Source organism: Cheilinus undulatus, linkage group 16 (assembly GCF_018320785.1).
Source record: "Cheilinus undulatus linkage group 16, ASM1832078v1, whole genome shotgun sequence".
In the NCBI taxonomy this organism is placed as follows: domain Eukaryota; kingdom Metazoa; phylum Chordata; class Actinopteri; order Labriformes; family Labridae; genus Cheilinus; species Cheilinus undulatus.
In genome coordinates this window covers 4,428,326-4,498,644 of record NC_054880.1, presented here as the reverse complement: position 1 = coordinate 4,498,644, position 70,319 = coordinate 4,428,326, and the positions used below count along the sequence as shown (strand labels likewise).

General features: G+C 40.3%; 7 protein-coding genes across 8 annotated transcripts in view; all 7 read left to right on the top strand.

Annotated features, from left to right (window-relative positions):
* LOC121523763 (zinc finger protein 250-like) overlaps positions 1-10,710 on the top strand; it is an 11,772-nt gene extending 1,062 nt beyond the window's left edge. Inside the window, exons 2-3 of the mRNA XM_041808791.1 lie at positions 6,060-7,316; positions 9,405-10,710. Of these exons, the coding sequence (XP_041664725.1) occupies positions 6,060-7,316; positions 9,405-10,702 (2,555 nt within the window). The 3' untranslated portion in view covers positions 10,703-10,710. The remainder of the gene's footprint in view (positions 1-6,059; positions 7,317-9,404) is intronic.
* Positions 10,711-18,700: 7,990 nt separating this feature from the next.
* On the top strand, positions 18,701-27,564 carry LOC121523847 (gastrula zinc finger protein XlCGF46.1-like). The gene is made up of 2 exons (XM_041808903.1): positions 18,701-19,172; positions 24,829-27,564. The coding sequence occupies exons 1-2, from the start codon at positions 18,980-18,982 to the stop codon at positions 25,893-25,895; spliced, it is 1,260 nt and encodes a 419-aa protein (XP_041664837.1). The 5' UTR covers positions 18,701-18,979; the 3' UTR covers positions 25,896-27,564.
* A 1,024-nt stretch (positions 27,565-28,588) lies between these two features.
* LOC121523838 (zinc finger protein 501-like) lies at positions 28,589-34,549 on the top strand. The gene is made up of 2 exons (XM_041808894.1): positions 28,589-28,721; positions 31,671-34,549. The coding sequence occupies exons 1-2, from the start codon at positions 28,694-28,696 to the stop codon at positions 32,945-32,947; spliced, it is 1,305 nt and encodes a 434-aa protein (XP_041664828.1). The 5' UTR covers positions 28,589-28,693; the 3' UTR covers positions 32,948-34,549.
* A 5,391-nt stretch (positions 34,550-39,940) lies between these two features.
* On the top strand, positions 39,941-49,583 carry LOC121523836 (oocyte zinc finger protein XlCOF6.1-like). Its single transcript, XM_041808891.1, has 2 exons — positions 39,941-40,053; positions 47,674-49,583. The coding sequence occupies exons 1-2, from the start codon at positions 40,017-40,019 to the stop codon at positions 48,957-48,959; spliced, it is 1,323 nt and encodes a 440-aa protein (XP_041664825.1). The 5' UTR covers positions 39,941-40,016; the 3' UTR covers positions 48,960-49,583.
* A 1,122-nt stretch (positions 49,584-50,705) lies between these two features.
* Positions 50,706-54,789, top strand: LOC121523870 (gastrula zinc finger protein XlCGF8.2DB-like). Its single transcript, XM_041808927.1, has 2 exons — positions 50,706-50,794; positions 53,558-54,789. The coding sequence occupies exon 2, from the start codon at positions 53,637-53,639 to the stop codon at positions 54,705-54,707; it is 1,071 nt and encodes a 356-aa protein (XP_041664861.1). The 5' UTR covers positions 50,706-50,794; positions 53,558-53,636; the 3' UTR covers positions 54,708-54,789.
* A 3,076-nt stretch (positions 54,790-57,865) lies between these two features.
* On the top strand, positions 57,866-60,772 carry LOC121523830 (zinc finger protein 501-like). 2 transcript variants are annotated; one of them, XR_005993066.1, is made up of 3 exons: positions 57,866-57,993; positions 58,301-58,423; positions 58,540-58,817. XR_005993066.1 is itself a non-coding variant. In XM_041808884.1 (2 exons), the coding sequence occupies exon 2, from the start codon at positions 59,270-59,272 to the stop codon at positions 60,641-60,643; it is 1,374 nt and encodes a 457-aa protein (XP_041664818.1). In that variant the 5' UTR covers positions 57,898-57,993; positions 59,191-59,269; the 3' UTR covers positions 60,644-60,772. The 2 variants fall into 2 exon arrangements, 1 of the variants encoding a protein (XP_041664818.1); XM_041808884.1 differs by lacking the exons at positions 58,301-58,423; positions 58,540-58,817 and adding an exon at positions 59,191-60,772 and having other exon boundaries at positions 57,898-57,993.
* A 2,016-nt stretch (positions 60,773-62,788) lies between these two features.
* Positions 62,789-67,513, top strand: LOC121523835 (zinc finger protein OZF-like). The gene is made up of 3 exons (XM_041808890.1): positions 62,789-62,890; positions 66,009-67,326; positions 67,407-67,513. Exons 1-2 carry the CDS (start codon positions 62,863-62,865, stop codon positions 67,304-67,306), a joined length of 1,326 nt encoding a protein of 441 aa, XP_041664824.1. The 5' UTR covers positions 62,789-62,862; the 3' UTR covers positions 67,307-67,326; positions 67,407-67,513.
* Positions 67,514-70,319: the final 2,806 nt, after the last annotated feature.

The window sequence follows — 70,319 nt, the reverse complement described above, 5'->3', positions numbered from 1 at the left end:
ACCTCACATAACCTGGTTATGGTTGGTTGTTGTTTGGTCGAGTGCGGCCTCCGTCCATACAACGCCAATCACACGCACAGCGCCCCCCACTGGCCAGGAAGTGAATCGATTCAGAGGATTTGCTGAATCGATGTTGAGTTGGGGGGGGGTGTTGCAATGCATCGATTAATCGACATTTTTACCCACCCCTAGAACACGGTAACACCTGAGTTTCACAGAAGCTTAATTAACTCATTCTTATGACTGTTTACGAGCCCGTATATTAAATCATATATTTATTAGGGGTGGGAATCACAAGTGGCTCCACGATACAATATCACTGTGATACTTGGGTAACGATTCGATATTATTGTGATTTTACACATTTTTTAAACATACCATATATTGTGATCTATACCATTTTTAATAGTTTAGCTGATTTAGCGTTAGTCTTGCCCTCATGTTTGTCGTATTTCTGCTTTGTGCCCTGCTAGCATTCCTAACATCCTTCCCCTGGTGCTGCCGTGTTTGTTTTACTTTCTCCTGCTCTATGGCCGTCACCTCTGCCGACCTCACTGGACTAACAATTGTCCAAAACAGGTTTTATTTTCCATTATCATAGAGTTCAGTTCATATTAGTTAATATGAAAAAATGGATACTTGGTGGACGAGACGATACGATATATTTAGGGCTGTAGTCAACCAAAGAAAAACTTGGTCGACTAAAATCGTACCAGACCATCAATTAATCGATTGGTCATGGGATGGACCAAAAAATAAAAACCTTAATGTTATTTCTGCATCAAACTTATCACTGACAATGTAGTCAGTGCATTTACGGGGTAACTAAAATTCAAAATGAACCCAAAATGAAGTTAAAATTCTGCAGTATAACCACCTTATGTTGTCATTAAATACAATATACCACATGCTTCACAGGCTCTCCTCTAAGGTGGGACGGTCCTAGAGACGTTATGACTGTCTGGGTGTTTAACCTGTAATAAATTACCCTTGAAGGCACGAGTTAATCGTATTTGAATAGTTTTAATCATAGTTTTTTGTTTTTGTAAATTATATCTCTGTAACACTAGATAACTGACAAAATAAAAACACATGACGTCTCCCTTCTCACACCTGCAAGAAATGGATTCTTCCAATTAAAGTAACACGTCCAATTGTTCGACCAATTGGATTTTGGTCGGACATGAGGTCATCGACCAATCAACTTAAGGCTGTCAGCCCTAAAAACATCACAATATGCTGTACCGTTTATTTCTCCCACCCCTAATATTTATGATCCAAGTCAACCCAGAAAATCAGTGCTGGGGCTTTAACATGGCCTCCACCTTCTTATGCAAATACATGAAACTGATCGACCATGAAACAAGGTCAAATAAAATACAAGGACTACAAGGGGGCACTCACAGATGGCAGTCTTTGTCATACATGACCACCAAAATCTAGGGATGCATGATTTTTATGGGTACTATCAGAGGACATTAGCTCAGAAAGTTGCTCATCAGTATCAGCAGATATGGCCGTTTTTGTTGAAATTTACTACCGATGTCTCAGCTATCAATATCAGCCTAAATCAGAGGAAAACAACAGCCACATGTACGGATAAGTTTGGGACCTTTTTAACTGGACGACAGACTGAAGTCTGTGTTCCTTATCCTCATTCTTTAAGTTTTAGGATAGTTTGTTTAAGGACTAAAGTGTTGAGTCTGGTACTGGTGTCGGTATCGGCCAAAATGAATTAGTAAACACTGACACATGGGATACTGGTAGAAATCCAGTACTGTGCACCCCTACCTAAACCAGTCTGTTTTATCGGGGTAATGCTTTGTACCGTATCAAACACTTTACACTCCCCTGGGCCTTGCACTGATGAAACAGGAGAGCTTTGACACAGTGCAGTTTTTCATGCATGAGCACAACCAGCAGTACACAACATGCACATGAAATGCAATCTGTACTAAGTATGGATAGGCAATAGGCCGATATCTTTTATGCCATTATTTCCAAAGTCATTGTAACTGATCCTGATATAAATGCGTGTTATTTTTGTGAAGAACACCAAGTGTCTCCTGTTCAAAGAGAGACAGAGTCAGGCAGAGCTGAAAGAGGAGGGAGGAAGTAGAAAGTCTGGTAGTTGTTTTGTTTTTATTCAGAATGTTCAGGGCTCACTTTGGGCCTCCTTGGTTGTGTTGCACCCTACACAACCACCTACACCTGATGGTGCAGTTGTATATTTTACTTGTTATTAAGGCCGATCAATGATTTACACATCCGATATGTATGGCTGATATATCGTCTGGACATGTTTGTACATACTGATATCATGCTGATAACACTGTGCATGCCTACTGCTAATAAATGCCTCAGATAATAGAAATCCAGGATCGTTGTAGGGCCATATCTGACTGAAATGACTCATAAATAAGCTTAAGTTGCATTTTTATTTCCTGGGTTGTCTTCCTGCTGACCCTGACACAACCCTTCTGCTAAACAAAGCTCTGCATGTGCTGTATGGATACGTGGTGATGAATGTACAAAGAGGTGATGGTGCAAGGGCACGCTTGGGCCTGGAGTACTGAGTATAGGTCAGTGGGGGTCTTAGGAAGGGGTACTATCATTCTTTGGTGTGTCGCATGGCTGCTTAATCGTGGCAAAACTTTTGATCACAATTATTTACATTGATATTGAGATAACAGTTATCAAACACTATCACTCACTGATTTTTTTATAAAATACATCAAATTATTTATTGAAGTTTAACATGACAACCAAATCAAGTGATGTAGAAAAATACATGCTTTAAATGGAAAATATAAATATAAAGATGATCATTAGGAATGAATAAAGAATCAACCATGTTTTATAAAACTGTGATGTATTTCTGCTGCAAAAAAAAGCAAAAACACTGAAACGTGTATTAAAAATTATAGCCTATGAACAAAACAAGCATAGGCATATGGTCCAGTAATTGTTTAATGACTGTCTTTAAACACAGTTGAGGTTGAAATTAAAAACGGATGAATTGCCCAGAACCACAGAGCAGCTGGACATAGTGTGAGTGCCCCTTCAGCAGTGTTTTACTATGTACAGCGCTTAACAAATGTATTAGCCCACCCTAACCCTAACCACAGTCAGGTTTCTGCCACAGCTGCCCTAAATTAACAGCATTGGTAATTACCAAAATCATTTTTGATCTTTCTGCAATGGTTAATACACCAATATGTAGAAGCTCTTTAACCCAAATGATATTTTTAATGCTAAAATAGAATTATTTTTGTTATCCATGAATTTTCAAATTTACTGATTTACAAAAAAAAGGAAAAAATAGTAAAGCACATTAATATTTCAAGATTATTATGTCAAATTATAGTTATGTACTGTCATTCCTGAACAGAAAAATGTACAAATGTTATGCTTGATTCATTTCTGACTTCTCAGAGAAGCCCAGTGAGCCCGCTCAAATTTGGGGTATAAAAAGGTGAATTCAGTTTGAAATTCCTCATTCCTGTTCCAAAGGGGAAAACGTTTTTAGTTTTTAGTTTTGAACAAGTTTCTGAAAGATTTCTAAAATATTGATGTTTTCTTGTTTTTATGACAGGTGGTCTAATAAATTTGTTAAGCACTGTATGTGTTTATTTCTGGTGGCGGGTAGAGAAATCAGCAGCACATTTGCTCCATTACCAGTCTGTATTGGTGGAATAATAATTATAATAAACTGTTTGTTTGGTTTTTTTAATAAAGAACTGTTCAAAATTAGAGTTATAAAGATTTACCACAAAAATGCTAATGTGATAAGCTTTCATGACATAACCTTTGACTGGATTTGGCTCTTTTTGAATTTTATTTATCTATATATTTATCACAAGGAAGTATGCACATTAATGAACATGGACACGTAAAAGTGCCAGATTGTAGCCAAAGGCTAATTAGGGGCTCGGGGCAACAACACGAGCCACTATTGTTCTTCCATTTTCATCTTATGGACAAAAATTCGCCACGCTACTCCTCCTAGGGCTTTGAGAAAACCCCTGCAAATTATACATCAAAATGTGTGGTTTGTTCCCGATCGGTGTGTGATGACTTTTCTAAGAGATTTGCCAGTTTTTTGCAAAGTTATTTGCAAAAAACTGCGAAAAATGTCCCATCTGAAATGAATGGGGAGAGAGACAATGAAACCCCAAAAATAGGGGTTTTTACCACCCCTACTGCTTCGCCATACTTTCACCTACAGAGATCATTCAAACTTTAAAACGCAGGTATTTTTGTCCTGTCTTCAGGAATGTCTTTGTTATGATGATGGGGTTTACGGTTTTCGATAGGCAAGTCTTCAAATCTCCTGTGCGTTGAGTGAAAATCATGAAAAATCACCCTGCTAGAGTGGGTGATGTCATCACCCCAGAGTGTGAGAGAGCCAACACATCAACTGAGACTTTTGCGAACAACTTGTGACTACGGCCACAAATCTAACACCACACACGTAAAAAATATATCAAAACGGAGGAAATCTTGTCCCACTACTGTGGAACCAAGAATCAAAGCCATATCATGTGCAGTTTTGGCGTGAGAGGACCAACTGTCCCAAGAAAATGGACATCTTGGCCATCTGCTGCAATGTTACCGAATCGGATCCATTTCATTTCAAAGTCAAAAAGATGCCCGTTTTTAGATCGCCCTCCTGGCCTCATTTCTTGAACAATCAACACCAAAATTACATCACAGCTAGTTCCAAGCCTGCAGATGCTCACGCCGAAATCCGTTTGATGATACCATTTACGGTTTTCGCACACGGAGAGGAGAAAGAGACTGTGTTCACAAGCAAAAATCACCCAAAACTACTCTCTGCTGCCTCAGGTGTAACTGATCTGTAATCAGTGATGCGTAACCGTGTAGGCATTAATTACCATGGCAACAGCAGCTCTGGTGCTTTGATGATGTCATCCTTGATTGACACACAGATACAGCCCTCAATGGGCTCTGATCACGCACACACATGGAGCTGTTCCAATAAAGCAGCCCATTTAAACAATGCTTTAACAGGATGGTGGGTGGCTTCTCATCCACATACAGTCCCCCATAAAGTCTTTGGCGACATCAGTCGCCAAAGACAGCCACACATATATCCCATATGAAGTGAATGGGAGATATTGTTCATTTGTATGTGTGTTAGCGCGTGAAGCACGCATTGGTGTGTGTTTCTGTGTTCTCTTGACTTTGGTGACGTCAATCAAAATAGCAACACACAATCCTTTCTCAAAAGTTTTTAATGTGTTCAAATGGAGCTGGAAATAACAAAGTTCATCTCTTCTGCACCTGCTCTCATCAAGACCTTGACAGGAACTGCATGTCTGTATAAAATTCAAATAAAGGACTCTATTTCATAGGGAGGGTCAACACCACCAGGTATGTCAAGAAAACAGCTGAGGCTCAGTTGCCAGGTGACCAGCATCAGGTAATCAGGCCACATGACTAAAACACATGAATGAAGTCTCCTGTCATGTACAGTGTTTCTCAACCATTTCACCGTGTCATTGTCCAGCTACATGCTGCTTCAGCTTGGACTTGGACATGACCTTGTAATGACAAGTCGGCTATTGTCATAAATGGCCTTGCGTTGAAACCGGCACCGCCCCCCGAGCCCCTCTCGCAATTTCCGCTTGAGGGAATTGTCTAGTTTTCATCTGTAGTCCCTGGCAGGTTGATGGCAAATGCAGCAGAGTACATTAAACATGTACACGATGAAAAGTAAAAACAAAAACAAAAAAAACTGCATAAAACACCAAGAGACCAGATGACATAATCAGTACAATAAAATACAAAGACCAGATATAACAGTACAGTAGGTGGCAGCATGACTTTGCTTAAGGCTGGCCAGGAATAAAGTGACTGTTGCAGTTAAAGTGCGTAAGGCAGATGATAAAGAGCCGAAGTGCTAAAGTGAATGAAAGCTGATCTTTGATTGATGAAGGATGTAATTGTTTGAGGGGGGTTACTTCTAAAATCAACAATGTCAAGTATCACTATTGCAAGATTTTTTTTTCTTAAGGTGTGTTTCTATATTTTAGTGTTCCCTGGAGCGGTCCAGCAGCTTTCAGTGAGTATTGATGAGGATCCCTCTGAGCACCAGGAGAGGAGCTCCAGTCTGAAACAGGAGATCACTGAGCCTCTACACATTAAAGAAGAACCAGAGGGACTGTGGAGCAGTCAGGAGGGAGAGCAGCTTCAAGGAACAGAGGAGGCTGATATCATCAAGTTCACTTTTTATCCTGTTCATGTGAAGAGTGAAGATGATGACAAGAGTCCTCAGCTCACACAGCTTTACCAAAGACAAACCGAAGAGACTGAAACAGAAGCGGACAGAGAAGCAGATGCAGAGAGGGGCTTTGACCCAGAGAGAGATTTACAACCAGAGACTGAAGTCAAGACTGAGGACTCCTCTGGCCCTGAGACTGACGACAGCACTGATTGGCAGGATACAGCCGAACACCAGTCAGATTTAAACTCAGTGGACAACGTCAAAAATAAGACAGAAAAGCCTGACAAGAAATCACATCACTGCTCTGAATGTGGTAAAGGGTTTAAATACAAATGTCGTCTGACAAAACACACAAGAATTCACACAGGAGAGAAACCCCACTGCTGCACTGAGTGTGGTAAAAGATTTAACCAAGAAGGTGATCTTACAATACACATGCGAACTCACACAGGAGAGAAACCCTTCAGCTGCTCTGTTTGTGGTAAAAGATTTAACAACAAAGGATGTCTGACCAGGCACACGAGAATTCATACAGGAGAGAAACCCTTCAGCTGCTCTGTGTGTGGCAAAAGATTTAACAAACTTTGTAATCTAAAGGTTCATACAGCCATTCACTCTGGAGAGAAACCCTTCAGCTGCTCTGTGTGTGGTAAAAGCTTTAACCTGAAAAGTTGCCTGACCAGGCACATGAAGATTCACACAGGAGAGAAACCCCTCAGCTGCTCTGTGTGTGGTAGAACCTTTAACAGAAAAGGCTGTTTGACACAGCATCTGAGAACTCACACAGGAGAGAAACCCTTTGGCTGCTCTAAATGTGGCAAAAGCTTTCATAAACAGAGTACTTTGACCAGACACATTGTGGTTCATACCAGAGACAAACCATTTCCCTGCTCTGAGTGTGGTAAAGGATTTGGCTTGAAACATCATCTCACAAATCATATGAAAACCCACTCAAGAGAGAAACTCTTCAGCTGCTCTGAGTGCTGTAAAACATTTACCCGGCCAGCAAGTGTGACAAGACATATGGGAATCCACTCTGGAGAGAAAGCCTTCAGCTCTGAATTTGGTAAAGTATCAGGATAGTAGCTCCTATCGGAGAGAAAAAAACACAATTAACTGTTCTGTGCACTACAAGGTTTGGGGTCAAGAATCAGTCCCATTTCTTTTACCACCCTTGGTTTCCAGTATCACCTTGTCCCTTGAAACAAGGCACAAGGTGTAGAGATGAAATCTTCCCCTATAAAATGGGATAATCCTTCAAGTTCTTGACTGTAACAGGATAGTGCATTTCTCCAACAAGCATTTTTTCAAACAGTCAAAACCAAAAGGACTATAATGCATTGCATACATTTAAATGTATTATTAAATTGCAAATTATATATCAGAGAAATTACTCACATTGAAAGACTCAGGCAGCATTAATCAGTGTCTTTAACAGTGAATATTAGGAATGTGCGATTTTAGATTTTGCTGATATCTGACATGCCAATATTTACAGATTCATTTTGGTCGATGCCAATACCGATATCTATGTCTAAATACTCATTTCATACCTGAAACTTCAGTCCTTTGAACACATCTTACAATTTAAGGATGGACAAAGAAACAAACTTTAGTCCTTAAAACACACTTTAAAGTTTAATGGAGTTTGAATGAGTAAAGAAAAAGACTTGAACTGATGTAGGTCTGTTAGTCAAGTCTAAAATTCCACAAACTTTTTTATTGAAAATGTTGCAGAGATTTTGATATCTGCCCACACCAGTAATCGCCTTCTAAAGCTAATATCTGTCGATACCAGTATCAGGCCGATAATATCGTACATCCCTTGTGAACATATTCATGTTCTCAGAGGACAAAGATGTGTATGTGAATAAATGCAGTGCCCAGAAAAGTTTCAGTTTTTGTAATGCTTGGTTATTCACACAAAAATGTCCCATTTCCCACACCAGTGGTTCTCAACCTTGGGGTCTCAAGACACTGAGATGGGGGTCTCAGGATGCCCTAGAAAAACTAGGCTAAATATTTTTTTATTACACTGTTGCCACTTTACATCAATTTTGTCTAATTTTTTTTTACCTTTTCATATTTTTCACCAATATTAACCCATTTTTACCATTTTACACCTATTTTTGCCATTTTAAACCCTTTCCACCATTTTTTCTGCCTGGTTTTTGACACTTCTAAACCAATTCTTGCCACATAAGCCTAATGTTGCCTCTGTTGATCCATTATTACTACTATTAACCCCTTTTAACCTTTTACTCACAATTTTTCCCATTTTAACCACATTTTAGTTTGATATGCCTATTTTTGCTGGCTTAATTTCTGCCTATTTTGTCTTTTTCATTCAGCCCTTTTTTGGCAGTTTTCTTTTTAATCAACCTTTCATCCCATTTTACCAAATTTCCACCCATTTTTGCCAATTTAAAGCCATTTCAGACATTTTTTAACTCCCTTTTACCACTATTTATGCCCATTTTTGCCACTTTAACCAATTTTTGCCTTTTTTGCAATTTTTATTTAATTGTTGCCACTTCTAACCCATTTCTGCTACCTTCAAAATCCAACTTCACCACCTTTTCCACTATTTTATTTGCCATTATTAACCCATTGTACCAATTTTTAGAGCAATTTTTATTATTTTTTTAACAAAGGGGATTGAAATTTTTAAGAAGGCTATTTACTACACAAAAATGTAATTTTTTTTCTTTGTTAAGAGGGGTTATTTTTTTCAGGTTAAAAGTGAAATATGGATATCACAGCTTAACTTCACAATGGATCATGGTTTTGCTGACCTCCATGGACCCTCAGTTTGGCCGGGCACCAGAAAGCTCTCCTATTTTTCCCCCTTTATAGACGGCCTTGTCTCCTCATGACTGTTCTTGAATGTGCGTGGCTGTTCAACCACCTTCAGGTACAGTGGGGGTCCCCGGTCTCTGGCACCTTTATTTCAGGGTCACGGGCTGAAAAGGTTGAGAACCCCTGTCCTACACAATGTTTCCGAAGCAAGCAGGTATAACTGTGTCTGGAAATGACAGTCAAACACAAGCGCTCCCTTTAGTCTCATCCTGGAGAAGCACATTTCACCAAGTGCTTTGATGTTAATATTAGACTGCAGTTATTAGCAGAATGTATATTTGATTTTTCTCTACAGATGTTGAGGAGCTGATTGTAAAAGAAGAGGAAGTTCTCGCCGAGCAGCAGGAGAGATGCTCCAGTCCAAACCAGGAGAACTCACCAGAGCCAGCACACATTAAAGAGGAACAGGAGGAACTGTTGAGCAGTGAGCAGCATCTAGGGGCAGAGGAGGCTCGCATTAGCACGTTCACATTCATTCCCGTCGTTGTGAAAAGTGAAGAAGACGAAGAAGAGAAACTTCAGTCCACACAGCTTCATGAAAACCAAAGTGAAGAGAACAGAAACGCCAAAGGTTTGAAAACAGAAACTGGGGGAGAGGACTGTGAAGGATCAGAACAAGAACAAGACTTTAATCCACACAATCATTCACAGACCATTAATGCTGATGAGACTTCAGTACTTTCTGTATTTGATACTGATGAAATTGGGGATTTTGAGGAGAGTGATATGGAGGAACATTTAATACCTCTACAAAATGAAGATAGAGCTATAACTAATGTGAAATTTAACACTGAAGATACATCTGTTAGCTTCTCTGAATGTGCTCTAAGCTTTGGACAAAAGAAGCAAAAAGGAATTCAAACTGAAGAGAAACCATTCAGTTGCTCTATTTGTGGGAAAAGATTCCCAGGTAGAAAATATTTACAACAGCATATGCTTCGTCATTCAGTAGAAAAACCCTTCAGCTGCTCATTTTGTGAGAAAAGTTTTCTCTCTAGACCAGAGATGGTGAAGCACATGAGAGTCCACACAGGAGAGAAGCCATTCAGTTGTTTAGTCTGTGGTAAAAGATTTGCGAGAAGTGGGGACCTAAAAAGACACTCTGACGCCCATTCAGGGGAGAAACCATTTAATTGTTCCATTTGTGGTAAAAGATTTTCTCAACAAGGACATCTTAAAGAACATTCTGTTGTCCACACAGGGCAGAAACTGTTTGATTGCTCAGTTTGTGGGAAAAGATTCACACAAAGCGGATCTCTGCATAGACATGCTGTTGTCCACACAGGGGAGAAACCGTTCACTTGTTCCATTTGTGGTAAAACTTTTTCTCAACATGATCATCTGAAGCAACACTTGATTGTCCACAAAGAAGAGAAACCATTTAGTTGTTCTGTTTGCGGTCAAAAATTCACAAGAAATGCTTACGTTAAAAGACACGCTGTTGTCCACACAGGGGAGAAACCCTTTAGCTGCTCTGTTTGTAATAAAAGATTCACTCAGCCAGTGAATCTCAAGAAACACAAGTGTGTTGCTGAGAGCAGTGGCAATCTAAACCAAGTCGTGGTTCATTTAAGTGATGAAGAACCCACTTAATCATTTCAATTTTGTTGTTATTTTATTTCTATTGGTGCCTAATAAAATGCAGGTTTTTTGCCACTGTAACTTTGCTTGGTGCTGAATTCATGGTGGATTACTGAAAGTTCTTGAAGTGATAAATCATCTCATTTTCAAGGAGATCCCAAAAAGAATTCAACAAAACAACAGGATAACCAGTACAACACAAAGTATCTTTGTAACTTAAAAAATACACCTTATATAACACTTTTCAAAATAGAGATGCAGCCTTTTTTACAACATGACTAGAATTACAAACTGGCAGTTATACACAGCAAAAACACCAGTGTTAGATTAACATTGAGAGTGTTAAATCTAAAACTAGAAAAGTGTTTGTATGTGTCCACACTTTTGAGTGTTAATTTAACACTCTTCAAAGTGTTACTTTTTTCACACTGGACCAGTGTTACTCCAACACTGTGTGGTGTTGAATATTTACACTGGTGAACTCTGGTTAGTGTTGCTAATACTCTACAATAGTGTCAGTGTTAAAAATTTAGCTATACCGGACTACATTTAACTCTGGTTTGTTAACAGTAATGAGGGTATTACAATTTACTCCAGTGGGAGTGGAATATTCTGGATGGACAGAATACAAGAGAACAGAAACAAGACATGCCTGCTTCACAAAAAAAATGTGTATTTAAAATCAGGTACTCCTGATATCATTGACTGCCACCTCATATTGTAGTGCTGCAGCAATGTGAGATATTTTATAACAGTCATGGAACAATGAGGCACACTGAGACATGAAACATGCACTGAGTTGACAGACTGCACTCTCTCCAATGTTTATAGAAACACATTACCACAGTCAAGACATGAACAACGTAGAAGACAGCTACACTCATGGTGCAAAAGTGTTTAACATCAAAAAATAAGAACTTAAGATAATTCAAGAAATGTACAAGTGAACCCCAGCAGTGATTCCTGTACAGGCAACATTTAAATACAGCTAAACATCTAAAACATCTGAAACACAGCTAAACACCCTGCACAAAGGCATTATGGGAAAACTCTGCCCCCTAGATTTGAAAATGCAGTAGGCGGGGCTTGGATCAATTGACTCTACAGAGTTGGACTAACACTGGTGCATTAACACTGTCAAATAACTCCCAACACTTAAGGCCATTTACTCTGACTGGAGTTAAAATTACACTTAGAGTGTTAAAATCAACACTGAAACATTCAACACTCTGTGTATGCTTCTGTAAAGTTTCCAGTTGCTCGACAGTGAAGTACAGTGGTGGCTCAAAAAGAAGGGCTAGGGTGTTTTCTGTGGATCAAATATAAACAGGTTGACAATGAGGCCAAATAACCTTTGACCTCCAAAATCAAATTAATTAAAGGGGACATATTATGTAACAATCACCTTTTCCATTTTTTCTTACAAAAATATGTGTCCCTGGCCTGTCCACGATCCCCCCAAGTACCAGAAAAATCCATTCCCTCCCCCCTCTCTTTCTCCACCTTTCAGAAAATGTGTGCTGAAACAAGCCGCTCTCAGATTTTTCCCCTCATTATGTCATGTAGGGAGTTAGCCCCGCCCCCAGATTCGGTTGGCCCTCCCTGCTTGGAATAAAGCTACCCTCCTCTCTTGATCTTCCTCTCAGCTGCCAGCTGAGATGCTGGATAGCTCAGTGAGTTACCCTGATGACTCTGGTCTGGGAGATTGATGGTTGGAATCCCATTCAGGTCTTTAACTTTGGATTAAAGGGGGGGTGCAGTCAGGGGCGGAGTCAGACAGCTCATTACCATTTAAAGCCACAGACACAGAAACAGCTGGTTCTGAGCAGGGCTGAAACAGAGGAGGTTTTTAGACATGCAGAAATCAATACTGGAGTGTTTTTACAGAAAAAAACTTCACAGGCATGTTTTTGGGACCTCTGACACCGATATAAATTTGTCTTTAAAAGGTGAAGTATGTCCCCTTTAATTCTCAGGTATAAGTAAACATTAGTGCAAATTCTGAGGAAAATACCTCAAGTGTTCTTGAGATATCAGGTTCACGTGAATAGATATCCCAAAAACACAAAGCCCAGGCAACAACAATCACCAACACAGAGGAATAAAAATAGATGAACGACAAGATTAAGATAATGAAAATAATTACAGCAATACGACTTATACAAAGCTGTCAAAACAATCAGTCAAGGAGATCTGATTGAGTTAAAATGAAATAAAATAAGTTAAAAGTCCAACTCAGTGACAGCGCACTTCTATAAATGTGTTTTCTGCGAGCTTTAAGAGTAGTTGGAAATTTCCAGTCTATCTCCTCTAGATTGTTCTAGAGAATCAGGGCCCCAACCGAAAAGGTCTAAATGTCCCTTGGTCCTCAGCCTGTGTGGTGGAATGGTTAGTAGATCCTTGTGTTGAGTATCAAAGACTCACCCTACAAGAGAATATAGAAGGCCCTCTTTCCATAACCGTCCCCACAGCGGCTCTTTTCTATTGTTTTGCTTCAGGGGTGATTTCCTGTTGCTTCTCCTGGCCTCACCTGGCTGGTTAAGAATTGAGAGATTTTTTTTTTCTTTCTACATTTCTTTTCCATCCAGACAGAAGCCTGAATCTATACGGCCTATAGATTCCCTATGACCTATCCAAAAAAAAGAGCACTGAAGGAACACTTCTGCCGCCAAAGGATGATAGAGCAAGAGAGTTGAATCCTGCTGCCATCAACGGCCTCTGCCCACACCTGGATCCAGCTGGACCTCAAACTCTAACCACACAATGGTCTCAAGTAAGAGTCTTGGTTTGGGCAGAAATACCTTTAGGGAGTGTTGTTGTGTTTAAAGTTTTGATGCTATCTAGTTGACCGCAGCGTCCCATGTGTGGTTTGTTGAAGCTGCTTCATTTGTTGTCTGGTTGTCTCTGCCTGTGTTGTTGATTTACTCCGCTGTGTTCGTTTATAATCAATAAACTGCTTTCACCAACAAGTGTGACTGCCATTACATTCAATTCTGAATAATGGTGATGTGACTACACCACGTTCCAAATTATTATGCAAATATTTTACTCTGGTTTTCCTAAAAAGTCGATGTAAATGACAGACAGTATAATTTTCAAGTCATCAACTGTTAGAGCATAATTCAGATCTTATTGAACAAACCTCCCGATGAAAACTGTTTCTTTCAAAAGTCAAGGAAAATGCACTGTTCCTCATTATCCTGCACAGCAGAGTTTCAGAACATTTTATAGGTTATAAAGACCTGAACATGTTCATGTGTTGAATCTGCAGCATTAGGAGGTCATATTTACTGAAATCAAAGCTATTTCAATCAAAAACATCTGAACAGGCCAAGTTCATGTTAACATAGGAGCCCTTCTCTGATATCTCCTTCACTATTCTTCATCCATTGAACTTGTGAGTTTTTGGAGAGTTTCTGCTTGAATTTCTTTGCAGGATGTCAGAATATCCTCCCAGAGCTGCTGTTCTGATGTGAACTGCCTCCCACCCTCATAGATCTTTAGCTTGAGGATGCTCCAAAGGTTCTCAGTAGGGTTAAAGGTCAGGGGAGGATGGGGGCCACACCATGAGTTTCTCTTCTTTTATGCCCATAGCAGCCAATGACACAGAGGGGTTCTTTGTAGCATGAGATGGTTCATTGTCATGCACGAAGATCATTTTGCTACAGAAGGCACGGTTCTTCTTTTTGTACCATGGAAGAAAGTGGTCAGTCAGAAACTCTATATATACACAATGTGTGGCTCTTTTGTGTCTTAATTTTAAATATTATTCCCCCAGGAAACCTTAAGAAGGGAAACTTTTTTGCCATTTTCACAATGTTTGCCACTTTTCACTCATTTAAGCTACCTTTTGCCATTAAATACCCCATTTTACCCTTTTATGGCCATTTTGAAGCTTCTTTTTGCCACTTGCCCCCATTTTTTCCACTTTTATCCCACTTTTTGCCCATTTAAGCTGCATTTTGCCATTGAGAACACCTTTTTTTCCTATTTTTGCAACTTCTTTTAAACATTTTTTCCACTTTTGTCTAAATAAGCTACCTTTTTCCACTGTATACCACTTGTTTCCTTTTTTTGCCCATTTTTGCCACTCTTGACTACTTTTTGCCCATTTTAGTAATTTTCACTCATTTTTGTGCCACAATATTTCCACTTTTTGACCATTTTTTGCCACCTGTCACATATTTTTAATTGCTACTTCAAGTAGTTTTTGCCACTTTTCACCACTTAGATTGTGGCTCTTGCAAAGATATTTTTCAACAATTTTGCTCTTTGGTTGAGCAGCGTTGGGTAACACTGCTCTAGATACTTTGCCAAGGTCTTTCTCACACCTTCAGGGACCCTAAAGGGGCCTATCAGCTCTCTCCTCATGAATCCGGCCCAGAACATGACTCCACCCCCTCCTTGCTGATGTCACAGCCTTGTTGGGACATGGTGGCCATCCACCAACCATCCACTACTCCTCCATCTGGACCATCCAGGGTTGCACGGCACTCATCAGTCAACAAGACTGTTGAAAATGACTCTTCATGTATTTCTGGGCCCACTGCAACCGTTTCTGCTTGTGAGCATTGGTTAGGGGGGGCTGAATAGTAGGTTTATACACGACTGCAAGCCTCTGGAGGATCCTACACCTTGAGGTTGGTGGGACTCCAGAGGCACCAGCAGCTTCAAATACCTGTTTGCTGCTTTGTAATGGCATTTTAGCATCTGCTCTCTTAATCTGATGAATTAGTCTGTCAAAAAGCTTCCTCATTATGTCTTTATCTGCAGGAACCCGTCTGTGCTCTGAATCAGACACTAATTTCTTCACAGTACGATGATCACGCTGAAGTTTTCCTTAAATATCTCATGTTTTCATTCCTTGTCCAGGGCATTAAACTATTTGAGGCTTTTCATCAGCAGAGATCCTTTTTCTTTCCCATATTGCTGAAACCTGTGGCCTGATTAATAATGTGAACATCCTTCTTAAGGAGTTTTGCTTTAATTGGGATTGGATCTAATGATGTGCGGGTTTTTATCCAATTGCTGCAAAACAGTCATTTATAAATAACGTTAATAATGAGGATATATTTTAATTAGCCATAATTAAAATGATAATGAGGAGGAGTGGCTATGGCTGGTTAATAAACCCTCTTCTGTATAGAAATGGATTCTTCAATCACACAGAAATTAGGTAGAGGTCACTGCCCTTCACCGTACACCCATTCACTCACTCGTTCATTCGCTGGTGGCAGAGGTTGCTATGGAGATTTGGCCATCAGTATTAGCTAATCCCATTCGTACACTTCAATAACCATTTACACACCACTAAAGCAGTAGGACACATGGAACATGTGACTGCAGGAGCTGGGGTTTAAGCCCACAACCTTCTGATTGTGGGATAGTCGACTCTACCTACTGAGCCACAGTAGCCCCAAACAAGGAACAGGATACAAAAAGATAGCAAAGGCACTGAATGTTCTAGAAACACCACTGGAAACATAGCTCCAGGTTCCAGGAACAGTGGTTCCACTACCAGAAAAAGGAAGCTATTGATGGCTGCATCCAGATATCTGAGAAGGCAGGTTGTGAAAAACCCTAGTGTGACTGTAAAAGACCTCCAGCAGAACCTGGTGGTGACAGGAACTGAGGTTTCAATGAGTACAGTAAGGAGTACTGAACGTAGACCGTTTCCATGCCCCAACTCAAAGACATACACCACTACTGACCCAAAAGACCAAGAAAAGCCGGCTCCAATGTGCTAACAAACATAGAAATAAGCCTCAGAGGTTTTTGGATTCTGTTCTGTGGAGTGATGAAACAACACTGGAACTTTCTGGCCCGATGGATCAGCGGTATGTCTGGGGGAAGAAGAATGAAGCAGACACTGAAAAGAGCACTGAGTCCACAGTAAAGCATGGAGGTGGCTCTGTGATGCTCTGGGGCTGCTTTGCATCCTTTGGAAACCTGCAGCGTGTGGACGGACAGATGCATTCACTGAAGTAGCAGGAAATCCTAGGCAGATTTAGAGCTGAAGCTCGGGCTTCCAACAGGACAATGATCCAAGCAGACCTCATATTCCACCAAGGCTTGGCTGCAGAAGAAGTCCTGGAAGATTCTACAATGGCCAGCGCAGTCACCTGACTTGAACCCCATAGAAAATCTCTGGTGGAATTAGAAGAAGGTGGTTGCAGCGTGCAGACCCAAGAACAGTCCTGAAATAGAAGTTTGCACATGACGAAGATTCCTCAGGAACGCTGCCAGAAGCTGGTGTCTGGATATGACTCTCAGGAGGCCACAGAGGCAAAGGCGCTCTACTGCAGACTAAAGATGCTTGATGTGAGGGGCTGAATAATTCTGAGACTGGAGAAGAAATAGGGTTTTTTTGTTGAATTTGGAGAAAATACTTGAAGCATTCGTTGTGTTGCGCTATTTCAATTTTTGTTGGATTTGTTCATTGCAAAAAGCAGGAAATCTGTAAATCTTCACAATAAACCTGATCTGCTACGGGGGTTTAGTAACTCTGATTGCATCTGTATACTCCATCACATGTGTGCTTCTGAAGCACACATGTGATGGTTAAGAGCTGCGCAACTAATCTAACCCCAATCTCAATGCCAGGCTGTGCAATTACAAAATCACACAACAGGATGTAATTCTTTTAGTTTCAGTAGTACTAGAACAGTTCACTAAAACACCTGCAGATGGCCTTTAAGTTTACAATAGTCCCATTGCTGACCTTTCTAGAAGTACCTTTATTTTCAAGAAAAACACACTGATTTCTTTAATATATTGGTTTAGCCTTTTCATTGAACAGGACTTTCTTGGGCATTTCCCTTTCCAAAGAAGAAGAAGAAGAAGAAGAAGAAGAAGGCCATAAACATTAGTGTAGCACCCACTGTGTGCTGCCCACCTGTCCCACGGTGGTTATGGGCTGAGGCAGATGTGGATGTGTCAGTAAAACAGCTCATACAAGAGGGAGCGATAGGAAATGTGGCAGAAAGGGTAGAGAGATACCTTGAGAATAGATGGGAGGAGTGTATTAAGATCTACACAGATGGGTCAGGAGACCCAGAGAGTGGGAAAGCAGGATTTGGAATATATATTCCACATGTCCACATCTGCCAAAGCAACAGACTGTCTGATGGAGTCTCTATTTTTACAGCAGAGCTGATAGCGCTACTGTGGGCCCTGTGGTGGGTTGAGGATGGGGGGCTGGATCAGGTGGTTTTATGTACAGACTCTCTGTCAGCTCTAATGGCATTGAGGGGAGCCGAGGGAGGTAACGCTAGGGTGGATATAGTTGGGGAGGTGTTGATGCTGGTGTCTAAGCTGGAGAGGAGGGGGTGGACTATTGGGTTTATGTGGGTGCCCGCACATGTAGGGATAGAGGGGAATGAGGTGGCAGATAGGGCAGCAAAGTGCAGTCTGGAGGTGGCAGGAAAGAGGTGGATGTCAGAGTCCCTTCAGGAAAAATGGAATGTGGCAGCACCATTAACAAAAGAATCCTCCACCAGTGGCAGCAGGAGTGGGAGGGAACTGTTCTGAATCCAGCCATCACTACGACCATAAAGAGAGTGTGTGACGAGGGCAGAGGACGTCAAGCTGACAAGCTTAGACTGGGGCATCGTGGGTTAGTGAGCGGGTTGGTATTAGTGGGGAAACATCCTGATGGGAAGTGTGAACACTGCGAAACCTCAGAGACAGTGATTCATGTCATAATGGAGTGTCAAGCTTACACTGAGCAGAGAAAGATACTATTTATTCATCTGGGAAAGATGGGACTTCAATCATTTTCACTTGCAACAATACTGGGCGAGGGATGGGTGAGAGGGAGAGTGCAGGGCAGTAGTTCACTTTCTTTTAACAACAGGCCTGTAGAGTAGAATACAGGCCTTACAGGAGGGAGCTGCAATAACGTGTAGCCAGCGGTGTATGGCAGCAATGCACCAAGCTGTGCCTAGTCTGCCGGAAATCAAAGAAGAAGAAGAAGAAGAAGAAGAAGAAGAAGAAGAAGAAGACCATAAACATGAATGCTACATGATGCTAACTCGCTACCTCCTCCCTCATCTCTCCGTATGAAATAGATCTTCTCTGTCCTCAATGTTTGTATTAACTTATTAACAAAGCCTTACTAACGTCTCTCTAGAGCGCTAGTTTGTGCTAGCTGTGTCTGAAATAGTCTAAAGTCTTTAAAGTGGACTCTGCCGGTCTACGAAGCTAACGCCCTTAGCTTTCCATGCTGGAGCAACCAGAGCGGTTTTAACGGACAGAGTCTGAAAGAGAAGTCTCTGAGACTGATTAAAGATGTCTAAAGTCCAGATGCTGAGATGTTTAGTGAACCAGAGGCTGGCTGCTGCTGTTGAGGAGGTTTTTGGGCTGTTTGAGAGGACGATAGCGGAGTACGAGGAGGAAATAAGGAGATCAACGGAGGAGAAGACAAGACAACAGAAGCTACTGGACGCTGTTTTAAACCCGGAAGTCTGTTTACACAGAGCAGGTTTGTTCAGTTTAGTATTTATTTAACTTCATTTTCAGCCTTTAAGGAGCTGAAAACGTCCATGTGCTGTGACTGTGGTTATACTGGACTATTAACCTCTAACCCTGCGTCCACATATGGCGACATTACAAATGCTGTCCTCATTTTTGCATGTTTGCTACTAGAACTGATGGGATGTTTGAGGGATTTGCTTGAAATGCTGGGATAATTTGCTGTTTGGATATTTTAGGGAGTTTGTTTGCAAGTTGTCAAGTTTTTTAATGGAAATTTACAGTATATTGTATATTTCAGAGAGGTTTTCCTTTGGTTGGTTGCTGTTTGTTGTTGTTGTTGTTTGTTTTGTTTTGTTTTGTTTTTTTGTTTGTTTTTTTCCTTTTTTTTTTTTTTTCGTTTTTGGGGGAAATGGGAAATTTATTACCGAAAATTTGGGGGAACTGGTCTGGGAATTTGGGTTTTTGGATTGTCCTTTAAAAATTTCAGGATTTTTCTTAAGAAGTCTGTATTTTTGTTTGTTTATTTGTTTGTTATTTTTATGTTTCCATCATTTTCCTGGAATTTTGGGGAATGTTTTTGAACATTTCTAGAATTTTGCCAAGAAATATTAGTGGGAAATACGCTGCTTTTTTTATTCGGGGAATTTGCTTGAATTTTTTCAGGAATCTGCATGGAATTTTTGGGGAAAACTTTATTGGAATTTTAAGGCTTTATGAGGAAGTTTCACTGAAAGATTTGAGGACTATCCAAAGAAATATTTGGGTAGTTTTCCTGGGTTGCTTTGAAAATACAGTGCTTAACAAATGTATTAGACCATCCAAAGTCAGGTTTCTGCCACAGCTGCCCTAAATTAACAGCATTGGTAATTACCAAAATCATTTTGATGTTTCTGCAATGGTTAATACACCAATATGTAGAAGCTCTTTAACCCAAATGATATTTTTAATGCTAAAATAGAATTATTATTGTTATCCATGAATTTTCAAATGAACTGATTTACAAAAAACTGAAAAAATAGTAAAGCACATTAATATTTCTGATTAATATGTCAGATTATAGTTATTTACTGTCATTCCTGAAGAGAAAAATGAGTTTTAGTGGTTGAAACTGTTGAAAAACACTTTTACAAGACTAAAATGGGCAAAAGTCATAAAAAGGTGGAAAAAATGGGCAAAAGTGATTTCAGATTAATTTTAGGTAATTAAAAAAAATGATGGAGTTTTTTGGAAAGGGAAATGCCCAAGAAATTCCTGTTCAACGATGAGGCTGATGTATTACCTTATCATACAGTACTTATCCCAAATAAGGGTGAGAAAGTAAAAATGCTCTCCTAACAAAGGCTCAGGTCTCAGGAGGTTAAACATAAATGGTATCGTGAGTCTGCTGCCTTAGTTATCAATGAAAATGCAGAGAATAATGATAGTTTAGAAATGTGAATTTCCCAGAACATGGAAATAGAGCTGAAGAGTTTACAGTCCTCCTAAAAGGCTAAACCAATATATTAAAGAAATCAGTGTGTTTTTCTTGAAAATAAAGGTACTTCTAGAAAGGTCAGCAATGGGACTATTGTAAACTTAAAGGCCATCTGCAGGTGTTTTAGTGAACTTTTCTAGTACTACTGAAACTAAAAGAATTACATCCTGTTGTGTGATTTTGTAATTGCACAGCCTGGCATTGAGATTGGGGTTAGATTAGTTGCGCAGCTCTTAACCATCACATGTGTGCTTCAGAAGCACACATGTGATGGAGTATACAGATGCAATCAGAGTTACTAAACCCCCGTAGCAGATCAGGTTTATTGTGAAGATTTACAGATTTCCTGCTTTTTGCAATGAACAAATCCAACAAAAATTGAAATAGCGCAACACAACGAATGCTTCAAGTATTTTCTCCAAATTCAACAAAAAAACCCTATTTCTTCTCCAGTCTCAGAATTATTCAGCCCCTCACATCAAGCATCTTTAGTCTGCAGTAGAGCGCCTTTGCCTCTGTGGCCTCCTGAGAGTCATATCCAGACACCAGCTTCTGGCAGCGTTCCTGAGGAATCTTCGTCATGTGCAAACTTCTATTTCAGGACTGTTCTTGGGTCTGCACGCTGTAACCGCCTTCTTCTAATTCCACCAGAGATTTTCTAGGGGGTTCAAGTCAGGTGACTGCGCTGGCCATTGTAGAATCTTCCAGGACTTCTTCTGCAGCCAAGCCTTGGTGGAATATGAGGTCTGCTTGGATCATTGTCCTGTTGGAAGCCCGAGCTTCAGCTCTAAATCCGCCTAGGATTTCCTGCTACTTCAGTGAATGCATCTGTCCGTCCACACGCTGCAGGTTTCCAAAGGATGCAAAGCAGCCCCAGAGCATCACAGAGCCACCTCCATGCTTTACTGTGGACTCAGTGCTCTTTTCAGTGTCTGCTTCATTCTTCTTCCCCCAGACATACCGCTGATCCATCGGGCCAGAAAGTTCCAGTGTTGTTTCATCACTCCACAGAACAGAATCCAAAAACCTCTGAGGCTTATTTCTATGTTTGTTAGCACATTGGAGCCGGCTTTTCTTGGTCTTTTGGGTCAGTAGTGGTGTATGTCTTTGAGTTGGGGCATGGAAACGGTCTACGTTCAGTACTCCTTACTGTACTCATTGAAACCTCAGTTCCTGTCACCACCAGGTTCTGCTGGAGGTCTTTTACAGTCACACTAGGGTTTTTCACAACCTGCCTTCTCAGATATCTGGATGCAGCCATCAATAGCTTCCTTTTTCTGGTAGTGGAACCACTGTTCCTGGAACCTGGAGCTATGTTTCCAGTGGTGTTTCTAGAACATTCAGTGCCTTTGCTATCTTTTTGTATCCTGTTCCTTGTTTGGGGCTACTGTGGCTCAGTAGGTAGAGTCGACTGTCCCACAATCAGAAGGTTGTGGGCTTAAACCCCAGCTCCTGCAGTCACATGTTCCATGTGTCCTACTGCTTTAGTGGTGTGTAAATGGTTATTGAAGTGTACGAATGGGATTAGCTAATACTGATGGCCAAATCTCCATAGCAACCTCTGCCACCAGCGAATGAACGAGTGAGTGAATGGGTGTATGGTGAAGGGCAGTGACCTCTACCTAATTTCTGTGTGATTGAAGAATCCATTTCTATACAGAAGAGGGTTTATTAACCAGCCATAGCCACTCCTCCTCATTATCATTTTAATTATGGCTAATTAAAATATATCCTCATTATTAACGTTATTTATAAATGACTGTTTTGCAGCAATTGGATAAAAACCCGCACATCATTAGATCCAATCCCAATTAAAGGAAAACTCCTTAAGAAGGACGTTCACATTATTAATCAGGCCACAGGTTTCAGCAATATGGGAAAGAAAAAGGATCTCTGCTTCTGAAAAGCATCAAATAGTGTAATGCCTTGGACAAGGAATGAAAACATGAGATATTTAAGGAAAACTTCAGCGTGATCATCGCACTGTGAAGAAATTAGTGTCTGATTCAGAGCACAGACGGGTTCCTGCAGATAAAGACATAATGAGGAAGGTTTCTGACAGACTAATTCATCAGATTAAGAGAGCAGATGCTAAAATGCCATTACAAAGCAGCAAACAGGTATTTGAAGCTGCTGGTGCCTCTGGAGTCCTTCCAACCTCAAGGTGTAGGATCCTCCAGAGGCTTGCAGTCGTGTATAAACCTACTATTCAGCCCCCCCTAACCAATGCTCACAAGCAGAAACGGTTGCAGTGGGCCCAGAAATACATGAAGACTCATTTTCAACAGTCTTGTTGACTGATGAGTGCCGTGCAACCCTGGATGGTCCAGATGGAGGAGTAGTGGATGGTTGGTGGATGGCCACCATGTCCCAACAAGGCTGTGATGTCAGCAGGGAGGGGGCGGAGTTATGTTTTGGAATCATGGGTAGAGAGCTGGTAGGCCCCTTTCGGGTCCCTGAAGGTGTGAAAATGACCTCGGCAAGGTATATAGAGTTTCTGACTGACCACTTTCTTCCATGGTACAAAAAGAAGAACCGTGCCTTCTGTAGCAAAATGATCTTCATGCATGACAATGAACCATCTTCAGTCAATCAATTTTGATTGAAATAGCTTTGATTTCAGTAAATATGACCTCCTAATGCTGCAAATTCAACAAATGACCATTGTCACTTCTTTACAACCTATAAAATGTTTTAAAAGTCTGTTATGCTTAATAATGTGCTTAATAATAATAATAATAGTGATGTGCTTATGCTTAATAATAAAGTTGATGACTTGAAAATTATTCTGTCAATTGCATCGACTATCCAGGAAAATCAGAGAAAAATATTATTTGCATAATCATTTTAAACACGGTTTATACCAATCCGTCTTAGCCCTTGCTGCTTGGTCCCAAGACAGTCTAGCTGTAGACCTCCACTCTTGCAAGCTCCACTCTGAGATCTGAGATCCCCTCCACCATCAAAAGGAAGTGACGTCAGGATATGAATATTTGCTTAGCTTTAGCTTAGGTTTAGCATTTTAATCTCAACTGGTTCGGTTTAGGGGCAGCTCATTGGGGTAGGTGTATATTCGCTACGCTGGGCCGTGCAGTAGCAGACCCCGACACCTACGCTGGGGCTTTGCTCCAGGGTATGGGTCAACGCTATTAAAACCAGAGTGGAGGTGGCTTCCGCTTCACGTTGGAGGAGCTGTTAAGCCGAATGACAGTGGAGGTCTGCAGCTGGACCACTCTCCTTGGTCCAGCTAGGCCTGGGCGATATGGCCAAAAAATCTAATCCCCGATTTTCTTTCAATAAATTTGATTTACGATTTTAAACCATTTTTTCTTATCCTTGTTTAAAAAACACATATTAATGACCAAAAAAAAGTAAAAGCATGTTTTTCTTTTATTTTGTGAATTTAATGTAACAAATACCAACTGGATTTTCCTCTTGGGTAAGAGCAAGCTGTAATTTGGTCTCAAATATGCACCTTTTTACTGCAAGGAGAGTTTACATCGACACAGACAGGCTGCATTTATCCGAGAGACCTGTGATGGCATACAGAATTCATGTCTGAGCATAACATGAAGAATGTTTTATTATTATTGTTTCTGTATGTTCAATATTGTGTTACTGCTTCTATAGTTTTAGGTTTTATGTCTGTAATGCTGAGGTGAGTCAAGCAACGATTGACTACACCTCATTTCCTATTGGGGGCTTTCACAATAAAAGCCCTTGATAGATATCAACAGCTACAGACTTTTATTGTGAAGGAATTTTTGGAGCCCCAGGGGGAGAGAAAGAGGAGCGCAGAGGAATATCAAAAAATCTAGATTTTTTTTTGTAAATTCGCCCTAACAAAAAAATCTGATTTATCGATAAAACCGATATATCGCACAGGCCTAGGTCCAGCCTCATTGACTGTAGCCTGTGTCTTCACTGCAACAACCTCAGCCCCTCTGAAGTGTTGGTCATTTTCACTGAGCTGTATCTTATGCATATTTTAATTTTGTATTCCAGCAACACTCATTTTTTACCCCCTTTTTGCTAGTTTGAGTTTCACACCACCACACACCTGCAACACTTAATAACAGGTATCCATCCAAATTAAGAAGGATTGCTCAAATCCCTGATGAGTGTATTCTGACTAAAGAACTGAAATCAGAATCAGTTATTTATATTTTTAAATGTTTTTTTTCTGTAGATGTCCAGCAGTTGGTGAAAGAAGAAAATGTTCTCCCTGAGCAGCAGAAGAGGAGCTCCAGTCTAAACCAGGAGAACCCACCAGAGCCAGCTTACATTAAAGAGGAACAGGAGGAACTCTGGAGCTACGAGGAGTATCAAGCAGCAGAGGAGGCTGCTGCCAGCAAGTTCCCCTTTAGTCTTGTCTATTTCAAGAGTGAAGAAGATGATGAAGGGAAAACTCCATCCTCACAGCCACATGAAAACCAAAGTGGAGACGACAGTTTGAAAACAGAAGCCGAAGGAGAGGGCTGTGGGGGATCAGAACCAGAACCAGAACAAGACTTGAATCCATACAGTTATTTACACACAGATACTCCTGCCAAGTCTTCACCTTTTCCTGGACCTGATACTGATGATAATGGTGATTTGAGGGAAGGTTTAAACCCTCTCCAAAACAATGGCAGAGCTGTAAGTGGGATGAACTGTAACTCTGGAAATACATCAGTTAGTTTTTCTGAATGTGCTCAGAGCTTTGGTCTAAAAACACAAACACAAAAACATGAAGGAATCCACACAGAGGAAAATTTGTTGGTTTGTGGTAAAGGATTCAGTGGTCAGAAGCAACTAGAACAACACATACATCATGGTTCAGGAGTAAAACCTTTTACCTGCTCGGTTTGTAAGAGAAGTTTTCTTAAGAGAGCAGAGATTGTGACGCACATGAGAATCCACACAGGGGAGAGACCATTTAGTTGTTCAGTTTGTGGTAAAAGCTTTTCTCAGCATGGTCATCTGATGCAACACTCATTCACACACTCAGGGGAGAAAAAATTTGGTTGTTCTGTTTGTGGTAAGAGATTCACACAAAGTGGACATCTGAAGAGACACTCTTATGTCCACACAGGGGAGAAACCATTCAGCTGTTTGGTCTGTGGTAAAAGTTTCTCTCAACAAGAAAATCTGAGGCAACATTTGATAATCCACACAGGAGAGAAACCGTTTAGTTGTTCAGTATGTGGTAAAAGATTTTCTGTGCGTGCAAGTCTAAGGCATCATTCATTAATCCACATGAGAGAAACCATTTAGTTGTTGGTTTGTGGTAAAAGATTTGCTCTACGTGGAAATCTGAGATGATCTTTTGTCCAGGTAGGGGATTTAACTGTTTAGCGGCATTGTTTGCATTCACAATGCTGTCTGTCAAAAGACATGTTTAAAAGAACTGTAAAAATATACATGAAATTAAAAAGCTAATTTCTCATCAAATATATCCTTTAAGTAGAAATAAAATGGAACTGGTTTTAATGATAACCATGCTTAAGTTCCTTACGGTTAATAATACTAATCAAATTGTGTCATTAAAACTATTTGGGATTAGCATGCTTTAAGATTATGATGGTGATATGATGTAGTATTAGTCTGCACAGAGAACATTTCAGAGATGAGGAGGCATCACTGTCTCTCTGCTCTGTCTACATCCCCACCTCCTGGAGGGTGGGACATTCAAGCAGTAAATTAGTGAAAATGCACTTTTCTAAAAGTTTGTCTTACTGCCACACACACACACACACACACACACACATAGTTTTGGGTTGAAAATGTGACTGTGTTTATGTATTTTTCTTTCACAGCTTCATATAACTTTGTTAATGCACATTTGACTTTTATTTTTTTTCCATGCTGATATTTTAATGTTTATGTAAAAAAAAAGTTCATAATGCTCTGTGCTGATACTTTTTAATTATCTTTTCTGATGAAACACATGGTCAAATATTCTCAGCCTGATCAGCTGCCATTTTGTGCACATTTTAACCTGACAATACTGATAATGGTGATCATTTTGGTCTCTGAAACCTTGATGTGAAACTTCAGTGTTGCTACATCTCTACTTAACAGTATTTTATCTACTTTATTGTAGTGGGTTGCACATATGGACACAAAAAAAAAGAATGGAATAAAAATTTTGGTACATGCAGTGCATGAAGTTTGGAAGGAAAAAAATGCAGGTGAAGCCAAAGAAACCTTACTGGGCTTGTTGGGTGGCCCTAATAATGTTGTAAACACATACATATTAATATAAAACAGCTTTTAAGAAATGTATTAATGTGTGAAGCATAGAAAACTGTGCTGCAGCGGAGTGAAGCCTCATATGATGCACCTAAAGTTTAAAAAACACATGCAGGGAGCACAGATGGTCGAGTGGTTTAAGGAGCTACCCATGTACGCGGGCGGCCCGGGTTCAAATCCAGCCTGTGGCCCTTTACCACATGTCTCTCCCCACTCTCTTCCCTGTTTCCAAGTCTATCCACTGTCCTTCCTCTATCAAATGAAGGCATGAAAAGGCCCAAAAATAAATCTTAAAAAAAAACACACACACAGGCAGAAGTGCTCTCAGTTGGTAGACCTCAGCAACTACATGGACTATATCAAGTTTTCAGATAATGTCGAAGCTGTGAGAACTGCAGATTCTGAAAATACATGTGCATTTTTCAACTCTACAAGAAGACTGAAAAAGACCACTCGATAAGTTAAATGTTTTATTTTGGATATTCATCAAATATTAATGTGTGCTCCCTTTTACCCAAATAATGTCTAATCTGATGTTGATATTGTTGTCTTTTTTGTTTCACTTTTTTCTGTTGTTGTCTGTGTTTACATTTGTGGCTTTTCTGATAATGTCTTTACCTGTATATGCCACCATAATAAAGTAGCTTGAATTGCTGTGGCCGTGGTCAGTGTGGGTTTGTACTAAAAAATAAAAGAGGAGGATGTTTGGACATGTGTCAGATGGTGCCAGTGTTTTGGACTTTAAAAGAAAAAATAATGACAAGAAAACAGCTTACTATGAGGCATGAAACAAATATTTTTGGTTATTTCAAAAGGAAACTTTTGAAGTTAGATCAGGGCTTTTTAGGCCTCTCAACACAGAGCCCAGATCTGCACGTTTCAACTAAAGAGCTTTAAATTTCTGTATTGTTTCTTTAAGATTGTATCATTTCGGTAGTGAAATGGTCAAGTGGTCTGATTGATTGATCAGCTCCATCCAGCATCCAGCTGACTCTGCCTTAAATGATGATTCCCTCCCTTTGCACGGTAAATTTCAGCTTCTCCCCTCTGGATGGAGGTTTCTAGTCCCAAGGTGCAGAACAAAGCGTTAAAAAACAGCTTTGTTCCTGCTGCTATTGCTAAACTGAACAAGTTGTAGCCTTATTTTGCACACGTGTTTATTTGATCATGCACTTACATATTTATTCCTGCATTTGAATCTTAAACTTGGTTTTTACCCTGGCTTATTTGATTTGAGATCTTTTGACTTGCTGAGTTTTAAGTTTGATCTTAATAGAGGGTACTTCACCCTCTTTTATGCCTATTTCTGCTTTATTGATGGAACCTTGAGCTCTTTAATGTTTTACCTTTGCTTCTGGCATGTTGTTTCACTTCTTAGGAGATGGGTGGGGGTGGGTTGTTATGTCTTAGGAGGTTTTAAATAACCTTCATTTTTCCTGTTTGTTTCTCGTGGCTTCTGTCCTGTGATATGCGTTTTTTAAATGGATGTTGTAATCTCACTGACTGCAGAACAAATCTACCTACAGGTACAAATAAAGTAACCTGAACCTAGAAAACTAAATACTAATATTTTTTGCAGTACTCTCCGAGCATGTTATAAGGAGAAATCAGGCCTGGACGTATGGATTTTCAGTTTTATTGTGAAGGCCAGATGCATGTACAGGAAGTGCTGTTTCTGTTTCCGGGTCTTAGAGGTTTGTTCTTGTCGAGTATCGTTAGCATGTAGAGATGATCCAGGACCTTTAGGACCAGAGTAATCCTAGAAAAAGGGTTCCCAGCTGACTTTTCTGTTTCTTCTCTGACTCTTGGATTTGTCGAAGATGTCCGGAGGCTTTCAGGCTTTTCCAGGTTTGTTTCTGGAAACGTCTTTCCTGTAGATATTTCAGGATCAACCACAGTTAGCAGTGTTAGCCGCAGACAGCTAGCTCCCGATCATGTATTATCTGAATGTCCCCTCTCTCTGCTGGCTGTTGTTTAAAGGTTGTGTCTCATTTAACCTCTTATTGGTGTTGAATCCCTGTATCAGTCCGGTAGCTCCAGTTAGCCTCCTGTATCTGGGTTTGGCCCACATCCAGGCCCTGTCGGTGTCACCGAGGTGTGTCAGCCCTAACCAAAGCTGATTTACAACCTCTGGAGGTGGGGCGAATATAAAAACGCTGATATGAAGCTGTATTATCATGTCAATCCAATACTTGCTCTCCAGCCAACGATTCTGATCATTCTTTTTGCGTATGAGCCAGTCCACAGAGGGGACTAGGCTCTGAGAGATAACATAATTTAAGAAAAGAAGAAATCAAAGAGAGGACCCATTATTAAGGCTGCTCCAGAAACAGCAGAAAACAAGAGTTCATCTGTGAAATTTTCATGGATTGATCCACAGTTTGCTGTAGAAGACAAAGAACAAATAACTAGACCTGACCTTTCAAAAGTATGTATGCACCTAAAACTAGTTTAATATTAGTCTGAAATATTAGAATAAAGAAATATTGTGATAAAAATCAAGATCATGATCTGGCCTTAAAACCCTGATATGACATATTTCCATATTGCACATCTTTAGTGTCTGTCTAATTGTAATAAGAGATCTTTTTATTTTGTCTTCTCTCATTTTACAGAAAAATCACATTTACATTAGATGATCCTTTAATGATCCCCACAAGAGATATTCCAGAGAATAGTACTCCTCACACCTCATTCACTGACAGTCAACACTCTTTCATTAAACTTCATTGTACCGACAACGTTCCCTTAAAGTAGCTGTGGATAGTCATAAAGATTTTTAGTTACACTGGAGCAGTCTGACATAATTCAGCTCACCTCCTCTGACAAGTGTGGATGTTAGCAGCAGTGTGTGAGACCTTATTCTCCAAAGACTGTATTTCAGATGCCATTAGTGCCAAGAGGAATTTTAGATTCATTTGATTTCATTTATTGAAAGAGTCACTCTGATGACCACTCACCAGTCACAGACACACTCTGATGATCACTCAGCAGTCACAGAGTCACTCTGATGATCACTCAGCAGTCACAGACACACTCTGATGACCACTCAACAGTCACAGAGTCACTCTGATGATCACTCAGCAGTCACAGAGTCACTCTGATGATCACTCAGCAGTCACAGACACACTCTGATGACCACTCAACAGTCACAGAGTCACTCTGATGATCACTCAGCAGTCACAGAGTCACTCTGATGATCACTCAGCAGTCACAGAGTCACTCTGATGACCACTCAGCAGTCACAGTCACTCTGATGACCACTCAGCAGTCACAGAGTCACTCTGATGACCACTCAGCAGTCACAGAGTCACTCTGATGATCACTCAACAGTCACAGAGTCACTCTGATGACCACTCAACAGTCACAGAGTCACTCTGATGACCACTCAACAGTCACAGAGTCACTCTGATGACCACTCAACAGTCACAGAGTCACTCTGATGATCACTTAACAGTCACAGAGTCACTCTGATGATCACTCAGCAGTCACAGAGTCACTCTGATGACCACTCAACAGTCACAGAGTCACTCTGATGACCACTCAGCAGTCACTGCTGTAACTCTTTTTCTATGTTGCACTAATACACCTCTTTTACTCAGTCCACTTAAATGCCTCTTTGATATTTTTACTGATGTATTTTTATTTTATCCTATTGTACTACAACCCCTTTGTTAACTTAGTACTGGTCCATTTCACGTAACCCTGTTGAAAGTTGAAATCTTTGTCTCTTTGCACTACAGCCATTCGGCTCTAAATCTTTTACTTTAAATTGTGTAGCTTGGTTCATTTATATTAATTGCCTTTACTGTAAATATCTAAGACTTCTGCTTTCTGTCTTGAATAAGGGGTGGGGCATAAAAATATCTGGATGTCAAGAATCACTATTCCAAGTTTTGTTCTGATATGAAAAAACTAGTGGTGGGACTCAATTGAAAAATAATCTAATTAATTAGAGGCTTTGTAATTAATTAATCTCAATTAATCATATCAATATTTGACACAAGAAGCAACATTTTTCAATTGAAATGGATTTTGGTATATGACTGAATCAATGAATAGACACATACATGAGCTTAAACAACAAAATCAGGTTGATTTTCATCACTGAGTGTTAACATAAAGTACAATATGAATAAGGAATATTATGATTGCATTGTTTGAAATTTCCTTTCTGCATGGCCGTTCATAATTTGGGTCAGACGACGCTATCTGTAGCCCTGCTTCTAGCCCCTTATCTTCTACCACCGAGAGTGGTCGACAGTTCACTTCAATCCGTTTTGCCAGTGAGTTTGTTAATTTGTCAGTCATGGACTTACTCATTTTGGCTCTGAACCCAGTCATCTTGTCGAGTGTGGATTAGCGACACTGCTTGCTCGAACTTTACTGTGCTAGCTGCAGCATGTTTGGCATTGATGTAGCAGCGGAGGCTAGAAGAACTCCGGTGATAGGCAAATTCTTTCTTTCACAATTTGCACACAACTGTGCTTTTATCCAGGTGTCCATCCGGTAGTTTTTTAAAACTAAATTTTTCGTCCACCAAACCCAGCGACGTCTTCTCATCAGTTTCCATGTTGTTTGTCGTGTTGTGTCCTGTGCACCAGTATTACGGGTATACCGGGAACTCGTGCAATGAGAAACGTTCCACGCTGTTTGGAGTGCAAAAATAAATTGAGATTAAATGTGGGTTTTTTTTATCCCATTATTTTTTCTGTAATTAATTAATTAATCGTAATTAATGCAATAAAGTCTCAGCCCTAGAAAAAACTTTGCCTTATGTGTACTTCTGCATTTTAGGTCTTCCTGAGGAGGTCCAGCAGCTTTCAGTGACTAAAGAAGAGGATCCCTCAGAGCAGCAGGAGAGGAGCTGCAGTCTGAACCAGGAGATCACTGAGCCTCTGCACATTAAAGAGGAACCAGAGGAAGCGTGGAGCAGTCAGGAGGGAGAGCAGCTTCAAGGAGCAGAGGCTGATATCATCAGGTTCACTTTTTATCCTGTCCATGTGAAGAGTGAAGATGACGACAATAACCTTCAGTCCTCACATCTCCATGAGAGACGAGCTGAACATATGGGAAGAGGAGCTGATGAAGGAGCAGAGGCAGCCAGCAGTTCTGACCCAGAGAGAGATTTACAAGCGGAGACTGAGGTCTCCATTGAAGACTCATCTGACCCTGACACTGACGACAGCGCTGATTGGACGGAGACAACAGACAACAAGTCAGACTTGAACTCAATGAAAAAAATCAAAAACAAGAGGAGAAAGACTGATAGAAAAATACATCGCTGCTCTGAATGTGGTAAAAGGTTTGAAAACAAAAGTCATCATACAAGACATATGAGAATTCACACTGGAGAGAAACCCTTTGGCTGTCCTGAGTGTGGAAGAAGATTTAACCAAGATGGTGATCTTACAATACATATGAGAACTCACACAGGAGAGAAACCGTACAGCTGCTCTGTGTGTAGTAAAAGATTTAGCCAAAAAGGTTGTCTGAACAGGCACATGAGAATTCACACAGGAGAGAAACCCTTCGCCTGCCCTGAGTGCGGTAAAAGATTTAACAAACTATGTAATCTTAAGGTTCATACAGACATTCACACAGGAGAGAAACCCTTCATCTGCTCTGAGTGTGGTAAATGTTTTAACAAAAGCAGAAATTTGAGCAGACACATGTTGGTTCACACTGGACAGAAACTCTTAAGCTGCTCTGAGTGTGGTCAGAGATTTGGCCTTAAAAATAATCTGATAAGACACATGGGAATTCATTCACGAGAGAAACCCTTCAGCTGCTCTGTGTGTGGTAAAAGATTTCGCCTTAAAGAACTGCTGGCAAAACACATGAGAAGGCACACAGAAGATAATCTTTTCAGCTGCTTTGAGTGCGGTAAAAGGTTTAACAAAAAAGGTTATCTGACACGACACATGAGGATTCATACAAGAGAGAAACCCTGTTGTTCTGAATGTGGCAAAACATTTAGCAATCAAAGTAATGTGATCAGGCACATGGCACTTCATACAAAGAAAGAGGATTTTCCTGCTGTGTTAAAGAACGAAGCTTTGAACATTATTTGATGCAACACATGAGAACTTCCACAGAGAGACGCTGGAGGTATATTTTCTACATATCACCTTGAATCTCTGTTGTTTTACTAGACGACCTCAATACCCATGTGGGCAATGATGGAGACACCTGGAGAGGAGTTATTGAGAGAACCAGCGGATAGAACTAAACTGGGGTCCATTTCATGAAGCAGGTTTTGTGAAAAACGTAAGGCTTTAACCCTGAATTTAAGGTAAACTCTCTGTTTCAGAGAAGGAGGAAACTCCAACCCAGGAATAAGGGCTGCTTCAAACCTATTTCACGCTGGGTCAGTTAGTGTGGTAACTGAATCTGTAAAGCTAACCTGGTCAGGAGCAAGCTTTCTTCGATAAACCAGCAGTTTCTCCGTCTCCTCCCTCTCACGAAGCCAGTGTTGTGGTTTCATTTATTTCTCTTACTCAGAATAGAAATCCATGTTATTTAATATAAAGACACTAGACAACATTAAACATACATCTTTGATTAAACATGACATGCTTCAGTAAAGGGGCATCGATTAAGGGCTGCATTACTCCATGTGAGGTTACATTTACATCTGTAAATGTCAGTTTCATTAGGCTGAATTAATGACCTAAACAGGATAAAGGTGAGAGAGTTATGTTTGAAACCAACATTAGGGTGAGAATAAAACTAGTACTCAAGTCTTGCTAGTAAGAAGAAACTCTAATTAGCTAAAGGTTAAAGAGTACATTATAATTTGATTACATACACATAGATAAAAGGTTGGTACCTTTCTGGTAAAGAAAGAAAAAACCCACATAAATATAAATGCTCTGAAAAACAAACTAATGAAACTGGCCTGGACTAAAATGATGGGCAGCACATTTGGCTCCAGAATGCCTTGGTAGTCTTGAGATTTCCTTGTACCCTGCACCGATTCAAGACCCCCTGTGCCAGATGCAGCAAACCAGCCCCAGAACGTAACCGAGCCTCCTCGATGTTTCACAGAAGCTACAGTTTTCTTTGTGTGCTTCATTTTTGAGTCTGTGAACGTAGACCTAATGTGACTGTCCAGAAAGCTCCAGTTTTGTCTCGTCTGTCTAACGGACAAGAAGGTTTGTGGTTGTCAGTATGCGTTTTGGCTAATTCCAGTCTGGCTTTTTTATGATTTGTTTTCAACAGTGGAGTCTTCCTCGGTTGTCTTCCATTAAGACCACTTTGGCTCAAACAGCGACAGATGATGCATTCTGACACTGATGGACCTTGACCTTGGAGTTGACCTCTAATCTTTGGAAGTTGTTCTGGGCTCTTTGGTTACCAGTCCTATTATCTGTCTCTTTGTCTGGGAGGTCGGCTACAGTCCTGTAAACCTTAAACCTCTGGATAATCTGGTCAGCTGTAGTCACAGGAACATGGAGCTGCTAGGAGATGGTCTTTGTTTCACCTTTAACATGCTGGTCTATCATTGTCTCTGATCTCCTGGGACAACTGTCTCCTTAGCTTTCTGTGCTCCATGTTCAGTCTGATCCTCACCATAGCCGTGTTTCCATCAGGAGGTCTGGTTTGGTATGGTTTGGTACGCTAAACCCCAAAATAGTTAGCGTTTCCACAGACACCCGTGCTCTCACTTGGGTGGGCGGGGCTGTAAAAGCATGCATGTGAAGTCACAGACAGAGTCAGCTGTTCCAGCTGCAGAGTTACAGAAAGGATGAGTGACAGAAATCAGAATAAACAGAATAAGCAGTAAACAGAAACAGAATAAGCAGTAAACAGCTTTATTTCAGCTGAAAGTGCTTTTTAAAAAAATAACTACATTTTAATGATGTTAACATCTGTCAGTGTGGATCCTCAGCTGATTGAATACATGTACAGAGACGGTTTGAGTCGTAACGCTATGTTAATATGTGAATATACCTAGTCTAGAACAGTTTATAGGACAAAATAATAAAGTTTAGAGCTGTACTGTGAGAAATCGCCACATGAAAAATAAAGTAAAAGTTCAGCTGGTGTTTAAATCAAGCTAGATTAAGGCCTTGTACACACGTAGCTGGGTATTTTCTAAAACGAATATCCCCCTTCATTTGTTTTTAAAAATACTTTCGTCCACACCTGATCGTTTACCAAAAAAAAAACTCATCCACACGTAACCGGCAAATCCATTAAATGCTGCTCTAAGCATGCCAAACCCATAGGTGGCAGTGTTTTTCAGATGTGAAACCCGTGCCAGCCAATCAGAATGAACTTCGGTCATTCTGTCTCTTCCACGAGAGATTCAAACACGGTGCAAGCTGTGACGTTTGAGAACCAAAAACTCAGTTTCCCGCCGTCCATCGCGGATGGATCAGGCTGATGTGAGCCTTCAGGCTCTGCTTTGTGTTCTTAAAATCATCCAGATAAACGTCAGGGAATTTGATTTGTGGCCAGATACCGATATCCATAGACTAGGAAACAGTCTGGATCTCCATCGAGTCCAAATATTTCCCATTTAGGCAGATATTGGTCTATTTTTCTCCCGTTTTCGCCCACTTCTCACAGCACAGACTTCCATGTTTGAAGCCCGGAGACGAGCAGCTGAGTCATGCGCTGACGTGACGTCAGTGCAGCCCTATAGTTGTGTGTGTAGCTCCACCTTTTTGGTACAGGTAGGTAAGATTGGCACCCCTACAGAAGGGTGCCAAAAAGTGGGACGGTACGGGTCGGTTTTTTGGGACCCTTTCTCTATGGAAACGGCAAAAAAAGCGTTCCGTACTTCACCAAACTGAGCCGGACTGCTCGGTAGAAATGACTTATATGATACCAAACAGCTCAGAGACTACTTTTCAACCTTTAAATAGGAAGACTGACTGATTACAAGTTTAAAGACACCTGTGAGGCTAATTACAGGACACACCTTAGTCTGACATGTCACTGTGGTCAAATTGCTTTACAATTTACAATTTCTAGGTGTGCCATCAATTAAGTCCAGGCCATTTTGATTATTTACTTTTATAAAATGATTCTGCTGAACCACAATTCAAAAGCAATGTCTGATTTTCATTAGTTCATTTTTAGTTCATTTGTATTTATAACTATTTTTGTCAGTTTACTGTTATTTCAGTGACTATTGTGAGTTTTTCTTTCTTTAACAGAAGGGTACCAGCTATTTTGTCCACATGTGTAAAAGCGCCAATGTAAGACACTGAAGTTGGGAATTTACCGTACTGGAGACATAATTCCCAGGATTAGAAAATAGAGAAAAAGCAGGGAATAATTTGAATGGGAAATTTACAGATGTATTTCATTAAAATGATTTCTTCTGAATGTCCAGTGTTTGTAGCTTTATGAGTTGTTACGATCTAAATGAACTCAAAGAGGAGTTTTCTTTAAGTGTTACGGTTCTGGAGTATGATGGAGTGTGTTCAAACTGATTACTCAGATTATATGAGAGCCCGACTGATTTATAAATCGTACCCTCCTAAAGCGGTGTAACTCCCTATTGAAACCAGTTAATAAGCACAGAGTATTTCTGCTTTGAGGAGGTAAAACACGTGGACCTTTCATTGTCACCTCTTTCTGTTGATGATGTCTTTTCATGGATGCGTCGCCGCCACCGTACTCTGAGTAAACCCACTCAGAATTCATGAACCCAACTCAAATTTGCTTTTCTGAAACTGACAACTCAAGAGTTTCTCATCTGGGGGTAGATCCACTCAGAATTCAAGGTTAGACTCTGAGTTTGTTGAGCCTCCTTCTTGAAATGTGCCCCTGATGTTGGACTTTGACTGTTATGTTAGTCTTGGATTGACCTTAAACACCATGTAGATCATAATTTCATTACTGTATATTTATATCCTAATTCAGCCTTTCCCAGAGAAACCAGACCAATGATGAATGACTGTTGAGTGCTGTGTGAGCTGTAATGTGAATTATTTCCTCTGAATAAAATATGAATGTGTCATTTGCTGTTAACGTGCATTAAATTGTTTTAGATTGAATTTATAGTTAACTTTTTTTTAATGAACCAGCAGATTCATCAGAAATTCTGTATGTTCTCTCATTTCTGTCAGTTGCTTCTTTTAGGGATGCACGATTTGAGATTATTGACAATAGCCAATAAGGCCATATCAAATTCACTTCAGCTATTTCTATTATTAATGCAGTGATTTTCTAATCCCATATTTTTTATCCACAAAAGAACAAAAACAACACCAGATGTTAGAACTGAGATATTTTACTATTTCATAAAAAACATCAGCTCATTCTGAATTCTATAGCAGCAACCCATCAAAAAAAATTAAAGAACGGGGTTATTATTTACTTGTTATTTAATAATGATTATATTGTTTCTTATTTGCCAAAGGGGAGGAGGGAATGGTAATAACAATAATGATTAATAATTATTATAATAACTATATATATAGCATTGATCAAAACAAGGTTTCGAAGTGGATTACAAAATGCCTAGAATAAAACAAAGACAGATTTAAAAACAGGGTATCCGCGGGGTCTTAAAAAGTCTAAAATCTAATAATTTGAATTTAAGGCCTTAAAATGTCTAAAATTCTCTCAAAATCTCATAAAATGTCTTAAATACAATTTTTAAAGGTCTTAAAATTGTATTATTAATGTATTATTGTAACGGAAAGGAATTGCGGAATTGGCCTATAAAAACGAAATTTACAATTTAATGCGGAAATTGAATGAATTTGACTGAAATGCTGTGTTTTTTTTTAGAAAGAGGAACTTATATCTGAGGAATATGTCCCTGGGGGAACACTAAAGCAGGGCACAACTTGTCCCTCACTCACCCCGTCCCCTCCTAAACAATAACAGCATGTCAAAGCAGCTGCACGAAACACCGGCGAACATCACATAGCCCATAGTACACAGTACCGTGGGACTTAACGTTGCACCTTCAAGAAAACTCATCTGTGCTTGGAGTTATTTTACCTCCCCTCACCTGAGTCACAGAGGGAGAGACAGGTGTGTCTGCGTGCGAGGCACACCGCTCACCCCTCGGAGGCTCAAAATATTCAAGTTGGATGGACTCCAGGTTTTATGAAGTCTAAATGATGCTAAATTCAGGGAACAGTTATCTTAATAATTCCTCCGTAGATACTGTAGTTCCCTTTGGTTGCTTAAGGAGCCAACATTAACGTGCATTACCGTAGCGGTCTGATATGAGGCAGACGGACAGACAGTGAGGATGGAGAGAGATGAGGAGAGAACCGTTACAGTCAGGAGGAGAACAATGCAGCATCAGACTGATGGACTGTTACAGACTGAGAGAGTGAAGAACATTTACAGGTTTACTGTTAACCATTTAACTGTAACGTGACCTTCTTATTAAGTTACTATCACTCTGTGTTTGAGAGAACAGGAGGATTCCTTCATTTACGTTAGAAACATCAGTTAGGATGTGATTATACATTTGGATAATAATAATAATAATAATAACTTTATTTATATAGCACTTTTAAAAACAAGGTTTTACAAAGTGTTTTCACACTCAGAAAAACAAAGCAGCCAGACAACAAAACACAACAACAAAGACAGAAGAACGCTCAAGGGGAGAGAACCTAAACAAGATCAAAACCAAACTAAAGGTTCAGCCCAAGCAACAACATTACTGAGACATTAGAAATATAAATCCATGGAAGTCATAAGAGCTTTGATATGTTTCACATGACTACACCCGAGCTGAGACATCCTGGGACATCATTAAAACAAAGACATCATAAGAACCCACGGGTACCCGGCCAACACAGGAACCCAACCACAGAACCTGAGACCAAGGGGACTGAAGTTTTAAAAGGCAAGTAAAAGAGAAGCAATAAGAACTAAAACATTAAGAGAAGTAAAATTGTAAAGGAAGAATAAGTGTAAAAGAATATGTCTGAGGAGCGAAAACGCGAAAATGAAACAAGCATGAAAGGTAAAAGCTAAAACCAGTAAGAACTGCCTAAATTAAAAACTCAAGATCATTAATATAGAAAATCAAAACAGTAAGAGGAGTACGAGATATTAAAACATGAATAAGAAGAGTAAAAGGTACTAAATAAGCTAAAAATCAGAAGTAGTAAAGAATTAATAGTAACAATAATAACAGTAAAACAGCAAAAATAGGTGTAATGTAACAAAAGTGGAGATAAAACGATGACTGAAGGAATAGGAATGAGTAAGAAGACAACGTCACATAAAAGCAAGTCTATAAAAATGAGTTTTAAGACGTGATTTAAAAGCAGTGATGTGTCTTAACATGTTGGAAATATCTGACTGTTACACTGGTTATAGTTATTTTATACCAGTGTTATCCAAACAACGGCTCCTGGGCCAACTGTGGCCCTTTTTCAATACATTTAAGGTTATTTCTATTTAACTAGTGAACATTTGATTCATTTACATACACAAGACACTCTTTTAATGGTAAAATTAGTGGGGAGATTAAAAATCAGAATTTCAAAAAACATTAACATGGAAAAAAACAGAATTTGGCAAAAAATACAAAAAAAAAAAAAAGATTTTATAGGGTCGTACATATACTTTGCAAGTAATTCTGGGCCTCCAATTTCCCTTCAGGTCTTTTTTACTTTTTTGCCAGTATGGATGTGAAATGGGTCTTAAATTGTATTTATTATGGTCTTAAAAACGTCTTTAAAAGTCTTAAATTTGACTTGTTGAAACCTGCAGAGACCCCCCCCCCCCCCCCCTTTTTTACTTTTGTATGTACATGTGTTGCAACTGAACGTTCAGTATGTTGGTTGTGTTTTTTATTGGGGGTATGTTTATTATGTTTGTTTGCTTATCTGTCGGCCTCTTTTGGGGTTTGTGAAGCACTTTGTAACTGTGTGTTTTAAAAAGTGTTAGTTCAATAAATTTATTAATTTTAATTTATAGATAGATAGATAGATAGATAGATAGATAGATAGGTGAATAAGGAATAAGGAGTCACATAAAAGAAAGTCCTCGCCAGTTTTATTGTGAAGGCCAGATAAGTGTCCAGGAAGTGACGCTTCTGTTTCCGGGTCTTTCATATTCCCGTTGAGTTCAGTTAGCATCTCGGTCCAGGAGCTGAGAGACCCCAGGAACGTGGCCTTTCTGGTTCTTCTTTGGGTCTTGGATATGTGGAAGATGTCCGGAGGGTTTCAGGGTCCCTCAGGTTGGTTTTCTATCTTTTGTTTGAAACTCGTTTCCCGTCAGCGCTGCAGGAAGTCGAGCCTTCATCGGTCACACCCACACAGAGCTCTTTGTTAGCCGCGGAGGGCTCCATCTTTGTTTTCTGGCCTTCACCCCTTTACTGACAGACTAAATCTGCCTTTTAGGACCTCTAACCTCGCGCTTAGACCCACGGAGGACACAGATTTGTTTTAGATCAACGAACGGAAGAGTTTGTGTCATTCGGCTAGCTCCAGTTAGCCTGCTGTGTTAGCTCCAGTTAGCCTGCTGTGTTTACTCCAGTTAGCCTGCTGTGTTAGCTCCAGTTAGCCTGCTGTGTTTACTCCAGTTAGCCTGCTGTGTTAGCTCCAGTTAGCCTGCTGTGTTTACTCCAGTTAGCCTGCTGTGTTTACTCCAGTTAGCCTGCTGTGTTTACTCCAGTTAGCCTGCTGTGTTTACTCCAGTTAGCCTGCTGTGTTTACTCCAGTTAGCCTGCTGTGTTTACTCCAGTTAGCCTGCTGTGTTAGCTCCAGTTAGCCTGCTGTGTTTACTCCAGTTAGCCTGCTGTGTTAGCTCCAGTTAGCCTGCTGTGTTAGCTCCAGTTAGCCTGCTGTGTTTACTCCAGTTAGCCTGCTGTGTTAGCTCCAGTTAGCCTGCTGTGTTTACTCCAGTTAGCCTGCTGTTTCTGCTCCAGTTAGCCTGCTGTGTTTACTCCAGTTAGCCTGCTGTGTCTGCTCCAGTTAGCCTGCTGTGTTAGCTCCAGTTAGCCTGCTGTGTTTACTCCAGTTAGCCTGCTGTGTCAGCTCCAGTTAGCCTGCTGTGTCTGCTCCAGTTAGCCTGCTGTGTTAGCTCCAGTTAGCCTGCTGTGTTTACTCCAGTTAGCCTGCTGTGTTTACTCCATTTAGCCTGCTGTGTTTACTCCAGTTAGCCTGCTGTGTTAGCTCCAGTTAGCCTGCTGTGTTTACTCCAGTTAGCCTGCTGTGTTTACTCCAGTTAGCCTGCTGTGTTTACTCCAGTTAGCCTGCTGTGTCTGCTCCAGTTAGCCTGCTGTGTTAGCTCCAGTTAGCCTGCTGTGTTAGCTCCAGTTAGCCTGCTGTGTTAGCTTCAGTTAGCCTGCTGTGTCTACTCCAGTTAGCCTGCTGTGTCTGCTCCAGTTAGCCTGCTGTGTTTACTCCAGTTAGCCTGCTGTGTCTGCTCCAGTTAGCCTGCTGTGTTTACTCCAGTTAGCCTGCTGTGTTTACTCCAGTTAGCCTGCTGTGTTTACTCCAGTTAGCCTGCTGTGTAAGCTCCAGTTAGCCTGCTGTGTTAGCTCCAGTTAGCCTGCTGTGTTAGCTTTAGTTAGCCTGCTGTGTTAGCTCCAGTTAGCCTGCTGTGTTTACTCCAGTTAGCCTGCTGTGTTTACTCCAGTTAGCCTGCTGTGTTAGCTCCAGTTAGCCTGCTGTGTTAGCTCCAGTTAGCCTGCTGTGTCTGCTACAGTTAGCCTGCTGTGTCTGCTACAGTTAGCCTGCTGTGTTAGCTCCAGTTAGCCTGTTGTGTTTACTCCAGTTAGCCTGCTGTGTCAGCTCCAGTTAGCCTGCTGTGTCAGCTCCAGTTAGCCTGCTGTGTCTGCTCCAGTTAGCCTGCTGTGCCAGCTCCAGTTAGCCTGCTGTGTTAGCTTCAGTTAGCCTGCTGTGTTAGCTCCAGTTAGCCTGCTGTGTTTACTCCAGTTAGCCTGCTGTGTTAGCTCCAGTTAGCCTGCTGTGTTAGCTCCAGTTAGCCTGCTGTGTCTACTCCAGTTAGCCTGCTGTGTTAGCTTCAGTTAGCCTGCTGTGTCTACTCCAGTTAGCCTGCTGTGTCTGCTCCAGTTAGCCTGCTGTGTTAGCTCCAGTTAGCCTGCTGTGTCTGCTCCAGTTAGCCTGCTGTGTTTACTCCAGTTAGCCTGCTGTGTTTACTCCAGTTAGCCTGCTGTGTTTACTCCAGTTAGCCTGCTGTGTAAGCTCCAGTTAGCCTGCTGTGTTAGCTCCAGTTAGCCTGCTGTGTCTGCTCCAGTTAGCCTGCTGTGTTAGCTCCAGTTAGCCTGCTGTGTCTGCTCCAGTTAGCCTGCTGTGTTTACTCCAGTTAGCCTGCTGTGTTTACTCCAGTTAGCCTGCTGTGTTTACTCCAGTTAGCCTGCTGTGTATGCTCCAGTTAGCCTGCTGTGTTAGCTCCAGTTAGCCTGCTGTGTTAGCTCCAGTTAGCCTGCTGTGTTAGCTCCAGTTAGCCTGCTGTGTTTACTCCAGTTAGCCTGCTGTGTTTACTCCAGTTAGCCTGCTGTGTTAGCTCCAGTTAGCCTGCTGTGTTAGCTCCAGTTAGCCTGCTGTGTCTGCTACAGTTAGCCTGCTGTGTTAGCTCCAGTTAGCCTGCTGTGTTAGCTCCAGTTAGCCTGTTGTGTTTACTCCAGTTAGCCTGCTGTGTCAGCTCCAGTTAGCCTGCTGTGTCAGCTCCAGTTAGCCTGCTGTGTCTGCTCCAGTTAGCCTGCTGTGCCAGCTCCAGTTAGCCTGCTGTGTTAGCTCCAGTTAGCCTGCTGTGTTAGCTCCAGTTAGCCTGCTGTGTTTACTCCAGTTAGCCTGCTGTGTTTACTCCAGTTAGCCTGCTGTGTTTACTCCAGTTAGCCTGCTGTGTTAGCTCCAGTTAGCCTGCTGTGTCAGCTCCAGTTAGCCTGCTGTGTCTGCTCCAGTTAGCCTGCTGTGCCAGCTCCAGTTAGCCTGCTGTGTTAGCTCCAGTTAGCCTGCTGTGTTAGCTCCAGTTAGCCTGCTGTGTTTACTCCAGTTAGCCTGCTGTGTTTACTCCAGTTAGCCTGCTGTGCCAGCTCCAGTTAGCCTGCTGTGTTAGCTCCAGTTAGCCTGCTGTGTTTACTCCAGTTAGCCTGCTGTGTTTACTCCAGTTAGCCTGCTGTGTCTGCTCCAGTTAGCCTGCTGTGTTAGCTCCAGTTAGCCTGCTGTGTTTACTCCAGTTAGCCTGCTGTGTTTACTCCAGTTAGCCTGCTGTGTTTACTCCAGTTAGCCTGCTGTGTCAGCTCCAGTTAGCCTGCTGTGTCAGCTCCAGTTAGCCTGCTGTGTCTGCTCCAGTTAGCCTGCTGTGCCAGCTCCAGTTAGCCTGCTGTGTTAGCTTCAGTTAGCCTGCTGTGTTAGCTCCAGTTAGCCTGCTGTGTTTACTCCAGTTAGCCTGCTGTGTTAGCTCCAGTTAGCCTGCTGTGTTAGCTCCAGTTAGCCTGCTGTGTCTACTCCAGTTAGCCTGCTGTGTTAGCTTCAGTTAGCCTGCTGTGTCTACTCCAGTTAGCCTGCTGTGTCTGCTCCAGTTAGCCTGCTGTGTTAGCTCCAGTTAGCCTGCTGTGTCTGCTCCAGTTAGCCTGCTGTGTTTACTCCAGTTAGCCTGCTGTGTTTACTCCAGTTAGCCTGCTGTGTTTACTCCAGTTAGCCTGCTGTGTAAGCTCCAGTTAGCCTGCTGTGTTAGCTCCAGTTAGCCTGCTGTGTTAGCTTTAGTTAGCCTGCTGTGTTAGCTCCAGTTAGCCTGCTGTGTTTACTCCAGTTAGCCTGCTGTGTTTACTCCAGTTAGCCTGCTGTGTTAGCTCCAGTTAGCCTGCTGTGTTAGCTCCAGTTAGCCTGCTGTGTCTGCTACAGTTAGCCTGCTGTGTTAGCTCCAGTTAGCCTGCTGTGTTAGCTCCAGTTAGCCTGTTGTGTTTACTCCAGTTAGCCTGCTGTGTCAGCTCCAGTTAGCCTGCTGTGTCAGCTCCAGTTAGCCTGCTGTGTCTGCTCCAGTTAGCCTGCTGTGCCAGCTCCAGTTAGCCTGCTGTGTTAGCTTCAGTTAGCCTGCTGTGTTAGCTCCAGTTAGCCTGCTGTGTTTACTCCAGTTAGCCTGCTGTGTTTACTCCAGTTAGCCTGCTGTGTTTACTCCAGTTAGCCTGCTGTGTTAGCTCCAGTTAGCCTGCTGTGTCAGCTCCAGTTAGCCTGCTGTGTCTGCTCCAGTTAGCCTGCTGTGCCAGCTCCAGTTAGCCTGCTGTGTTAGCTCCAGTTAGCCTGCTGTGTTAGCTCCAGTTAGCCTGCTGTGTTTACTCCAGTTAGCCTGCTGTGTTTACTCCAGTTAGCCTGCTGTGCCAGCTCCAGTTAGCCTGCTGTGTTAGCTCCAGTTAGCCTGCTGTGTTTACTCCAGTTAGCCTGCTGTGTTTACTCCAGTTAGCCTGCTGTGTCTGCTCCAGTTAGCCTGCTGTGTTAGCTCCAGTTAGCCTGCTGTGTTTACTCCAGTTAGCCTGCTGTGTTTACTCCAGTTAGCCTGCTGTGTTTACTCCAGTTAGCCTGCTGTGTCTGCTCCAGTTAGCCTGCTGTGTTTACTCCAGGTAGCCTGCTGTGTTTACTCCAGTTAGCCTGCTGTGTTTACTCCAGTTAGCCTGATGTGCAGTGATGTATGGCTTGGATGCAGCTGTTACCATGGAAACCCATCCATGAAGCTCTCTACCACTGTTCTTGAGCTAATCTGAAGGCCACATGAAGTTTGGAGGTCTGTAGCCATTGACTCTGCAGAAAGTTGGCGACCTCTGTGTACTATGACCTCAGCATCCTCTGACCCCGCTCCATCATTTTACGTGGCCTCAATAATTTCGTTCCCAATGGCTTCCACTTTGTTATAATACCACTGACAGTTGACTGTGGAATATTTAGGAGCCAGGAAATTTCTCCACTGGACTTGTTGCACAGGTGGCATCCTATCACAGTACCACGCTGGAATTCACTGAGCTCCTGAGAGCGAGCCATTCTTTCACTAATGTTTGTAGAAACAGTCTGCATGCCTAGGTGATGATTTTATACACCTGTGGACATGGAAGTGACTGAACACCTGATTTACATTAATGGATGGGTGAGTGAATACTTTTGGCAATATAGTGTATTTAAATATATATTGACAGAAACAACAGAAAAGGCATTTAAATGTATGAACCAAGCTGTAAGATAAGAGTAAAAATTGAAAGCCAAGAATAGTAAAAGTGCAAAGAGACAAAGATTTTACCTGGAAAGAAATAAACAAGAAAATGTAAAATGGACAAATACTGAGTAACCAAAGTGGTTGTAGAAAAATAATCATCAGACAAACTCTGTGACTGTTGAGTGGTCGTCAGGGTGAGTTTGGATTTTCCGATCACAGTAACAGTGAAGTTTCTGTTATAAAGGTGACCAAGACTCCTACAAGATCGAGGGAAGTTCAGAGTCTCTGCCCCAAAGTCACGCCCAAATAAATAGCAGATCATAGTTCCTTTTCCTTTTCACATTCCAAGATTTTGTTAAAATGTGGGAATTACAATTTTCAAAGGCACAAATTAACATCTTCAGATGTCTTTGAATGTCACTAATAACAGTCCAACTTCCTCCAACTCTTCCTATGTTACAAAGAAACGCAGAAATCCTCACATTTTAGAAGCTTGGACCAGAAATATCACATTTTTTGTTTTAAAACTACTGAATAATTGATTTATTCCATATGATTCACCAAAAGAGGCGGCAGTTAATTCTCATTTTCATTGACTTATGTATTGATAAACTCATGGTCATAGTTCCATGTGCCTCTTAAACTTTGAGCCCATTTCCCTCTAGAGCAGTGGTTCTCAACATTGGGGTCGTGACCCCCATGGGGGTCACGCGACACTGAGAGAGGGGTCACAAGATGCCCTAAAAGAACTAAGAATATTTTTTTAAATTACACTGTTGCCACTTTACACCAATTTTGCTCAAATTTAACCTGTTTTTATCACTTTTTTCCCACCAATTTTGCCAATTGTAACACATTTTTGCCACTTAAAACCCATTTTTTCCCATTTTAAACCCTTTCCAACACATTTTCTGCCGGTTTTTACCACTTTTAAATCAATGATACCACTTTACACCTATTGTTGCCTCTGTTGACCCATTATTGTCTCTTTTAACCAATTTTAACCATCTTTAACACCCATTTCAACCACATTTCACTATTTGATATACTAGTTTTTGTCAGTTTAACCCATTTCTCCCATTTTCTGCCCATCTTTCTGTCTTAGGCTGGCCACACACTAGACGTAATCTGAAACGATTTTAAAACCGTGAGAGACCACAGACTTCGGGACAATTTCCAAAGATTTTTCATCTTTAATCCTCTGAATGCACACACTAGAGAACTCAGCCAGACTGTCAGATCACTGGAGACCACACACCTGCCGACCTGCCTACAATCTCGTGTGATCACGTGACTTCAGAAAAACAAAACAAAACATGGATGTCTGTCAATACCGTCTTGCTGTCCCTCCACAACAGGCTGTCCTGGCATGTGTTACAGGTGAAGCAAAAATCATAAGACTCGGGATGAAATCCAGGCTGAAATTAAGTCAAAGTTGTGTTCATGGTTGTGGGCTGTGAAAGTACGTATGATCTGGCCATGACGCTACCTGGTCTGCTCGATCTCATCGGTTGTTCTGGGTACTCCGTCCGCGGCACTACAACCTAGAACATGTTTGATATTTACGATTCTGGGTTTTGGAGGCTGCGATGCGATTTGGAGCAGTAAAATAATCGTGTTGACACCACACACATGCAGACTACTCAGACAAAAAATCATTTGCGTGACTCTCGAGATACGCCCCCACGATTGTCGGAGGAGGCAAATCTTGCCCCAAATCGGGCTTAAAATCCTGTAGTGTGTTGCCGGCCTTAGTTAACCCTTTTTTTCCAGTTTATATCAATTTTCATCCCATTTCACCAAATTTTTCTCCAATTTTTGCCGATTTAAAGTCATTTCAGCCACTCTGTAATTCCCCTTACCACTAACTATGCCTGTTTTGCCACTTTTGCTTATTTTTTGCCAATTTTATCAATTTTTTGCCACTTCTAACCAGTTTCTGCTACTTTAGAATACAATTTCGTCACCTTTTTCACCATTTTTTGCCATTATTGACCTATTTTAGCCATTTTTTAAACCATTTTATTTCTGTTTTTAACAAAAGAATTTGAACACATTCTTAAGAAGGCTATCTACCACAAAAATGAATAAAAATATACTTGCTTCTTTGGTAGGAGTGGTTATCTTCAGGTTAATGCTCTCCCCTTTATCCCCCCGTATGGGCGGCCTTGTCTGCACAAGAGTCTAGGTTGTTCATGGCTGTGTTCAACCACCTTCAGGTACAGTGGGGGTCTCCGGTCTCTTGCACCTTTATTTTTGGGGTCCTAAGCTGAAAAGGTTGAGAACCACTGCTCTAGAGGTCTTTGCACAGGCCTGCCCCTGAAAGGTTGGAGTTTAAGACCTTATGATCAAAGGACTACCAGATATCTGAAGTTCATCTTCACTACTTGTTTAGGTTTACCAAAACAGTCTGACATCCTATTCCTCTCAGCAACATGTGGTGGCTGCAACCAGAAACTAAAACTAGGTAAAAGGCTAGTCAACAACAGATTTACACAATTCAACAAATACTACTACTATTCTGTCCTTTCACCTGGCTAATTACCCACATGAATTCATCATGTGACTCTGAGAAACTGGACTGCTTTTTGGTGCATAAACACAAAAGTCAGAGAAAATGTTGGGATCATGTCAAGAATTAATATTTATCTTTGTTCTCCCTTTCCCCTAATATGCTTTTCTATTTAAGGTGTTCCTGAGGAGGTCCAGCAGCGTTTGGTGACTAAAGAAGATGTTCCCTCAGAGCAGCAGGAGAGGAGCTTCAGCCTGGACCAGGAGATCACTGAGCCTCTGCACATAAAAGAGGAACCAGAGGAACTGTGGAGCAGTCAGGAGGGAGAGCAGCTTCAATGGCAGGAGGAAGCTGATACCATCAAGTTCACTTTTTATCCTGTCCAGGTGAAGAGCGAAGATGATGAAGATGATGAAGACAGTCTTCAGTACTCACATCTTCATGAGAGACGAGCTGAACATATGGAAAGAGGAGCTGATGAAGGAGCAGAGGCAGCCAGCAGCTCTGACCCAGAGAGAGATTTACAAGCAGAGACTCAGGTCTCTATTGGAGACTTCTCTGACCCTGACACTGATGACAGCGCTGATTGGAAGGGAACAACAGGACACCAGTTGAATTTAGACTCAGTAGGAAACAAGAATAAAGGAAGACAGACTGAGAAGAAAATACTTAGCTGCTCTGATTGTGGTAAAACATTTAAATACAAAAGTTTTCTCACAGAACACATGAGAGTTCACTCAGGAGAGAAACCCTTCGGCTGCTCCGAGTGTGGTAAAAAATTTAACCATAAAAAAAATTTAAGAAAGCATATGACCATCCACTTGGAAGAGAAACCTTTCAGCTGCTCTGTGTGTGGTAAAGGATTTAATCAAAAAGTTACTCTCACAGAACATATGAGAAATCACACAGGAGAGAAACCCTTCATGTGCTCTGAATGTGGCAAAACATTTAACAAATTATGTAATCTAAAGGTTCATATGGCCATCCACACAGGAGAGAAACCCTTCAGCTGCTCTGAGTGTGGTAAAAGTTTTAACAAAAACAGAAACTTAAGCAGACACATGTTGGTTCACACTGGAGAGAAACTCTTAAGCTGCCCTGAGTGTGGTCAGAAATTTGGCCTGAAAAATAATCTGATAAGACACATGGGAATTCATTCAAGAGAGAAATCCTTCGGCTGCTTTGTGTGTGGTGAAAGATTTCGCCTCAAAGACCAGCTGGAAAAACACATGCGGCGGCACACAGAAGATGACCTTTTCAGCTGCTTTGAGTGCGGTAAAAGGTTTAAGAAAAAAGGTTATCTGACACAACATATGAGGATTCATACAAGAGAGAAACCCTGCTGTCCTGAATGTGGCAAAACATTTAGCAATCAAAGTAATGTGATCAGACACATGGCACTTCATACAAGGAAAGAGGATTTTCCTGCTGTGTTAAATAATGAAGCTTTGAACATTATCTGATGCAACACATGAAAGTGTGCACAGAAAGACTCTAGTGGTGCCTGTTTTAGATAGGGATTCATTGTTCTGCTGTGGAACTAAAATGATGAAGAGACCTGGAGGAGGAGTTATTGAGAGGAACAACCAGCTGGATCTAATCTGGTGTTGTGCTTTGTTTAATTACCTTTATGGTAGTCTTGGATTGACTGTAACAAACAGTATGATTTAGCATATTTATGTTACTGAACTGTATATTTATATCATATTGCACCTTACCTTGTGATGAACATTTGTTGAATGAAGTGTGGGCTATATTGTGAGCTATTTCCTTTTTTCTTCTGAATATCATAAATGTTTATTTTGCTATTAATTTTACTATTATTTAATGTGCGTAAGGCTGTGTTAAATTGAACTGATAGTTAAACTCTTTGATTGGAAAAAATGTCTTTTCAAAGGAACCAGAGGGTCTATCTGATAATTCTTTAATGTTCTCTCATTTCTGTCAGTGACTTCTGTGAGGGGTGCACCGTATTGAGTTTTTGATGATATCTGATAAGCCAATATTTCCAAACTTATTTTAGCTTTTACCAATATGCAACCCCAGTTCCAAAAGAATGTGGGTGCTGTGTAAAATGGTAAATAAAAGCCGGATGTAATGATTTTCAGATCTCATATACCCATATTTATTCACAATAAAACACAAACAACACATCAGGTGAGACATTTTACCATTTCTTGAAACATATTAGCTCATTTAGCATGTCATGGAAGCAACACATCTCACAGAAGTATGGACAGGGCTGTTATTTAATCATCATTTATCTACCAAAGGGAAGTAGGGAACTCTGGCCACCATTCCAGCAGAGGTAATACACCTTTAACTTTGGGTGTCATCTGCCATTAAACAAGAAGTTCTCATTCTTCATACCGACATAGAAGCCAAGGCTATTAGCTTTAACTAAAACTAAAATGTAAGAATCATTAAAGTTAACTGAAACTACATAGAAATCAAGCTTTACCAAAAAAGCAAAACTAACTAAAACATAATTATGTCCTTACAAAACTTAATAAAATAAAATTAGACTTAAAATCTCAGTTTTAGTATTTGAAAGGAGCAGACTGACTGACATGCACACCCAAACCTGGAGAAAATTAAATCACCTTATTTGGTTAAAGAAGATTTCACACTACAGTAATTTTAGGACCTGAGCCGTGTAAAAACATCAAAACTAAATAAATAAAATGAAAACAGCCCTTTTTGGTCTCACCCCTGATAGGTATCTTATATTGCCAAGAAAAAAACAAACACCAAAACTAATAAAAACTAAACTAAAACAACGCTTTTTATGCAAAATAACAAGTAAACTAAACAACCAAAACAGCAGTGAAAAATGATTCAAAACAAACACATTTTAAAAAGTGAAAACAAAATAAATTCCAAACTATTCTAACTCGGACTGAAACATTTTATCATTACGTGAAAATATCTCATCTAGCATATCATGGCAGAAACACATCTGAAGAAGTAGGAACAGGGTGGATGTTAGATTCTGATTTATTATTAAATATAATAAATCCAGCATAGTAGGTGGAGGTAATACACCTTTAACACTGGAATCCACCTACCATTAAACAGTTGTTCGTTTTATTCTGGCAAAGACAGATTTTTAAGCCTTCTCCAGTTTTAATTTGAAGGCCAGATGAGTGTCCAGGAAGCGATTCCTCTGTTTCCGGGTCGTGAAGATTCCCGTCGAGAACAGTTAGCATCTCGGGATGATCCCAGAGAAATAGCTTTTCTGTTTCTTCTCTGACTTTTAGAAGTGTGGAAAACGTCCAGGGGTTTCAGGATCTAAAAGGTTTGTTGTTTTTTCTTGTTTTGTTGACTGTTTGTGCTAAATGTCGCAGGAAGCTCAGCCTTTAGCTAGCAGACATACAGGACTGAGCTAGCCGCAGCTAGCTGCTAGCATCTCTGTGTTCTGGGGTTGGCTAATGAGAGGAATCAGACGTTTTTATTTATATAGAAGCTGCTAGAAGTGATCAGAATGATCCTTCTCAAGGCTTGCACAGAACCAGCTGTGTCCTTGAAAAAAAAAAAAACCAGTGAATGGGCCCTCCCCGTTTCATATTAAAGCTTCCAATGCATTTGTATTGGATTAGTAGCATCGGTGCTATCAATAAAATATATATATATATATATATATATATATATATATATAGTAGCATTTGTGCTATCAGTAAAAAAATAAAAATATAGTATATTGGTGCTAGCATCCTGACAGGTGCCCCATTTTAGAGCTGTAAATCATGTCGACCTATGATTGGGTCTGCTGTAGTTTAATCCTACCACTTTTTTAACCCTGTTCACCATTTTTTCCGACCATGTTTGCCTCTTATTAGCCTTTATCACCACACTTTTGCCAGAATCACCTTTAGCCTCTTTTATCAACCTTTGCTACATTCTTGATCAGTTTTAACCAGTGTTGACCCTTTTGACATCTTTATGCCATTTTAAACCATTTCTGCTACTTTTTTTTGGCTCTTTATCAACTTTTTGCCTCATTTAGACAATTTTTGATACTTTTTTGCCACTTTTTACCTGTTACCACCACTATTTTTACACCTTTTTGAAACCTTAAACTTTTTTGCCATTTTTTCACCCATTTTTACCACTCATCAGTACTTTACCAATTTTTGGTAGTTATTGCTACTTTTTACCAATTTCACATTTTTTTCCAAACTTAACCCATTTTTGCCCCTTTAATAATAATCATCATACATTTCTGTATAAAGCGCTTTCAGTCAAAGTTGTGTACACAGAAATCAAAAGAACAGAAATAACTTTCAACCAATTTTTTGTCATTATTTGCCACTTTCATCAACTTTTAGCCACTTTTGGCTGTTTTTTTTTTTTTTGCTTTTAACCAACTTTTGCCTTTTTTTTTTGAGAGGGACCTGGATGCAGCCAAGGACCTCCACCCCCATACCGGCAGTCAGAAAATCATTGCCATATCTCGTCTTCTAACACCAGAAGTCACTTGGACTGCATGTCTTCTTCCTTTTTTTCTTTACGCATCACCGCCAAATTAATATAATATATATGAATATATTTCCCCCACACAAGGAAATACAAGTAGACGAAAAATACGTGAGTTTTTAGACTAACAAGCACAGCAATTACATAACATTAATTACCTCCGCCAAAAAGGTTATGTGATCGAGCAGGTTTGTTTGTTTGTTAGCAACATAACTCAAAAAGTCATGGACGGATTTTCATGAAATTTTAAGGAAATGTCAGAAATAGCATAAGCAAGAACTGACTAGATTTTGGGAGTGATCCGGATCACCGTCTGGATCCAGGAAATTTTTAAAGGATTCTGTACTATTGAGAGATAGGGCTAATGGCGGAGGTCTGCGCTGTTACCACTTTACACCAGGAGATGGCAGAAATGAGTAACTTCAATCCCAGCAGCATTTTTCGTGTGTTTGTATTCAAAGTTTTGGAGTTTATAGAGTTTGAAAGACGCACGCCCGGTGAAGGAGACGAGTCGGAGCGTAACAGAGAGAAAGACAGTGAATTGTAGCGAGAATACTCACAATGCTGGGAGGAATAGAGGAATATTCACCCTCTGACATAACTTCCAGTCGTCCAGTGAGACCATGGTTGAGACTGTCAGTGCATCTGTTGGCACCAGCAGGCAATGCTTCCGCCATGACAGTGAAGCCAATGCTTTGCCTCACCGTGTTTCCACCCCACCGGGGAGGGAGTAATCGGCAAATGCTGTGGTGGGGGGCACATGGGGATGGATCCAGGAATTTTTTTAAAGGATTCTTCATTATTGGGAGATAGGGCTAATGGTGGAGGTCTGTGCTCTCTGAGTGCTTTTCTAGTTTTAGTAAATTGATTTATGATTCAAATTCAAGTATCACTGACACAGACATAATATGTGATGGGAGATGGGCTGGCTGACCGGACGGCGATGTTGCCACCATGTTGCCAGAGGCAAGTCTCTACGTCAATCAATAGAGTAGACAAGGATAGTGCAAGTTTCTGGAATAAATAGCTCAAACAGCAGAATTACCAGGATTTGAATGAATCATTTATAATAAATATTCCCTTTAAAAGTTCAGCGACTTCCAGTATTAGAAGATTAAATATGGCGGCAATTTTCTGACTTCCAGTATGGGGGTGGAGGTCCCCAGCTGCATCCAGATACTCTTTACTGTTTCCTATCATCATCACTTTTTTTTTCTTTTTTTTTTTTTTTACATTTTTTAGACACTTTCAAACATTTTTGGCCCCTTTTTACCCATTTTCACCACTTTGAACAAATTATGCCACTATTATTCCATTTGTGCCACATTGCCATGTTCTTCACCTTTTGGACACTTTTTTAACACATTTTTGCTACTTCCTACCTATTTTCAACACGTCTTACCCATTTTCACCACGTATTACCACTTATAATCTATTTTTGCCACTTGTTTCTACTTTTAACCCTCTTTAGCCCATTTAGCCAGTATTTAGCAACTTTTTGGGTTATGTATGATAAATAACATCTGGTATTGATATTTGAATTTTTTTCTCTCACTTTTCCTTAATGTGTGCTTCTGTATTTAAGGTCTTCCTGAGGAGGTCTAGCAGCTTTCTGTGAGTAAAGAAGAGGTTCCTCTGAAGCAGCAGAGGGGAAGAGCTCCAGGATGAACCAGGAGATCACTGAGCCTCTGCACATTAAAGAGGAGCCAGAGGAACTGTGGAGCAGTCAGGAGGGAGAGCAGCTTCAAGGGCAAGAGGAGACACATATTAAGTTCACTTTTGATCCTGCTCACTTAAAGGATGAAGATGGTGAAGACAATCTTCACGGGGGACACACTGAACAGATGGAAACAGGAGCTGATGGAGAGGACTGTGGAGGAGCAGAGGTAGCCAGCAGCTCTTACCCAGACAGAAATTTACAGCTTGAAACAGAAATCAAGAATGAGGACTCCTCTGACCCTGAGACTGATGACAGTGCTGATTGGAGGGGAACAACAGAACACCAGTCAGATTTAAACTCAGTAGAAGACAACAAAAATAAGAGGAGAGAGACTGATACTAAAATGCTTTGCTGCTCTGATTGTGGTAAAATATTTAAATACAAATATTGTCTTACAAAACACATGAGGATTCACACAGGAGAGAAACCCTTCAGCTGTGCTGAGTGTGGTAAAGGATTTAACCAAAAGGTTACTCTTACAGAACACATTAGAATTCACACAGGAGAGAAACCCTTTGGCTGCTTTGAGTGTGGTAAAAGATTTATCCATAAGAAATATTTAAGAAAACATTTGAACATCCACTTAGAAGAGAAACCGTTCAGCTGCTCTGTATGTGGTAAAGGATTTAACCAAAAAATTACTCTTACAGAACATATGAGAAATCACACAGGAGAGAAACCCTTCAGCTGCTCTGAGTGTGGTAAAAGATTTAACAAACAGTGTAATCTAAAGGTTCATAGGAGAGTTCACACTGGAGAGACACCCTTCATCTGCTCTGAGTGTGGTAGAAGTTTTAACAAAAGCATAACCCTGACCAGACACATGTTGGTTCACACTGGAGAGAAACTCTTAAGCTGCTCTGAATGTGGTCAGAGATTTGGGTTGAAGAATAATCTGAGAAGACACATGGGAATTCATTCAAGAGAGAAACCCTTCAGCTGCTCTGTGTGTGGTGAAAGGTTTCACCTCAAAGACCAGCTGGAAAAGCACATGCCATGGCATGTTAAGGTTTAAAACATGTAACATTCAGGTGTTAGGACCAGCTGCATCCCCTCTGTGTGTGTGTGTGTGTGTGTGTGTGTGGGTGTGTGTGTGTGTGTGTAACTGACCTCTAGTGTGCAGTGTGTGTTGGAGTGTTTGTGTGCCGCTGTTGCAAGGTGAGGCTTATTAGTTTGCAGTCAAATTTTAATTTCACAGTATTAATATTAATATTAACAATAATATTGCAATATTATTTTTTTATATACAGTATATTTTTTAAATTTCTATTTCCTGAAATTATCATAATGAGCCTAATGGTGTATATAATAAACACTGGAACATTGTTCAAAAATAAAAGCGCTATTTAACCTAACTTATCTTTTTATTATTATTAATTTATAAGTTTGGATTTTATTTTGGAGGGAGTCCATTTACCTCATGCCCGTGTGCTTCCATTTCTTCGTTTCCAGATCTAAAACAGCAAAACAAAACAGGGAAAATCCAAAAGCCAATATCAGGCTGTCATCTGATTTTGTTTTTTTTCGTTTGTTGTTTTTTGTTCAGAAAGGAAAAAAAAAACAAAATGTTTTTTTGTTTTTTGTTGAAAAGGAAAAAGGGTGCCATTTTTTATTTTTTCGTTTATTGGTTTTGACAGAAAAATGGATTATACTTTAGTCCCCTGACCTTGTTCTTCCGGATGAATTTTCTTACTGTTGTACCAAGTGTTTGAAAAAAGAATCAGATGAGAGTTGAGGCAGAAATTGCCTCGACTGTCAACATTTGAGGCACAGCTTCGACTCACTGCTGCGCCTCTCTGTCTCAATATTCTGTTAAATGTTCATGGAACTTGTGTCTCATGATGTGTATTGAGGCTTTTGCTTCTTGTACTGGTCCAGGTAATGGTTTAGTTTGAGGCACACTCATGTAGAGTTTATGTTTGTTTAGTCACACTGGGTTTAGAAATGCTGCTCTTCTGTTCTTAGGTCTGGTTAGTAAAAGTAGTCAGGATTTGTTTTCATTTCTTTTCACCAAGTAGTTTTAAAACACTTGTTTAGATTGTGTTTTTACTTGGTTATTAGCTGAGCAGCACTTGTCCGCCCTTTTGTTTAAGGTATAATTCTACTTCTTTTTGTAATAAGTGACTTAAATTTACCAACAACATCTGGTTTGTTATTGGCTTTGTCCTTACATTTGGTGTGCTAAATGGTTTAAGGAAAAAGGTTTTCTGCCACAACACATGAGGATTCACACAAGAGAGAAACCCTGTAGTCCCTAATGTGGCAAAAACATTTAGTAATCAAAGAAATGTGATCAGACACACGGCACTTCATACAAGGAAAGATGATTTTCCTGCTGTGTTAAAGAATGAAGCTTTATAATTTACTTAGTGAGACCCTGGTGGTTCCTTTTCTAGATACGACCTGGGATCTTCAGCGCTCTACTGTGGGAGTAAAACGCACGTGTGTATGTTTAATTTGATATTACTCAGGGATGCACGATATTATCGACAGATATCAACATTTCTTACATCCAGTATTTTGTCTGTAAATATCAGCATATATCGACTAAATTTTGTCCATATTTAATTATAAACTAGTAAAGTTTTAGGCTGGACCAACAGACCTGTGTAAGTTGAAATCTTTTTCTTTATTCATTCTCATTCTTTAAACTTTAAAGTGTTTTTAAGAAAAAAGTGTGTTTCTTATTTCATTCTCAAACCTTAATTGTGTTCAAAGGACTGAGTTTTTAGTTCTGTAAAACACACTTAAATATCTGTATCGGCTAAAATGAAATCTGTAAATATTGGCATATCAGATATTGACAAACATACAGTATTGTGCATCCCTACTATTACTTTTATTTAATGGTTGTGTCAGATTGAAATAATAGTTAAAGTCCTTGATTGGAAGAAAGGAAGCAGAGGGTCTATCTGATCATTCTTTAATGTTCTCTCATTCCTCTCAGTGACATCTATGAGGGACAGTGTTGGATTTTTGACCATATCTGATGAGCAAATAATTCCAAATTCATTATAGCTATAACCAGTATACAACCACAGCTCCAAAATATTGAGCGCTGTGTAAAATGGTAAATTAATACAGCATGCAATGATTTTCAAATCTCATAAACCCATATTTTATTCACAATAGAACACAAACAACATATCAGGAGTAGAAACGGAAACATTTTACCATTTCATGACAAATTCAGCATTTGATGGCAGCAACACATTTTTTTAGAAAAGAAGGGACAGGGTCAATATTTGTCATTTCTTATTAATTTGAATCATTATTTATTTGCTAAAGAGTAGAGAGGAATTCTGGCCCACATTCCAGCATAGCAGGCAGAGGTAATACACCTTTAACTGTGGATTCCACCTGCCTTTAAGAAGAAGTTCTTATCTGGCAAAGATCGACGGATGTAGAAGCTTTTATTGTGAAGGCCAGATGAGCGTACAGGAAGTGATGCCTTTGTTTCCGGGTCTTGAAGATTCCCGAGAACAGTTCGCATCAAAGTTCTCTAAATCTTTATGAAAACTACAGGATTACAACAGAGAATATGTTTTGTTTTGTTTTTCGCTTTTTATCTATTTAATTATTTTTCTGTAGAACGTAACCGGAAGTTGTTGCTCTATACAAATACAAACAAAATAGGCATATTCCAACATCATATTATACAAATACAAATCTCAGGCTGAGCATATGTAAACATGAATAAAGAAAAAATTCAACCATAAATGTAGGTACAAAACAATATCAAAATAAAGTAACACAGAAATCTGACAATACGATTGAAAAGATAAACTAAAAAGACATAAACAACAACCTAGGGCTTTCATAGTAATTAAAATTATTCAGCAATGAGTGTAATTTCATGGCTTTTTTTTAACAAGTTTTAAAGATTTACTTAAAAGTTTAAACTCATTCTTCCAATAATTCAAAGAGGGCTTAGTTTTAAAGTACCTGCACTTGTGAATAAAGAGTTTTCCAAGTAAAATCAAAGTATTAAGGACAAGCTCCACGTTTCCAGCCAGCTCCACATGTTAGTCCAGAATGCACCTTCAAAGAATAAATGATCCAAACTTTCAATACCCTTTTACGTACCCGGAAGTACATGCCAGCCCAAACTTGCACTCTGCTGTAGCTACAGTAGATGGCGATGTTGACCTTCAGCGCCCTAAATGTGGAGAAGAAGAAGAACAGTTAGCTTCTCGGTATGATCCTGTAGGTACAGACGGATCCTAGAAAAGTGGCTTCTCCGTTTCTTCGCTGAGTCTTGAATGTGTGAAAAGTATCCGGAGGGTTTCAGCATCTTCCAGGTTTGTTTTTTTCTTCTTATTTTGATGACATGTTTATTCTAAATGCTCAGCCTTTAGCTAACGATCACATCTACATACAGGACTGTTAGCCGCAGCTAGCTGCTAATATCGCTGTTTTCTGGGGTTTTTCATGCTGTTTGACGTCTGTAAAGATTCTTAAAGAACTTCTGATGATGTAGAGAACATATTTTATTATTAAGACAGCTCCAGTTATCCTCATGTGTCTGTGAACCTCAGCCTGTCGTTGTTGCTGTGAGATCAGTCCTCTGAATTAAAGTTAATGTTCTTCTTATCACAACCTCTACAGACGTTTTATTTTTATATACAAGCTGCTAGAAGTGATCTGGATCAACCGCTGTCTCCTCTAGACCTTCACATAGAACTGGCTGGGCCCTGAAAACCCAGTGAATGGGCCCTCCCCTCCTCAGTGGTGAATACTATATTTATAGATTTTTTAGAGCTAAAAGTCCATAAGCTAATGAATGAGAATAATTTCAAGTATTTATATTTATTTAGTGCATCTCCTTCTCCCTGCGTTGCATCTAGGTCAGACATGATCGCCTTTTGTTACTCCTGGCCAAGAGAGGAATACTATCCTGAAAATCTCCAACTCCACCCTTTACACTCCGCATGGCTTACTGTTCTTTAACAGCTGGAAAAATCAAATCTACTCTCAACGTAGCAACACAGCGTTCATAAGAGAACCTACCTGTAACACCACCAGCTTAACATCAGCAATTTATACAGTTTGCCCTGGATGCATAACCAAAAGCCTGGAAGACTGTTCACAGTTGTGCATAATATTTTGGATTGTCAGATGTTCTTTCTACAGTGTGTGTCTCTGTATAGCTATAGCCTTTGTATCTGATATTAAGGTGGTATAATCTTTTTTATCATCATTATTTATCAACATTTTTATTTATGATTTTATGACCATTATTTTTATACATTATTTTTGTATTTTTATTTAAATTATTCTTGTACTTACCTATTTATTTATTCTTTCAGTTGAGAGATTTAGGGTAGATGTGGACAAGCAGGGTTGGTGGTATTGTTCTTATTATTATTTTAAAATGTTTGGCGCTGTCAGCAATGTCCTACTTTGTTTTTGTTACATAAGCATCACTACAGTGTTGAAACTATTATTATTTTGAGTTTTGTTCTCACTGTGCCTTAATGTGTGCTTCTGTATTTAAGGTCTTCCTGAGGAGGTCCAGCAGCTTTCTGTGAGTAAAGAAGAGGTTCCTCTGAAGCAGCAGAGGGGAAGAGCTCCAGGATGAACCAGGAGATCACTGAGCCTCTGCACATTAAAGAGGAGCCAGAGGAACTGTGGAGCAGTCAGGAGGGAGAGCAGCTTCAAGGGCAAGAGGAGACACATATCAAGTTCACTTTTGATCCAGTCCACGTAAAGGATGAAGATGATGAAGACAATCCTCATGGGATACACGCTGAACAGATGGAAACAGGAGCTGATGGGGAGGATTGTGGAGGAGCAGAGGTAGCCAGCAGCTCTTACCCAGACAGAAATTTACAGCTTGAAAAACTGGGTAAGACTGAGGACCCCTCAGACCCTGAGACTGATGACAGTGCTGATTGGAGGGGGACAACAGAACACCAGTCAGATTTAAACTCAGTAGAAGACAACAAAAATAAGAGGAGAGAGACTGATAAGAAAATGCTTTGCTGCTCTGATTGTGGTAAAATATTTAAATACAAATATTGTCTTACAAAACACATGAGGATTCACACAGGAGAGAAACCCTTCAGCTGTGCTGAGTGTGGTAAAGGATTTAACCAAAAGGTTACTCTTACAGAACACACGAGAATTCACACAGGAGAGAAACCCTTTGGTTGCCTTGAGTGTGGTAAAAGATTTAACCATAAGAAATATTTGGCAAAACACATGACCATCCATTTGGAAGAGAAACCGTTCAGCTGCTCTGTGTGTGGTAAAGGATTTAACCAAAAAATTACCCTTACAGAACATATGAGAAATCACACAGGAGAAAAACCCTTCAGCTGCTCTGAGTGTGGTAAAAGGTTTAACAAACAATGTAATCAAAAAATTCATATGAGAATTCACACTGGAGAGAAACCCTTCATCTGCTCTGAGTGTGGCAAAAGTTTTCACACACATTGTAATTTACAAAATCATATGATAATTCACACCGGAGAGAAACCCTTCATCTGCTCTAAGTGTGGTAAAAGTTTTAACAAAAGCATAAACCTGAGCAGACACATGTTGGTTCACACTGGGCAGAAACTCTTGAGCTGCCCTGAATGTGGTCAGAGATTTGGCCTGAAAAATAATCTGAGAAGACACATGGGAATTCATTCAAGAGAGAAACCCTTCAGCTGCTCTGTGTGCAGTGAAGAATTTCGCCTTAAAGGTCTTCTAACAAAACATATGAGAAGTCACCCCGGAGAAAAACGCTTCAGTTGTTCTGAGTGTGGTGAAAGATTTATCAAAAAATGTCAGCTGAGGCCCCACATGAGAACTCATTCCAGAGAGAAACACTGCAGCTTTTCTAAATCTGGCAAAGTATTAAACAAGCAAAGTAGTAGGAACAGAAACACAGTAGTTCATACAAGCACATCAGAATTAACACCAGAGAGAAACCCTTTGACTGCTCCGCTCTTAATGCTCTAAAAGATTTAACAGAAACTCCTTTCTGATATTCCTTCAGCTGCCGTTACTTTTAGGGGTGATTTCAGTTAAGAATTCATAAAGGTTGGTGGTTAGGCTTCAGAACCGTTTTAAAATCCAAACAGAGGCAGAAACAGGAGGGATGGAGAGGACTGGAAAGCCTCAGAGCTCTGATCCAGAGAGATCTTTACAATCAGAGACTAAGGTCAAGACTGGAGACTCCTCTGAAGCTAAAACTTAAGTCACTGTTTTCAATATTTTCCATTTAACTGATATTCTAAAAGTTATTACTGCTTATTTGTTCATCTATTTTCACAACATTTATTTGTAATATATAAAAAACATTCACATAAATGTCAGTTGTTACGTTTGTCCAGGTCTGTTGGGAGTCTGAATGATCTGTGATGCAGAATTCACTAACTTATGAATGATGTTATCAATGAACATTTCTTCTAGTGCTGCACCATTTGGTAGTAATGTGCAGTTGTGATTGTGATTGTGATCAGGGGTCTACTTGCCTGGTTGTAAAGGAAAATAGAGGAATGATAGTGTTGCAGTGTGTATTTCTCAGCTCAGTACGTACCATTATAAAGTAGCATAAAGCATTAAAAACCTGAAGTTTCTACAGTACTGCATTCAAACTAACTCAAACCCCAAAAAAAAAAAAAAGTAAAACTGATTTTAAAAAAATATTTGCAGCCTTTCATGCAGTTATGTAACTGCACGGCCTGAAATTGCATTTGCCCACCATCCATCCATCTTCCTCCGCTCTGAGCTCGGGTGGCAGCAGGTGAAGTCAGTCAACCCAGACATCCCTCTCTTAAGCAACGTTTTTCAGCTCCTCCTAAGGGATTGTGAGGCTCTGCCAGGCCAGCTAAGATGTATAATCCCTCCAGCCAGTTCTGATTCTGCCTCAAGGTCTCCTCCCTGTTGGATGTACCCAGAAGACCTCCACATGGAGGCATCCTGATCAGATGCTTCCCCGTGGCATTGTGATGTTGGGGTTTGTGTTCCAGTGAACCTTGGAGCTGTGTTGTCAGGGGCATTATCCCTTGGTTCATGGTATCAGGAGAGGGTTCAGACAAAGAGCTATTCAACAAACCCTTATGAATCCGTGAACATAGGCAGGAGCTGCTTCACCCAGAAGTGTGAAACTTGGGCCCCTCTCTGGAGCCAGACCTTGATGGGAGCAAAAAGATCACAGACTCCTCTCATATTTGACTAAAAACATCCTGATGATCCCCAAGACTTCTGGGGAAATATTCTGAGGACTGACCAGACAGAAGAGGAACTTTCTGGAAGGTGTGAGTCCCGTTCATCTGGAGTAAACCTAACACAGCATTTCATCAAAAGAACATCAGACCAACAGTCAGACATGGTGGTGGTAGTGTGATGGTCTGGGGCTGCTTCGCTGCTTCAGGACCTGGACTACTTGCTGTAATTGATAGAACTGTGAATTCTGCTTTTGACTATAAAATCCTGAGGGAGAATGTCCGGTCATCAGGTCATGACCTCAAGCTCAAGCACACTTGGGTTCTGGAGCAGGACCATGATCCAAACACACCAGCAGGTCCACCCCTGAATGGACTAAAAACTAAATGAAGGTTCTGGAGCGGTCTAGTCAGAGTCTGGACTTAGATCTGACTGAGATGCTGTGGCTGTTCATGCTGGAAAACCCTCCAATGTGGCTGAATGAAAACAATCCTGCTAAGAAGAGTGGGACAACATTCCTCCACAGTGATGTGAAACATTCGTTGGCAGTATCGCATCGCCAAAGGTGGAACCAGTTATTAGGTTTAGGAGACAATGACCTTTTCACATAGGGCCAGGTAGGTTTGGATGGCTTTTTTCCTTAGAAAAATTAAATCATCATTTAAAAACAGAACTTTTGTATTTACTCTGATCATCTTTGTCTAATATTAAAATGTGTCTGATGATCTAAAACATTTCAGTTTGGCAAATGTGCAAAAAGGACATCAGAAAACAATACGTTTGTCACAACACCGTGTCCCTCCAAGAGCTAAAGATGTAGAATTAGTCTCTGGTTTTATTGTGAAAGCCATGTAAACTGACAGGAAGTGGTGTTTTTGTTTCCGGGTCTTGAAGGCTCTTCCTGTCGAGTGCAGTGCGCATGTCGGCATGATCCAGCTCCTTCAGCGGTTGTAGAAACAAGGTCCGAGCTCACTTTTCTGCTTCTCCTTTGAATCTCAGATTTGTGGAAAATGCCCGGAGGGTTTCAGGGTCTTTCAGGTTTGTTCTGATCTTCTTTCGCAGACATGTTCTTGGTAACTGTTGTAGGAGTCTAGCCTTTAGCTGACGTTCGCACCTACAGACAGAGCTGTGTTAGCTCAGCTCTCTGCTGGTGATGATATCACTGATCTCTGGACTGTTTAGCTGTTGTTTAGTGTAGAGTTTGTGTTAGAGTGAACTAGGGCCTGTTATTGTAACTAGAACGGGGAGTTGGACGTGCAGCAGTCCTCTGAACACACTTATGTTAGTTTGGATTGTGTGTATTGTATGCAGCATTAATGTTCTATATCACAGCTGTAACCTGTTTATGATAAACCACTCTACTCTGTTTGTGACGGTGTTTGTATCTGTGTACATCTACAATACATCTCTTATGGAAAACAGCTTCTATCTAGGAAGTCTACAACAGTGGAACAGAAACAACATATCAGATGTTAAACTGAGACATTTTTACCATTTCATTAAAAAATATTAGCTTATTTTGAATTTGATGGCTGCAACACATTTTTTAAAAAGTAGGGACAAGGCCATGTTTACCGCTGTGTAGCATCTCCTCTTCTTTTAACAACAGTCTGTAAACGTCTGGGAAGTAAGGAGACCAGCTGATAGGAGAGGAATGTTGTCCCATTCTTGTTTGATGTAGGATTCTAGATGGGTCTTCTTTCCTCCAAAGTCTTTTATTGGTGAAAGGTCTGGTCTGTGGTCTAGCATGATCTTGCTGACAGAGATGTTGTCTGGATGGGAGTATATGTGTCTCTAAAAGCTCTCTCTACTTTTCAGCATTGATAGTTCCAGATGTTAGAGCTGCCCACGCCATCGGCACTAATGCAACCCCATACCATCAGAGATGCAGGCTTTAGACCTGAGCCAGGAGAACCAGCTGGATGCTCCAGATCCTCTTTAGCCCACAGGACACGGCGTCCAAGGTTTCCTCTGACCACAGAACAGTTTTCCATGTTTCCTCTGACCACAGAACAGTTTTCCATGTTTCCTCTGACCACAGAACAGTTTTCCATGTTTCCTCTGACCACAGAACAGTTTTCCATGTTTCCTCAGTCCATGTTAAATGAGCTCTGGTCCAGAGAAGACGGACCACGGTGGTTCTGGATCCTGGTCACATATGGCTTCTTCTCTCCATGATCCAGCTTTAACTGTCATTGGTGGATGGCACGGCCAACTGTGTTGACAGACGATGATTTCTGGAATGTTCCTGAGCCCACGCAGTGATTTCACTACAGAATCATGCCTGTTTTTAATGACGTGGCCCCTGAAGGCCCCTGAGGGCCCTTCAGCCTTGTCCCTTGCTCTAACAGATTTCTCCAGATTCTCTTCTGATATTATGGACTGTAGTTGGAGGGAGATTCAAAGTCTGAGCTATTTTATGTTGAGGAACAATTTTCTGAAATTGTTCCACAATTTATTGACTCATTTTTTCACTGATTGGTGAACCTCTGCCCATCTTTACTTCTGAGAGACTCTACCTCTCTACAATGCTCCTTTTATACCCAGTCATGTGACTGACATGTTGACAACAGTGTTAACTTTGGCAGCTCTTTTTAATTTTAGTCTTTAGATGAAATGCATTTTATTTTCAGTCACATTTTAGTCATTTCTATCCTTTTTAGTTTTAGTCTACTTTTAGTCCAAGCATTTATTCTCTTGTCTAAATCTGGTACCAAATCATGGTAGTGTGTTCTCTGCCAAACCTGGGTCCCTGCTTTCTACAGCTGAGAGGCAGAATAGATACAGATGTATTGTTTTAGACAGATTTACCCACAGTGAAGAAATATCACAGATTTAGAATGTCTAAGGAAAACTACATTACAGTTTAGTCTAGTTTTAGTCATCACAGATCTATTTTTGTTAGTCTTAGTCTAGTTTTAGTCATCACAGATCTATTTTTGTTAGTCTCATTCTAGTTTTAGTCATGAAAAAACAGCTGTCAACAAGCATTTTTAGTCATAGTTTTAGTCGACAATATTATCACTGGCTGACAAATAACCTCATTGGTTTCAGATTGCTCCTTCAGCTGATTTTCATTAGAACCACTTACTTTTCCAGCCTTTTGTCACCCTGTCCCTACTTTTTTGAGATGTGTTGCAGCCATCAAATCCAAACTGAACTAATATTTTTCATGAAATGGTAAAATTTCTCAGTTGTACCATCTGATATGTTGTTTCTGTTCTAGTGTGAATCAAACATGGGTTTATGAGATTTGAAAATAATTGACTTATGTTTGTATTTACATTTTACACAGTGGCCCAACTTTTTTTTGATTTGGGGTTGTACATTTTCATGATATTGGCGTACATGGTTCCAATTGGCTCATTGGTGTTTATTGATTATGTGACTTTGGACAGAAGTTGTCAGATGAAGGTGAAGTATATAGGTCTAATCCCTCTGCTCACATTGAGCCGTGAAACTGACAGGACGGTGCTTTTCAATGTGGATGGATAATGTCCAAAAACATACTGCAAAAGAAACTGAACAGTGTCTTAAAGCAAAGAAAAGTACTATTTTTCACCTGTCAAAAACCTGATTGAAACCCCACTGTTACAGAAGACCCAAGCCAGCAGCAACCAAAGGCTGCTGTAGTAAAGGCTCAGCAATGCGTGTGCCAGGAGGAAACTCAAAACCTGGTGATGCCATTGGCTGCAGATGTTTTTGTCCGAGTATCATATTCTGTGTCTATGTTTTCAATGATGTTACTCTGTCCATATATTTTAGAAACCACTGAAATGGAGGTGCGCTGGATAAAAGGTGGTGATACCTAAATGGTAAAAGCCATATTTTTTGTAAACCTTCTAAATCAAGGCTGAAATCTGCCCTTCTGTCACACTGTCATTGTTTTGTTTCAGATCCACTGCAAAGATAGACAGGAGCAGCACAATTAAAATTGTTTGTCTGTCCAAATAATTACAAACCTAGCTGTAACTTTAAATATGATGTGGCTCTAAATTGATCAAATTGGATCACTGAATAATTAGAAATTTTATGTTTTTGGTTTGGGTTTTTTTGGGGGGGTGAAAGTGGTGGAGTATCTAAAAAAATCTTTGAAGTATTACTCCTCCATGTCCTGTTGGAAATTATTTTCATAATATGTGCTTTTCTATTTTAGTTCTGCCCGAGGAGGCCCAGCAGCTTTCAGTGTGTAAAGTAGAAGTTTCCTCAGAGCAGCAGGAGAGCAGCTTCAGTCTGAACCAGGAGATCATTGAGCCTCTGCACATTAAAGAGGAACCAGAGGAACCGTGGAGCAGTCAGGAGGGAGAGCAGCTTCAAGGGCCAGAGGTGGCTGATATCATCAAGTTCACTTTTGATCCTGTCCAGGTAAAGAGCGAAGATGACGAAGAGAAACCTCAGCCCCCACAGCTTTATGAGAGACAAGCTGAACAGATGGAAACAGGAGCTGATGGAGAGGACTGTGGAGGAGCAGAAGCAGAGAGAAATTTACAACCAGAAACTGAGGTTAAGATTGATGACTTCTCTGACCCTGAGACTGACGACAGTGCTGATTGGAGAAGGGAGACAACAAAACACCAGTCAGATTTAAACTCAGTAAAAGACAACAAAAATAAGACTGATAAGGAACCACATCGCTGCTCTGAATGTGATAAAACATTTAAACACAAAAGTCGTCTCATAGAACATTTAAGAATTCACACAGGAGAGAAACCCTTCAGCTGCCCTGAGTGTGGCCAAAGATTTAACCATAAAAGAAGCTTGACAAAACACATGAACGTCCACTTGGGCGAGAAACCCTTCAGCTGCTCTGTTTGTGCTAAAAGATTTAACCAAAAGGGTACTCTTACAGAACATATGAGAATTCACACAGGAGAGAAACCCTTCAGCTGCTCTGAGTGTGGCAAAAGATTTAACAAACAGTGTAATCTTAAAATTCATTTGAGAATTCACACAGGAGAGAGACCCTTCGTCTGCTCTGAGTGTGGTAAAAGTTTTAACAAAAACAGAAACCTGAGCAGACACATGTTGGTTCACACTGGGCAGAAACTCTTGAGCTGCTCTAAATGCAGTAAAACATTTGGCCTGAAAAATAATCTGATAAGACACATGAGAATTCATCTGAGAGAGACACCCTTTGGCTGCTCTGTGTGTGGGGAAGGATTTTGCCTTAAAGGTCTTCTAACAAAACATATGAGAAGTCACCCAGGAGAGAAACGCTTCAGCTGCTTTGAGTGTGGGGAAAGATTTATCAAAAAAAGTCAGCTGAGACCCCACATGAGAACTCATTCAAGAGAGAAACACTGCAGCTTTTCTAAATCTGGCCAAACATTTAACAAGCAAAGTGGCAGGACCCAAAACACAGCAGTTCATACAAACACATTAGAATTAACACCAGAGAGAAACCCTTCGACTGCTCTTAATGGTCTAAAAGATTTAGCCAAAACTCTTTCCTGAAATGGCTCATGGATCATCAGGTGAGGATCTTTCAGCTTCCATATTTGTGTTTAAAGGGCTGCTTGTCATTTTTATTTGTGAATCATAAATGTGTTGGCAGGTTTCAGATCCTCTTCAAAGCCAAACAGAGGAGAAAAGAGGGGCAGAAACGGGAGCTGATGGAAAGGATCAGACCCGGACAGGAACTCTGACCCAGAGAGACATTCACAAGCAGAGACTAAGGTCAAGGCTAATGATGTCGATGATGATTGGGTGGAGACTGGAGGGCATCGGTAATCTTTAAACTCAGAAATGAGGAAATATGAATCTAAGATGGATTCTTTTTTGAGCGACCACTCTCACTGTTTCTGAATTATTATAGTGTGAAGAGACATGAACTCACACTAACACAGACCATGCAATGGGTGTTTGTTTGCTGTAAAAGATTTTAGTTTGTAAATATTCATGTCTGAGGAAAGAATTATAGGGTTTTTCTCAATAGTATGTTTTTGTAATATGACTAGTGTCCATTGCAGTTGATATACTGCACATCCTTCTGGGACAACACCCGTATGGGCAGCATTACAGAATGGCTGTCTTAAATAAAACTTGAAGGGTGATTGAATGAACATTCTGTTTGAGACGATCATTATGGGCCAATCAGAGCAGCTAAAAACATGACGTAGTAGACATGTGCAGCCAGTGAGGAGTAAACTACATAGTTGTAGGCTCATTTGCCTGCCCTTGTCATGTAAATCCACAGTATTTTGCTATCAGTGGAGATAGTTGGTGAATTCAACTCTTTCAAATTTTACTTCCAGATGATCTAGGTGCACTTGTAGGCCCACCACCTTCAGGGATGGGCATAGCAAAGCAAACTGAGTGGCAAGCAGAGGGATAAAAGTGGCAAAATGGGCGAAATAGATGTGCAACAATGGACATGAAGTGGCAAAAAATGGGGGGAAAAAGGTGCCGAACTGTAGTAAATGGTCAAAATTTGGTTAAAAAATGGCAAAAGGCAGCTAAAATTAGCAAAATGAATAAATAAAAAAGTGGCATGACTGGGCAAAAATAGCAAAGGAATTTGAATAGAAAAAAGTTGCAGAAGACTTTGATACTCTCGAACACCAATTCATTTTCATTCTTTAGACAATGAGGTTTTGGTGAGTTTTTTTGAACGGCCATTAAGACTCTGTATGCCAATGACAATAATTCTGTTAAAATGAAATATGAAATTCACCCAACATTTAACCTGAAACAAGATAGTTGTCAGGGGATGCCCCATTTTGCCTCACCTTTTGTTTTTTACTTACACCAGTGATTACTAGGGGTGTAATGGTACTGAAAAATTACTGTTTGGTACATTCCTTGGTTTTGAAGTCACGGTTCGCTCCATTTTCAGTACAGTAATTGAAGCGAATAATTTTTTTATTTTTATTAAATTGTATTAAAATAGATAGGCCGAATAAATTACATCTAAATTATTAATAATGCTGCGGCCTCTTTCCAAAAGTTCTTCAATGATTAAAAATATTAATAAATAAATACAATTTTGAATTGCTAGGTTTTTAAATTGATGTATTGACATATTTATACCCATTCTTTAAACACTAAAATTTCCCAGCCAACTTCAATGCATCATCATATAACCTTGTGTTAGCTTGTTAAGTACGCTAATTAGTGTCTCCTGCTGATTTCAACTCAGACTTCAACACTGGATTACTTTTTTGACCCCTGGGACCTACTACAAAGTTTAGGAGAACTTTTCACAGCCCATCTTGGCGGATAAAGAGGTTAAAGCCGTGTGAAATCTGAGGATAACTTTACCTATGACCAGTAGGCGATTCGTTTAATTTTTTTAACAAGGGGGATGCACCTTGTTAAGGAAGGTTTTTGTTTGAGTGGAGCCTTTTCAAATGCTTTGATTGGTCCGCTGGACGACATGCTGTCAGCCACACAGCTACTGTATATAATATATATATAGTATATATATATATATATATATATATACATACACACAGCTATTTCATGTTTTCAATACATTTTTGCTGTGACTTTCAGTATTTCTGCTGGAGTTTTTTTTTTTTTTTTTGACTAAAGTTAAAGTGAGCAGGAGAGGAGTGCAGATGCACTAAGCCTTATTGTTGTAACTAGACATTGGCCTAATTACAGTTTGGAGGGTAGTGTGGTTTGCTTTTGATAAAGAGAAAAGTCTATTTCAGTTTTGTGTGAAGATTATGTTTATTTTGAAGTACTATTTATAAATAATAATAATAATAAATTTTATCTATAACGCACTTTACAGTTAGAAACAAACCTCAAAGTGCAACAAATAGGTGCATAAGAGTAAAAGGCTTAAATAGAATAAAAGCAGGATTAAAATAAAATCAGAAAGAACAGCACAAAGCAGGAATAAAAACAGCTTAAAAACAACGGAGGTCTGCTAAGTCCAAAGTCCGAGAGGGTGGGATCTAGAGGCAGAGTGGCAGATGTCTGTTAGTTGATGAATGCTTTTTGAAAGAGGAAAGTTTTGAGCTGTTATTTGAAGGATTCGACTGTCTGTGGAGCTTTTATATGGTCAGGGAGGTTGTTCCAGAGGTGCAGAAGGCACGGTCCCCCATCCTGCGGAGCTTGGTTCTGGGTGTGAGGAGGCAGTTTGAGTTGCTGGATTGGAGGTGTCTTGAGGTGGTTTGGGGGGTTTAACAGTTCTTTGAGATACGATGGGGCATTGCCATAGATGCACTGGTGGGGTATTTATTTCAATAACACCAAAAGAATTCAAAGAATCAATTGTCTTGGACAAAAATAAAACATAAAAAATTATTAGTTCATTTTTTCTGACTTCACCGCGTCCATCCTACTGGAGTCAGCTATTCTGAATATTTACTAGAAACTAGTAGCACAGAAAACACACATAATGTCACAGCTTCTGTTCTTACTCTGGTGATAAACCAGTGAATCCTAAAGGGGACAAGTGTCTTTGTGTGATCGGATGATTTTGTAGAAATCTGTTGAGTTTTCAACAATTATGTGA

What these genes read in the sequence shown, in the direction of transcription:
- LOC121523870 (XM_041808927.1), top strand. Translation starts at nt 53,637, where the DNA reads ATGAACCAGGAGATCACTGAGCCTCTGCACATTAAAGAGGAGCCAGAG.
- LOC121523838 (XM_041808894.1), top strand. Translation starts at nt 28,694, where the DNA reads ATGTCCGGAGGCTTTCAGGCTTTTCCAG. An exon ending in AGGCTTTCAGGCTTTTCCAG is followed by an intron (nt 28,722 to 31,670) that starts GTTTGTTTCTGG and finishes TCTGCATTTTAG; the next exon opens with GTCTTCCTGAGGAGGTCCAG.
- LOC121523836 (XM_041808891.1), top strand. Translation starts at nt 40,017, where the DNA reads ATGTGGAAGATGTCCGGAGGGTTTCAGGGTCCCTCAG. An exon ending in AGGGTTTCAGGGTCCCTCAG is followed by an intron (nt 40,054 to 47,673) that starts GTTGGTTTTCTA and finishes TTTCTATTTAAG; the next exon opens with GTGTTCCTGAGGAGGTCCAG.
- LOC121523835 (XM_041808890.1), top strand. Translation starts at nt 62,863, where the DNA reads ATGCCCGGAGGGTTTCAGGGTCTTTCAG. An exon ending in AGGGTTTCAGGGTCTTTCAG is followed by an intron (nt 62,891 to 66,008) that starts GTTTGTTCTGAT and finishes TTTCTATTTTAG; the next exon opens with TTCTGCCCGAGGAGGCCCAG.
- LOC121523847 (XM_041808903.1), top strand. Translation starts at nt 18,980, where the DNA reads ATGTCTAAAGTCCAGATGCTGAGATGTTTAGTGAACCAGAGGCTGGCT. An exon ending in AGTCTGTTTACACAGAGCAG is followed by an intron (nt 19,173 to 24,828) that starts GTTTGTTCAGTT and finishes TTTTTTCTGTAG; the next exon opens with ATGTCCAGCAGTTGGTGAAA.
- LOC121523830 (XM_041808884.1), top strand. Translation starts at nt 59,270, where the DNA reads ATGAACCAGGAGATCACTGAGCCTCTGCACATTAAAGAGGAGCCAGAG.